The sequence below is a fragment of the Lemur catta genome, chromosome 18 (assembly GCF_020740605.2).
Source record: "Lemur catta isolate mLemCat1 chromosome 18, mLemCat1.pri, whole genome shotgun sequence".
NCBI classification, from domain to species: Eukaryota; Metazoa; Chordata; class Mammalia; order Primates; family Lemuridae; genus Lemur; species Lemur catta.
Window position 1 is genome coordinate 4,744,419 of NC_059145.1, and position 72,089 is coordinate 4,816,507.

At 42.4% G+C, this 72,089-nt stretch overlaps 1 protein-coding gene and 1 pseudogene across 7 annotated transcripts; one reads left to right on the top strand and one right to left on the bottom strand.

Moving 5' to 3' along the window:
• Window positions 1-203: 203 nt before the first annotated feature.
• On the bottom strand, window positions 204-36,735 carry ZFP62 (ZFP62 zinc finger protein). 7 transcript variants are annotated; one of them, XM_045529954.1, is made up of 5 exons: window positions 36,443-36,733; window positions 23,984-26,335; window positions 18,294-18,365; window positions 17,934-18,011; window positions 1,144-1,210 (listed from the first exon to the last, which is right to left on the bottom strand). In XM_045529954.1, coding segments are annotated over exons 1-4 (2,460 nt in total). In that variant the 5' UTR covers window positions 36,444-36,733; the 3' UTR covers window positions 1,144-1,210; window positions 17,934-17,976. The 7 variants fall into 7 exon arrangements, with proteins under 7 accessions (XP_045385907.1, XP_045385910.1, XP_045385911.1 ...); XM_045529955.1 differs by lacking the exon at window positions 1,144-1,210 and adding an exon at window positions 7,166-7,399; XM_045529951.1 differs by lacking the exons at window positions 17,934-18,011; window positions 18,294-18,365 and having other exon boundaries at window positions 204-1,210; window positions 36,443-36,731.
• Window positions 36,736-66,031: 29,296 nt separating this feature from the next.
• Window positions 66,032-69,603, top strand: LOC123623616 (annotated as a pseudogene).
• The last annotated feature ends 2,486 nt before the right edge of the window (window positions 69,604-72,089 follow it).

Sequence of the window (72,089 nt, forward strand, 5' to 3'; positions counted from 1 at the left end):
TCTCATTCCACTGACCAGTGCAGCACATACCCTGACCACATTCTCTAGGCATCTCCTTGTGTAGGAGCAGTTGAAAGTACTTTGGGGAAAACAGTTATAACTATTACCCCCAACCTTAATTATAACCTTATAGTTCCTTTATCTTTTTCAAAATGAGTTCTAAACCACAGCCACCATTTCTAATTATTAGAAACATTAAATGATTGCCAGTAAAAATCTTTATTAATCAAAAGGGGAAGCTCATCTATTAATCTTTCAAAGTACTGTTGTTTCTTCCTTATTTTGGGACAAAGGTGTGGTCCACTTGTAGCCCCCACTCAGAACCAACAGTAGGTTCCTTCAAAACAATGGAAGAACATAGGTTCAAGACACTTCAACCCCCTTCAAATGTTCATTGAGTGGTGTCTGGAAACTGTTCAAGGCAAGTAAAAAAAAAAAAAAAAGGGCCACAGGCTCCTAGGAGTTAATAATCCTCTGTGCCTGTCACTTCCCAGTTGTCTCTGATTTGTGGCAGTCATATCTACATTGTGTCATACCACTGATTTATTCCTAGGAACTATGAAAGGGCTGACATTTTCAGATGGCTGGCCTGCCTAAATAAATCAGACCCATCTGAGGTCATGTCTATGGGCACAGCAAGCTTATTTGCTTGCATTCTGCCATTTCTTTTTGAGTGGGTGAAAAACAATTGGAATTTCCGAAGAGAATTGGGTGTAATATATGAAATAGGCCAGATCTACTCAGCTTCTCAATCCAAAATATTCCAAGGAGAATATTCCATGACAAAAATCTTGATTTACCTTTCTTGGCTTTGTCAATATCTGAAACAGGCAGTTGGTTCCAGGGAAGAGATCAGGCACAGCTGGCCTGAGGGGTGGGAAACCCCAGGCCCTTCTACCTCAGCCTGGGGCACCACCTCTCCCTTCACCTGCCCGCAAAGTCCTCAGACTTTTTCGCCAGCTCAGATGCCACTCTCCTTGAAACCTCAGTGCACATCAGCACTTTGCTTTGCTTTGTATTGGAATTCATTGTGGGACAGCTGTCCCTGGTCTTAATCCTTTCTGTATTTCTTTTTTCTGCACCACCCACAGCAAAGTCTTGAGAGGACTCGAGTGGACATGTAGCAGCTGCAGGGACGTAGTAGACAGGAGCAGCCACGGAGGAAACCCAGATTTTAGTGAAGCACTGTGTGGAAATCCTCCCAGGGAGGCTGTGGGATCAAAATTAAGAAAGAGGGGTAGAAAAGAGAGTTACAAAATGAAGATTAAACCTGGTAAGTCTTGAGAAAATAAAAAAAGATACAAGATATAATGGACAAGGCAGGATTTAGGGCTAAAAGCCAGTGAAATTTACAGATTCCAGTAAACCACATCCTTAAAGAAGAGATGCAGCCAAGAAATGTTAGAAACTTGGTTGCAAATTGTCCAAGAGTGAACAAAGTATAGAAAAATAGGCATTCCAGAAAGGATGATACATTGTTTTCCTATTAAAAATGTAAAGAAGTACAATTTGAAAAGTAAGGGAAAGCTTGAGTTTAGGCCTACAATGAGAGATGCCATAGCACCATGGTTAGGGGCACACTCAGGAGCCTGCTGTCTTGGGTTTAAATGCCAGCTGCACCACTATTAACCTCTCTGGGCCTGTTTCACACCTGCCAAGTGAGAAATTAATAACAGCCACTGCATGGTGCTGTGAAAACTGGAGGAGTTGCCAGGAATGGTGCCTGGCACTTAGTGAGTACATTATATCATAACAAAGGTAACAGTCTGAAAAAGAGCAATGAAACGTTCCATGAGTTTTCTCTTTGAAACCCCTCCCTTTTTGGGAATTAAAACTTGAATTCCTTCCTGAGGCAGGTGATGAAAGGGGCAAAAAACTGTTCTTTGCTGTTTGTTGTCTACTATCTTAAACAACAGGAGATGGCTCAACAGAATTGTCTGGACAAGGGTCACAAGATCGTGGTCACCAGAACTACCCATTATGGTTAAGCAACCAACAATAGCCCAAAGCCACAACATGTGATACCAGTAAGTCATGCAGACCCACACCCAACCACCCAAAAGCCTCCCTTTAAAAAGCCCTATTCTTCTGCTTAAAGGCAGGATGGTGGTCTTTGAAACACTAGTCTGCTGCCCTCCTTGTTTGCCAGCAAATTGTGTCCTTTTTCCTCAAACCAACTTGTCCTTTTTCTTCATTCTCATTGATTCAGCCTTGGGGACAAGTACCGAGCTTTCGGTAACAGTATTATATTAAATTTGAAAGATCTAGTTGGTTATTCATTTGGAAAAATAAGGGAACTTAAGAGATAACTCAATCAAATTCTCTGCGATTCCACATTTGAGGAACAGTCCTTATATGACTTTTATTGGTTATTTTAAACTCATTTTATTGTCTACCAGTTCCTTTGGTTCATTCTTAAATAGCTTTCATATATTTAAATCTTATTTTCCAGTAAGATTCTTGAATGCAGAAATTTGTGTATTAACCTTTGTGTCCCTAATAGGGTCATGATAGGTGTTTTTAAAATACAGATTTTCGTGGCCGGGCGCGGTGGCTCATGCCTGTGATCCTAGCACTCTGGGAGGCCGAGGTGGGCGGATCGTTTGAGCTCAGGAGTTTGAGACCAGCCTGAGCAAGAGCAAGACCCCCATCTCTACTAAAAAAAAAAAAAAAATAGAAAGCAATTAGCTGGACAACTAAAAATATATAGAAAAAAATTAGCCAGGCATGATGGCGCATGCCTGTAGTCCCAGCTACTCGGGAGGCTGAGGATCGCTTCAGTCCAGGAGTTTGAAGTTGCTGTGAGCTAGGCTGAAGCCATGACACTCTAGCCTGGGCAACAGAGTGAGACTCTGTCTCAAAATAAAATAAAGTAAAATAAAATAAAATAATATATAGATAGATAGATTTTCAAATTTATCTCAATGTAGTAACCATTGACACATTAACAATGATTAGTAGGTTTTGGGGGCTTTTTTGTTTTTGTGAGACAGGGTCTTGCTCTTTCGCCCAGGATGCAGTGTAGTGCGCAACCATAGCTCACTGCAGCCTCGAACTCCTAAGCTCAAGGCATCCTCCCACCTCACCTCCCAAGTAGCTGGGACTACAGGTGCACACCACCACACCAGGCTAATTTTTCTATTTTTTGTAAAGACACGGTCTTGCTATGTCTCCCAGGCTGGTCTCAAACTTGTGGCCTCAAGCAATCCTCCTGCTTTGGCTTCCCAAAGTGCTGGGATTACAGGTGTGATCCACCACACCCAGCCACTTTGTTTTTTCTTTTTCTTTTTTTTTTTAATGCCACTTTGAAAGACCCAGATGGTCCTGGCAGAGGAGTCTGGATAAGCCCATTGTAGAGACAGATATATCAGCACCCTCAAAACACTACCCAGGCCCTGGAGGGAGGCCTTGCAAGGCCCAGAGCTCAGAACTTGGACCTGAGGGCCTGGCTGCTGGAAGACTTGGAGAAGTCTTGAAGAAGTCTTGTCCAGTCGGTGACATTTATCCTTGCCTTTAGCCAAAGGTTAAGGGAACAGCCCGACAGGAGGAAAGCAGGGAAGAGCACAGCGCTTCACCAAACCATCTGTTTGTGAGCAAATTCAGGTAATAACTGATTTTCTGCTGGTGAGCAAGGGGTAGGGTGGGGAAGAGACGAGTAAAAGGTAAAACCAAGTCCTGATTCTGAAGCAGTAGACAGACTTGGCCTATGTGGTACAGACAGTGAGCTTTGATGGAAGGCAAGAGTTTTCTTTTGGGTGTACAGAACTGGAGGGAGGAAGAGGAGGCAGGAGGGAGGCTGGGGATGGAGGCTGTAGAGGAGTGGCATGGGAAACAATTCTCTGTCCTCCCTGTGGGTTGCCTTTCCTCACTGAGGGATCAAGGATCACTTGTAGAGACCTGAGTGATTGCAGAAAGGCAAGACTGGAGTTCTTTCAGCAGTAGGATAGGGCTAACTCTGTCCCTTTAGCTCTGACCAAGAGGTAGCAGTGGGACAGCCTGCATCCCCAAGGTTTGGCCTGCCCAGGTTCCAGGAAGCCCCAAGGGTCAAGTGGTCATGACAGAAACAGTTTGCACCACCTTGCCAAGCCAATGCCTGTCTTACAAGGTACTCACCAGTTGAGGAAACCCTATTCAGGGATGCAGGGTGTGTAACCAGCACGAAAACTGAGGGGAGAAGGAGGCTGAGCCAGATGTCCCCATTCTTCCCAGCCTGGACTCACCGGTAAGATTTAGGACCTTCAGAGTAAAAGTTCAGAGCATGTGACCAGTAGGAGTTCCAGATAAAATACAGGACACCTAGTTAAATTTGAATTTCAAATAAACAACAAATAATTGTTATTGCATGGGACATACATATACTAAAATTATTGTTTATCTGAAACTCAAATTGAACTGATCTTTGTTTTGCTAAATCTGGCAACTCTAGTGACAGGACAATATACTAGGTTGGATCTCAACATTATTGAAGATGGTATTAAAGTACTAGGGCCTTGTCAGCCTCACCAGAGGTGGCAACTTCCACAAACTGTGCCACATCCCCCAGGCTCTAGAGTTTAGTCACTAATTCCCAGTGACAGTCCTCTCTCCAAACACTGAGTCCCTCTATCCTCTAGAAGCTGTGAGACAAAATGAGAAAATAAACACTCTGTACATGCTGGTGTGATTTGCAAGCCAAAGCAATAGGCAACAGCTCAGAGGTTTCAAACAGCCACAACTCGTACATAGAATAGGGCAGGCAGCAGTGGGGAGGATGGGGCAGGGCAAGGGATCAGAGTGTGTTCCTGTATTTTGTCTCATAAAACATTTATGTGTCTGTGAGTGACTGTGTATGCACTGGCTAATGATATTTATTACTGTAGTCACAGCCTAGAATGTTTGAAAGCCACTGATACGACGATGAGACTTGCAGGGTATTATCTGTGAAAACTATGTTGGGTCCACAGCCAGGATGAGTTAGTCTCACACTCACACATGAGGGTAGGCTTTGCCTTTTTCTGGAAAGATCAACCTTCTGGAACCACCTTACCTTTTCATGGAGTCTGCAATCCCTGCATATAGATAGCAAAGCTTCATTTAATTTGGATTCCCAGTTTTGTTTCATTTTTCGATAATCATTTATAAAAGCATACATTGGAATCTAATGTTGCATCCAATCTCAGGCAATAAGCATTTAAGGTACCTATGAATCAATATGGAATGATTCCTTAGATATATATTATTAAGAGAAAAAAACAAGACACAGAACAGAGTATATAGTTGCTGTAATTTGCATAAGAAAGGAAAAATTAAAATGTGTATATACATATATATATATTTGCTTAGTTTTGTAAAAAGATGCAGAAAAGGAAAAACCAGAAACTAATTAAAATGGTTACCTATCCTTATAGGTAGATTGTAACAGGATAGAGGAGATATGCATGGAAGTGAGACTTCCCTGATTAAACTTTTTATACAATGTTGATCTTGAATCATATATTTTATATATTCAGAAATTAAATTATAAAGGAAAATGCCCTAAATTTGGATCTTAAAAGAAACAAATGACCTTTATCTAATATTGATTACTGAACCAACAATGAATGAAAAAGTTATTTTGGGTAACTTGAACACACTACTCTGACTATACATACATTATTATTATTGGGAACCAGGAATTTTTTAGTATAAGAGAAAAAAATAAGATAAATGCGGTTATGTTAAATTTCAATAACATGAATTCATGGTATCTCATTTAATATATATATTTTCTTTTTACATATATATAAAATCTAATATGTATGTGTGTGTGTGTATGTCTGTGTGTATGTGTGTATGTGTGTATATATATGAAATATCCAGTTGTGTACCTGAAAGGGCCTACAAGCAATGACACCCTAGTGGTAATGAGCATAACTAACCCTCCTGTCTTGTATCCCCCACTGCAATAACTAACACAGGCAGGAATAATCAACGGATACTAAAACTGTTACATGAAAAGTAACTGGGCAACAGGTCATTCCTACAGGAGCAGAGTACAGCTCACAAATCATTTAGTAATTTCCAAGGGAAAAAAATAGTCCTTTTTGTGCTGGATCCAATTTATACCCAGCCCCACACATCCATGTGGCTCTGCCTGCTCTCAGGGCCTACTTGCCCTCATCTTGGGTAAAGCTGCCACAGCAATGGCCATGAAGCTCCAGTTTTCCCTTCATCACCTTATCTCCTGTAAAGACAGGCATTGCTGTCTTTGGCAAGGCTGTCATTGCACCTGCCAGGGCAGAAGCTGCAGCAACTCCCGTGCCCAGGTCTAACAAACCAGGACCCATGGGTACCCTGGCTTTCCCAGTGGCTGCCTAGAAGCACCTAGTAACACAATCCTGAAGTACAGATACCTTAACACCCTGTGAGCTTTGTTCCATAGAAGGACTCATCCAAGATGCAGTGGTGCTACACACACCTCTGAAGATATCTCACGTGGCCAAGCTATCAGCCATGCTGTTTATGAAGCCATGGCCAGCCCAGCAGTGGATCATCTTGTATTTTCCCCTTCCCTTTCTGCCTCGATTATTTTTCCCCCTCTTTCTTTCTTAGGATTGCATCCCCCCTAAAACATTAGCATGTAAACTTTGCTTCAATGTTTCTAGCAAAGGCACTTTTCCTTGGAGATATGACAGTTACTTTCTCAACCAAGTCAACCCCCTAAGCATCACTAGTAGTGCAAAAACCCAATATATGAACCTCCTCATAGGGGTATCTACAAAGTCTTGCAAAAATAAAAAAAAATGTTTAACCCAAATCTAATCAGGCCTCCAGACCTAACTTCCATTTTAAAGGAAACACAGACTTAAAAGTAAAAGTTACAGAACACCATCAGGAAACAATCAGACAAACCAAGAATGTGTGATGTTCTGTAAGTCAGCGTGCCCAGACGTCAAGTCAATGTCATAAATTAAAACCAAACAGAAGTTAAGGTGGGGGAGTTTTTCCAGATTAACCTCCAGATGGAATCCATGGACCCTGATTAGATCACAGGGTTTCAAGGAGTGGTACTGCATAACAACCTATAGGGGGTAGACATACATAATGAGTGTGATGCGCACCGTCTGGGGGATGGACACGCTTGAAGCTCTAACTGGAAGCGGGGGGCCAAGGGCAACATACGTAACCTAAACTTTTGTACCCCCATAATATGCTGAAATGAAATAAGAAAAAAACAGCAACAACCTGTAGGGGAAAATTTAAATATGACTTGGATATCATTAATAGTTGTGATTGTAGAATGATCGTTCAGTTTCATACGTGTGATAGTGGTATTGTTACATAGGAGATTCCTTTATCCTTAGGAGATTCATGTTGAAGTATTTAGGGATCATGATGTCACACTGACAACTTATTTTCAAAAACGGAGTGTGTCATGTGTCTGTGGGGAGAAAGAGAGGAGAGAAAGCCAATAGGGTAAAACGTTAACAACCATTGAATCTAGACAGAAGGCATTTGTGGTTCTATTCTTTTGACATTTTTAAGTGTTTGAAAATTTTAGTAAAAAGTAGGGAGATAAATACCAAGAAAGACTAGGTAAAATTTAGGATGTATATGTATTTGAAGAAATGTTTTAAACTACGTTTTATTTTCCTCAACCACTTTTAAGTACGCAGCCAATACTTTATCAGGGACTAATTCATCTACCTAAATGCTGTGCTTTCAAAAGCTTTTCACCTCTTGCATGCCTCTAGCAGTTCCCCAGGTAGAACTAATTTGATGTCATTTCTGCACACCCAAATTCTTCTTGGCAGGATAATCAACAAGTAGTACAGAGAGCTGCTTCCTTTAAAAAGCTGCACTCTGTACGTGAACTGTGAGTGCCAGGCACCAAGGACTGTGGAGAAATTATCCTCTAGAGGTAAGTCTTGACTGATCTGGTAGAAGCATCAGTTATCTTTTCTTTTTGTCTTTTTTTAAGACGGGGTCTCTGTCGCCCTGGCTAGAGTACAGTGACATCATCATAGCTCACTACAATCTCAAACTCCTGGGCTCAATCAGTCCTCCTGCCTCAGCCTCCTGAGTAGCTGGGAATGCAGGTGTGCACCACCACAACAGGCTAAGTTTTCTATTTTTTGTAAAGATGGGGTCTTGCTCTTGCTCGAGCTGGTCTTGAACTCCTGACCTCAAGCAACCCTCTGAGTTTGGCCTCCCAGAGTGCTAGGATTACATGTATGAGCCACTGTACCCCGCCATCAGTTCTTTTCCATGCATTGCAAATATTGTATATGATCCAAATTGAAGGGTATCATTCTCTACAGCTGTATTAGCAACAGACGGACACGGATGAACTAGTTAATGTGCCAAAATGCAGTTATTTCAGGCTTTTATTATTAGCATCACCTCCTGAGTGAGAAAACTCTTGCGCAGTTTGTTTTGTTAATGTAACAGTTTTGTTTTGACACACTTTCCATTATCCATTCCTCCCACCCCAACCTGCCTTTCATCCCCAAGATGTCTCCAGAGGTGCTCCCAGTCTGCTCTTCCCATTCTGGCTCGCATGGGGTCAGCTGACCTCCAGTCCCTGCACCTGTGACAGAGTCCCAGGAAAGCGTGCCCTCTTATGTCATATTTATGCTAACTAAGCTGCCTAGGCTCTGGTCTCCTAAAGGAGTCCCCCATGGGTCGGGTCCTCTCTGCTTCATCCAGAGAGGGGCCCCTCCTGTACACACAGAATGCTTGTAGTCCACAAATGTTCACTCTTCCCTGCCCCAGCTCATCACATGGAGCTCACTTGCTTTCCCACCCCACCCCCAATAACACTTCCGCATGTGTATCAAACCATTCTCAATCTCAGGAGAAAATGAGAATCCCAAGGTTGAAAAATCCTGTCTTGCTTCAAGTCACTGGTTGTCCCCAGGAAATGTCTTCACAATGGATGTGCTAGACCTTTACACTCCACCACTACCACCAAAGTTCCCCCTCACCCTGAAGATAATCCTCTGAAGTACTCAGTGGGGTGGGGTGGCAGGTGGGGCTAGCCGTCCTAGTTCTCAGCACCCCCCTTCTGACACAAGAGCATTTGGCTGATCTCATGGCTTGCAGCATCCTATTTCTGAAGCCAAGTTCTGAACGGTGGTATGTGACTCGAGCAGAGCGTGCCTCCTCCTGCTCCTTAGGGAATTTTCCGCTGACTGGACGACAGACTGGATGGTGGGATCTGGGGCAGCTGTCTAAGACCACCGTAAGGAAGCTGCCCAAGAGGGGAGTGTATAACAAGACAATGGGAGCCTGGGTCCCTGATGATTGCAGAGCCATCGTGGCGGCCCGGGGCCTCTTTTTCAGACTTTCATCTTGTCTAAGCCGTGGGTCTTGCTTAAAGCAGCCCATCATCATTCTGACTGATGTAGAGTGAGTGGGTGGGGGTGGAAGGCAACCCTTCAGCTGTCAAAGGTAAAGTAGAGCACTAGTGAAAGTGGCAAGAACAGATTTTATTTGATAACCTGCAATAGGGAGGAGCTCCAGCATGAACTGAACTAGGGCTGGTCGAGGACAGTAGGTGATCTGGGTTTGCTAACTGGCGCTTACGGAAGTGCTCTGCCCTCCTACAGAAACTGGGAGACAGAGTCCCTATCTTCCGATGTTGGCTGGAGCAAACAGTTAAGCCTTTTGGCAGCGTTGAGCTTTTCCAGGCAAGAACTTAAGGGGGCTGAGAATTCATCCTAGGAACGTGCCCTGAGCTGTTAGAAACTATGCTACTATGTAAGTCTCTTAACACTGGGGTCTGGATGGGTCATTCTGCGCTGAGCATGCTCTTCAGCAGTTCTCACAGCCCTCCCCACTCCCACATCTGGGACCTTCGTGGGGAGACCCAGGACAGTTCAACTCTTAGGATGGCAGAAGAGCAAATCGGGTCCAGGGCTTCCTGGCTTGCAGCCCCCACACATTCTGGGTCTCTCTTTTGTCCGCGGGAGACCGGGCAGTTCAGAGGAATCACTGAGACACAGGCCTGAACGCCTCGTGGGCAGGGCTGAACCTGAACACTTGGGGTGCTGGCCAGGTACCCGGCTGGGCCAGCGCACCTCCTCCCCAGCAACTCCTTTCCATTCCCCCCGTCCGACCCTGTACCTGGTCCCCAGAGCACTTTCTCCCTCTCTTTCACACCTCCTTGACCTCAATTACCACTTGCACTTGCTGGTGCCTTCAAAGTTGGCCTTTCTCCAGCAGTGTCTCTGCCTGTAACTTTCCTCCTCCTCTTCTGCTGGGCTAACACCTCCTCAGCCTCAGCTCTAACACTACCTCTTTGTCCTTCCGAGGTTCCCCAGACCAGGTCAGGCTCAGCTCCCTGCTGTTCCCCTCTCCTGGCTTCCCGTCCCTCTCCCCCACCCCCGACCTCAGGACATTGTAATGACCCTTCTAATGGTGTGCTGGAAGGAAGCAGCATAAGGGAACCTCTCATTTTTGCCTCATTCCCAGCACGAAGGAGGGGCTTCAGTAAATATTAGTTGGACAAGCAAAAGTGGAAACCTGAGTGAATGGTGGAAAAGAGATCGGGGCAGGGGTGGGATAAAAGTGGGGCCTGAGCTGTTTACTATTTCATGAAGTTTGTCTGTGGAAGAATGTAGAGAAATGGAGCAGTTTGATGCTACAGCAGAGTGAAGGGAGGCTGACTCAACACTGGGGTAAAGCCCACCATGTTTGAAAGCGGAAACTAAGGAGCCAGTAGAGGGGAGAAAATTGGAGAAGGTGGTGAGGGTGGTAGAGTTGAAGAAGGGGACCTAGCTTAGAAAAGCCAGGAAGGAAGGAAAGTATGCCCGAAGAGACAAAGGAGGCAGGCATCCACAGGTTTTAACAGTGTACCTATCCCTGTACCTATTTGCCAATAACTGTTTACAAGTGAGAGGAAAAAAATTGTGGTTGCTTGTTTCAGATGACCTCAGTCTTGTTAGTGAAAATAGGAGGTTAGGGCTTCTGAAAAATGGGCATTGGGCATCAGGGGCCTATGAAGAAATATTCTCATTTGTTGGTGTATTAGTTAGGATCCACTAAATACTGCAGTAAGTAGACGCCAGATGCAGAAGCTCTACAGTGTGATCTCTACCCTAAAGAAATCTAAGTCTTGCTCACTTGACAGTCCAGGATGAGTGTTCCGGTCAGTGGGTGCTTCCCTTATTTTTGATCATTCAGGCACTGCTATGGTTTGAATGTTTGCCCCCTCCAAAATTCATGTTGAGACTTAGTGCCCAATGTGGCAGTATGGGGAGGTGGGGCCTTTAAGAGATGACTGAGACTAATCCCAATGGGACTGGTTTATAAGAGGAAGAGACCTGAGGCAACATGCTTAGTCTTCTCACCATGTGATACTCTATATTGCCTTGAGAGTCTGCAGAGAGTCCGCACCAGCAAGAAGGCCCTCACCAGATGCAGCCCCTTGACCTTAGACTTCTCATCCTCCAGAACTATAGGAAATAAATGCCTTTACTTTATAAATTACCCAGTTTCGGGTGTTCTGTTATAAGCAATGGAAAACACTCTAAGGCATCCAGGTCCACCATCCCGTAAGGTCTTGAGAAAGGTGAAAGAACATGGGGAAGCATGCAAAGGAGGTTCTCATAGATCTCTGGCATGGAAGTAATGCACGGTTCTACTCACAGTCCTTTGGAGAGATCTTGTCACACACCCTCCCCCACCTGCAAAGAGGGCTGGAAAATGTAGCCTAGCTATGTGCCCACAGAAGGGGAGTGCAGACTTTGGCAGATAGCTAGTGGTCTTTACTACTGTGGTAGGCAGAATAAATGGCTCCCCAAAGATGTGTGGTGAATCCATTCCTTGTCTTTTCTAGCTTCTAGAGGCTACCCACATCCCTTGCCTCATACCCGCCTCCTCCATCTTTAAAGCCAGCAATGGCCAAGTTTTTTTCATGTTGCATAACCCTGACACTGACGCAAGAACACAACTCCTTCTCTGATTCCTTGATTTTAGCTTAATGAGACCCATTTCAGACTTTGGTGTCCAGAGCTCTAAGGTAATAAATTTATATTGTTTCAAGCCACCAAACTGTGATAATTTGTTATAGTAACAATAAGAAACTAATGCAGCCACTTGGTAATTCCTTTTTCAAAAAATTAGCTATTGGTGAAATGAAGCATTATTTTAATTCTAAGACAATGTTTTCATTTTCTACCTCATGCACAAGCCCACTGACAACCTCATGAGCTCTCAGTTACCAATCAGGGCTAGGAGACTTTAATGTGGAGAACTTCTAAAATAGCAGTTCTCAAAATGTCTCTCCAGGCCAACAAAATCTGCATCACCTAGGAACTTGTAGAAATGCAAATTCTCAGCCACCCAGACTCACTGAATCAGAAATTCTGGGGCCCAGCATCTGTGTTTTAACAAGTTCTCCAGGTGATTCTGACACTTGCTCAAGTTCTGAGAGCTGGTCCAGCAGGGAGGGGGTGGCCTCTCAGTTTAGGTTCTGGTGAGGCTGGGGACAGGAATAGGGGAGTGGTGGTTGTGACTGGCATTCAACAGAGCTCCAGCACAGGTACTGTTCATGAGGCTGCATTTTCCATGTTCTGGTCAGCAGTCTCACAGTTCATCCCATGCTATGAATTGAATGTTTGTGTTGCCCCCAAATTCGTATGTTGAAATCTGTTTCCCAATGTGATGGCATTAAGAGGTGGGGCCTTTGGAAGGTAATCACGTCATGATGGTGGAGCCCTGATGAACAGGATGACTGCCCTTATAAGAAGAAGACAGAGAGCTAACACACTCCTTTTTTGCCACATAAGGATACAATGAGAAGTTAGCCATCTGAAACCTAGAAGAAGACCCTCACCATAACCTGACCTTGCTGGCACCATGATCTCAGACCTCTATCCTCTAGAACTTTGAGAAATAAATTTCTGTTGTTGATAAACCACCCAATCTATGGTATTTTGTTATAGCAGCCTGAGCTAAGACACTCCATGTTACGGACTGAATGTTTTGTCCACCCAAAAGTTCTATGTTGAAATCCTAACTCCATTGTGATGATATTAGGAAGTGAGCCTTTAGGAGGTAATTAGGTCTTGAGGTCCTCATGAATGGGATTAGTGGCTGTCTTAGTCTGGTTTGTGCTGCTATAACAGAATACCTCAGGCTGGGTAATTTACAAAGAATAGAAATTTGTTCTTTCACAGTTCTGGAGGCTGAGAAGTCTAATATTAAGGCACCAGCATCTGGTGTGGACTCTCTTATTGCATCCTCACATGGCAGAAGGTGGAAGGGCAAGAGAGATAAACTATGTGTCCTCACATGGCAGTACAGAGAACCCACTCTTGCCAGCTCTTTTTATGGTGACATTAATCCATTAATGAAGGCAGAGCCCTCATGACCTAAACACCTCCCATTAGGCTCTACCTCCCAACACTGTTGCCTTGGGGATCAAGTTTCTAACACATGAATTTGGGGAAACACATTCAGATCATAGCAGTAGCCTTATGAGAAGAGGCATGAGAGTCTGCTCTCAGTCTCTGCTCTCCACCATGTGGAATATGATGAAAAGATGGCCATCTGCAAACTAGGAAGTGGGTGGGCCCTCATCAGACACCAGATCTTTCTGCACCTTGATCTTAGACTTCCTAGCCTTCAGAATGTGAGAAATAAATGTGTGTTGTTTAAGCCACAGCCACCTAGGCTATTGTAATTTGTTACTGCAGCCCAACTAAGATACCCTAAGATATTTAAAAACTCATCAGTCCCTGCTTTCTGCATCTGGACACTGATCTTCTGGTGGGATCATCAGGTATTTGTAGAGAGTCCCTGTGACAATTAATTTTAGATACCAACTTGACTGGATTGAGGGATGCCTAGATGGCTGGTGAAGCATTGTTCTGGGTATGACTGTGAGGGTGTTTTTGGAAGAAACTGGCATGTGGGTCAGTGGACTGAGTAGAGAAGATTTGCCTTCAATGTGGATGGGTACCATCCAATTAGCTGGGGGCCCAGATAGAACAAAAAGACAGAAGAAGGGTGAATTCTCTCTTTTCCAGAACCATCATGCCCCTATCCTCATGCCCTTGGACACCAGAACTCCAGGTTCTTTGACCTTTGGACTCTGAGACTTACACCAGCAGTCCCCTGGGGCTCTCAAACCTCCAGACTTGAACTTAGTTTACCCCATACACTTCCTCAGTTCTCAGGCTTTCCAATTTGGACTAAGCCATGCTATCAGCTCCTCTGGTTCTCCAGCTGGCAGATGGCCTATCCTGAGGCTTCCCAGCACACATAATCATATGATCCAGTTCCCATATATCCCCTCTCATCTGTCTATCTAGCATCCATCTATTTACTATTGGTTCTGTCTCTCTGGAGAACCCTGACTAATACAGTCATTAATATTTGTAGCTGCATCATGGAGGACATTTATCCTAAACCCCATCAAACATAGTTGAGACCTAAAACATAAATGACATCTCTAGCACCTCCTAACAGTGCATTTCTTCACGGAGAATGGGATTTGCCCTGTTTTCTTGGTGGCAGCGTGGTGGCCAGAACTTCTGCTCTGCAGACAGATTGCCATGGGTCTGAGTCTGACTCTGACATTTAGTAACCATGACTTTGGGGAAGGTCTTAACAATTTTCCCCTTCTGTAAAATGTGGATAATAAAGTTTCTAACCAAGGCAATTGTTATAAGACATAAATAACATGAGCAAAACACAGGACATGAAAACCATCTGAACTGTTAACACTTATTAGTATTTGAAGACATAAATGTTTTCAACTATAAGTTTCACGTACACAGTTTTCCTCAGCAAGTTTCAATTGAGCAGACAATAATTTATCAGTGACAGTTTCATTATCAAATTGATGTTCTCACCCACATTTCAAGTGCAGTATGAAACCACATTTGAAACTCTGGAATAAGAAAAATCACGGTTTGGCTCTTGCAGCCTGTTTTAGTTTCCTAGAACTGCCATAACAAAGTACAGTCACGTGTCGCCGCATATCAATGTTTAGGTCAATGACAGGCTGCATATATAACAATAGTCCCATAATATTATAATACCATATTTTTAATGTACCTTTTCTATGTTTAGATATGTTTAGACACACAAACATTCACCATTGTGTTACAATTGCCTGTGGTATTCAGTGCAGTAAAATGCTGTACAGATTTGTAGCCCAGGACCAATAGGCCATATAGCCTAGGTGTGCAGTAGGCTATACCTCCTAGGTTTGTGTAAGTACACTCTATGATGGTCACACAATGACAAAATTGCCTAATGATGCATTTCTCAGAACGTATCCCTGTCGTTAAGTGATTCATGACTGTACTACAGAGTAGCTTAAACCACAGAAAATTATTCTCTTACAGACCTGGAGGACAGAAGTATGAAATCAAGTTGTCAGTAGGGCCAACTCCCTCTGAAGACTCTAGGGAAGAATCCTTTCTTGCCTCTTCCAGCTTCTGGTGGCTCCCAGCAATCTTTGGCATTCTTTTCCTTGTAGCAACACAACTCCAATCTCTACCTCAGTCTCCACACGGTATTCTCCTCTGTATGTCTCTAAATCTCTTTCTCCTTATAAGGACACCAGTCATTGGATTCAGGGCCCACTCAAACCCAGTGGACCTCACCTTAACTTGATTACATCTGCAAAGATGCTATTTCCACATAAGGTCACATTCATAGGTAGTGTGGCATTAGGCCTAGTATATCTTTTTGGAAGGCACAACTGAACCCACAACAGAGGCCAAGCCACAAAGCAGTACTTGACTAAACCTGCTTTTTAATGAAAGTGTGAACTGAGATAAGGGCCATGCTGCCTTGGAAAGAGTTCAGTGTTGTCATTCCAGAGCCGCTGAGAATGGATGGTGACAACAGGGGTGGGTTGCAGACAAGTGGGGTACTCTTTTCAAAGGTAGTGAGTAGGGACAGCCACAGCATTCACCTGATTTCCTATAGTAATACACTTTATTCAAGGAGGTATAAAAAGCTATACTGTAATTATCAACATTGCATAACATTCCTGAGCTGTCTAATGGGAATCTCCAGAAATGAGTTTGAACAGCTATAAAACTCAACTTTTTCTGTGAATACACCTACGGCCACCTAAAAGCCATAACCAGGTACACGGACATAGCCCTGCCACTTACTGACCTGCTTCCCAAAGCAAACAAAGCTCCTGCTAACTCAAGGTCATCCTGATCCACTGACTAGATGAAAAGTTAATTTAATAAGCATGAGTCAGCTTGCAAAGTGTCAGCGAGCAGCTGAGGGCCACAAAGGGAGACCACCTGTGGCCATCTCTGAGGATGAAATGAGCACTTTATCCAACAGCAGAGACTCTCTGTGGTCCTCCCTGTCATCTTCTCTTTCCTGGCTTTTCCATACAATGGCTTGTTCATGGCGTGTGACATTATGTACACTATGTTGATCTAATTTCTTCCATTTTGTGGGTTTATTTTGCATTAAAGTTTTACTTACATGAGCACTGAGTCATAAGCTTTGACTGTGAGCACCACCTTAAGTGTGTGGCACCTCACATGCAGTAGGAAGGAGTTGGTGACAGGTGTGGGTAGTGAGGGTAGTGGAAGCAGACAGGTAGGTAAATAACTGTTTTAAAGACTAATCATTGAAGGGAAACTCCTTATTGTTGAGTTGGGATAGTTATTAGCAGAGATGAACTTGGTCTCTCTATGGGGATTTGGAGGCTTTTAGCATAAAGATATGTTAATTCAGTAATGCATTATAATTTTCCCCATTGAAATTTGAATGAAGGGTAATGGAAAGTAATTAAAATGGTAAATATGTGAATAAACCTAAATAAAGATTTGGTATAAAAATAATAGTAATATATTTTAATATCTATGCACATTTATATATACATAATTAAAATTCATCAAAACAATAGCAGATAAGATGGAGGGTAAATGAAGCTAAAGTATTCCAAGAGCCTTGCATTGTCTAGGATGAAGATAAAAGTATCAATTAACATTAGGCTTTGATAAATCGAGAATGGATCTTTTAATTCCTAGGTGACTAAAGGAAGAGAAAAACTGTGTCACTTCCCAAAAGAGGGAAAAATAGAGTAATAGAATAACTGTAACAGAATTCTAGTAGAATCACTCTAATCTAACCTGAAAGAAGGCAAGAAAAGAGATAACAGAACTTAGATCAGGAGGAATAAATAGAAAGCAGTGAATAAGATTTAAACCCAAAACTATCAGTAATTACACATTAAAAGGCTAAGTGATCCTGTTAATAAGTTATCAGACTAGATTAAAACAACAACAATTATCTGCTGTTTTGAAGAGGCACATCTAAAACATAAGAATACAGAAAGGTTGACAGTAAAAGGATGGAAAGAGATATGTCATGTAACTGTAATCAAAAAGAGGCTTATGTTATTAATACCAGAAAAGAAGACTTTAAGTAAAAGAAATTACTAGAAATAAAGAGTTAATTCATAAAGTTTCCATTAAGCAGAAAAATATAACAATTCTATTTGTGTGGCCTCAAATATATAAAGCAAAATTCACAGAACTCTATTTAAGTAGAAATGAATAACTCAACAATTATGCCATTAATTGATAGAACAAGCAGACAAAAATTCATTAAGAGTAGAGAAGATCTGAACAATTCATTACAAACTTGATCTAAAGGCTTTATGTAGAATCTGCAGGACACATGTTCTTTTTAAGTGCCTATGAACTTTCACTAAGGTCAAACATATCCTGGACCATAAAGCAAATCTCAACACATTACAAAGAATAGCAATCATATAAAGTATGTTTTCTGACCACAATGCAATAACAAAACTATAACTAGGAAATTTGCACATTTGGAAGTTAAAAATATATACTTATAAATTAACCCATGGGATCTGTTGTCATTTCCCAATTTTCATTCCCAACTTTGATTATTTGTGCTTTCTGTTTTTCTTTGTCCAATCACATCAGGGGTTTATCAATTTTCAAAGCACCAACCTTGACTTTGTTAGTCTTCTTTATTGTGTTGCTTCCTGTTTCATTACTTTTTGCTCTCATCTTCATTATCTCCATCAACTTTTAAAAAGATAGATTAGTCAATTTAACAATAATGTTTGTACAAAGTTTTCATAGAATACAGGGTGCTTTTTCATTAATCCTTAAAGCAACCATGTGAACAAGTCTTTTCCCTCATTTTACAGATGGGAAATTAGACAGGAAACAAATTCATAATTATTACATTGAGTGGAATACTGCCCTAGGGTTTGCATCCAAAAACTTTGCCTGCCTCCTCTGGGGCTTCTCCCTGCCCACCCAAGGACCGCCTCTTAGCCTTTGAGATCTTAAGGGGACACTCACCAAAAACAGCCATGGTTAAGATGGTGGAAGTGTGGCTCTCACCAACTCTTCCTGAAGTAAACTCCAGCACATCTGAATATTGCCAGAAAAACACAGGAGAAGCAAAATGCATATGGTATGAGTGGGCAGGCCACCCAGGCCAGAGAAGCCAGTGGGTAGCAGCCCTCACCACACCCAAAACGCTTAGTCACTGGACCAAAGCTGGAGGCTCCTCAAGCTGTTAACCCTTTTCCAGCCTGACAAAGACAAAGCATGTTTGCTTAGAAAACAATGGACTGCTTGCTTAGAAACAAGATACCACAGAGTAACCACATTGAGAAAATCATTTTTCTCACGTCTCACATCTCTTCTCAAGTTATGTCTGCATGTGGGGTGGTCCTTGAAGGATTTTCTTGACTTTCAGATAGGAGTTGTCTGTCTTCCATTGCTTGAGCATCTAGATGCTGAGTCCTTGGGCAGAGGCCACTTCACTGCCGGACTTACCTGATACATCCTTATGCACACTTCTCATTCCAAGCACTCTTCTAAGGGCCCTAATAATACTAATTTTCCAGCCCTCATTACAAACTATGAGGTTGCTACTATTCTTACCCTGACAACACAGAAGCATAAAAAGAGATTAGGCTGGGCACGATGGCTCATGCCTGTAATCCCAGCACTTTGGGAGGCCAAAGCAAGATCATTTGAGGCCTGGAGTTTGAGACCAGCCTGGGCAATGTAGCAAGACCCCATCTCCAAAGAAAAATATTTTAAAAAATTAGCTAGGTGTGGTGGCACACGCCTGTAGTTTCAGCTACGTGGGAGACTGAGGTGGGAGGATCACTTGAGCCCAGGAGGTTACAGTGAGCTATGACTGCACCAGTGCACTCCAACCCGGGTGACAGAATAAGACCCTGTCTCTCAAAAAAAAAAATTTAAAAAATACTTAGTTACTTATCTAAAGTCATCTGAGAATAAGTGAGAGTGCTCATTTGAATCTGGGCTTCATGGCAGAGAGAACAGACTCTTGGCCACTGTACTTTACTGCCTCTCTACACACATTTCACACAAACTGCTCCTTGAGCATAACCAATATTATCCATGACCTGAGAAGAAGTGCCAGGTCTGAATGGGAACAGTTCCTCAGTGAGAAGATGAATCGAGTTAAAGTACTGTATTCTATTTCCTTCTCCGTGTCTCCAGGCCAAGGCCCTTGGCTGAGGCTGGAGAAGAAACATGAAGAGTCCTCCCAGCCTAAGGACTGCCTTGGGGCAGTTGTCTCCAATTCCTCAAGGCAAGGTCCTCCTGATGCAAGCAGACTTCATGTCCCCAATGTCTGTCTTCAGCTAACTGATCCTCAGGTATTGTCCTAGTGGTGATCCTCTCTTGTTTTTGAACCCCATGAAGGAAATTTCCCTTGCATTGCATGACTGGTGTTCAATGCTATTTCACCCCCAAGATCCCCATACATGAAACAGACACGATTATTCTTTGGGCTTTCATCTTCAGACAAATTCACTAATAAAGATGTACACTTCTATGAAAGGCTTTTGCATACTCATTGTTTATTCAGGTTTTCCTTTGTGCTTTCTCTTCTCCTCCTATTTTTCTTCTTCCATATCATTCTCTGGAAGGGGTTCGGGGTGGTCCTCAAACCATCTCTCATCCCTGGAGTGCCACACATGAGCTACTGGATCTTTGGGGGCTAGAGACTGAGATACCCCATCATGTTTGGGATCAGCCCAAAGAGGCTCACATCTGGCTGAAGGCATATGTGAGGTCCTGGGACCATTTCCAGAACATCCAAATAGAGGGGAGAGTGTGTCCTGGTGCTCAGGGCACTCAGAATCCCCATCCAAGCTGTGGCCATCCTCTCCATTGTTACTTAACTAGCCTGCACCTCCCACAAAAGTAGATGGTACATTAGGTCCGGCTGGAGCTCAAGCAGGGGTGTGTGGGCACATGGAAACCTCAGCTAACCTGTGATTATCTAAAACAGCCAGAACTGGTCTTATCTTTAGCAAATGGAAACCCAATCAGAGCCACAACTACTGGGAACAAGTACTCCGTGGCCACCTCCTTCTTGCTCACCAGACATCAGTCCTGCCAGAGACCAGCATCACTGGAGGATGCCTGAGTGTTTCCAATGATGCCTTTGCTCAGGCCATCCTATTTCCAATCCTCTCTCAGAACACCCGATTCGATGTCCCACTCAGATGTCACCACTACCTCCTTTTTCCTGGTTAGTCATGGTCATTTTCCTCTGAGAACCTGCAGAGTCTAGTTGAGGGCATCCATCACGGTGGTTTTGCTTGTGGCCTTTCTCCCTTATTCATCTTTATCTACCAGGGTCTACTTCTGCTGCCATCCTCTCCCACTCAGTGCCGGGGACAGTGGACTGTGCCCAGCAGATCTTCAATAAGCACTTCCTCAGTAAATCAGTCCAAGCTTGTGGGTAGAGTCAGGCTTGCCAGTGCCACATGTGGGGAAGGACAGAGAATAAGTGTGGTCATCATATTCCAATGTGGAGTTGTGTCAGAGACACTGCCTTCCTTACCTCCCTACCACCTCCCCCTTTTCCCCCACCTATCAAAACTTACTGGTGGGTGCAGTCCTGGCAGGGTACTAGAGGGAGGACACGGGAAAGCTAGGAGGTGGGGTCAGAGAGTGGCTTACTCGGAATTGAGATTAAAGAGAGGTTGCAGCTGTTGCTAATGACATGACACGACTGTGGAATAGACACCTGAGGTAGGGTGGAGCACAAGACCATTGGAGGAGAGAAGCTGAGGTTAAAGACTTCAGAGGCCAGCGTATGGAAAGCATCACCTGCATGTCACAGAAATTACCCAGAATTAAGACAGGATTATCTTTGGAGAAAGTGACAGTGAGACAGGAGCTACGGTCTTCAAGGAATAATGGAGAGCAACCCAGGATCTGCAGATGGCTGCAGAAAGAAGGGCTGGCAGTTGTTTAATGTAATGTAAAGAGATTTCAAACTTTAGTGAGGAGAGGGGGGAGTTTAGGAAGAGGGAGTGACAATGGTCCTCAAGCAGCAATAGGAACATGCAGGTTACCTATCCCACTTGGAAACATGGGATATGGCAGAAAAGGCAGCCTCCACTTGAGAGAAGTGCAAAGGAAACAGTACTTCCAGAGGACAGCTAGTTTTCAGTTAGGCCAAGAGGTGAAGAGAATATAGGAAATTCTGCTAATGGTGGACTATGAGTTCCAGGGGATACAATGAAAGTTCTTGTGTTATGGAGGGGAAGGAAACACAGGTGAAAAAATGTACAATGTTATGGGCATGCAGGCCTGCCTGATGGCAATATAGGGTACACATATAAGGATAAAAAGCGAAATGGGATTTGTAGCAATGGTCTCCCAGGTAGACTGTGGTAGTGAGGCTGTGACTCTGGTCGGGGAGGAAGGGATGAGGATTTTGCCAAGAGCATGAAGGCTCTGGGGCTCTGCCTTCTATTCTGTGCATGGTGGAGAGGAGGCTAGGTTACTCAATTCTCAGAAGAGTCTACTTTTATCCTTTGAGTTACCTAGTTAACTACTTCATACACAGTTAGCAATACTTCACCATTAAATTCTACCTGGATGCCAGGCACGGTGACTCAAGCCTGTAATCCTAGCACTCTGTGAGGCCAAGGTGGGAGGATCATTTGAGGTCAGGAATTCGAGACCAGCCTGAGCAAGAGTGAGACCCCTGTCTCTACAAAACTAGAAAAGATTAGCTGGGCATGGCGCCTGTAGTCCCAGGTACTCGGGAGGCTGAGGCAGAAGGATTGCTTAAGCCCAGGAGTTTGAGGTTGCCGTGTGCTAGGATGATGCCATGGCATTCTAGCCCAGGCAACAAAGCGACACTCTGTCTAAAAATTCTACCTGTGGTGACACACACAGCCTGCCCACTCCCAGTATAAGGATCACATCACTTGTCCCCTCAAAATCCACCCTGTGCATCTCCTAGTGAAGCACCATCTAACTTCTGCTGAACCCAGCTGAGCTCCTAGCCCTGTGAGATGAGGCCCCTGCTGCCTTCTCTGGTTTGGATCAGGTGTAACTTACCCCACAAAGATATGACACAGGGATTGGCTCTGTGTATCCCTCCACCTAAAGTAAGTCACAGTCTGTTTTCATTTAAGGAATTTCTTTATTGGAATTCCACCTTACTTCCACCTTACTTCACCACATCTATCTAGCCTTCATGGCAAAGAGAGTGAGCCCTGAAGAAAGCATTCATAACATTTTACAACAGACAATTTACAGAAATACTGCAAGAAATCTTTACAATAACACATTCCAAAACAATCAAACATTTAACAAGATTATTAAGAAACATGAATTACCTCCTCTCTTGAATTACTGGTAGCTACCTAGCTTTTTAGATCCTACAATAAAATGCCCTCCTTCCCAACATTCCTATTATAGGAATCCCTGAATCAATTGTCATATAAGGTGCAAGTTCATGCTGAAGATGTGTCCCATTGGTTATTGAATGTGTCAAGATCCTCTCCAAGGTAGAACCTTTTATTGTAGCACAAATGTGTGAATACCACACCTTTCAGGTTCTCACTCATCACACATTCATCATTCACTAAGAGGGTTGATTTAAAACTTAAAAAAAAAAAAGTTCCATCCATTCAACTAGCATATCACAATAGTACATTCCAATCAGTTTGCCTTTTCTATGAGTGCCTCTCTCCCATCTCTGTTACATTTATAACAGTCTATGCTTTCTACTTTTCCTACAAGGAAATCCAAATTTTGTTTCAGAAATCATCATCACTGCTCCCCTCAAGCCATTCAATTATATCAAGTTTATACTTCAAGATCACTACTACTAAATAAATTTATATTCCCTGAAGCCTATCTCTCCCTGAATTTGTCTGTTGGAGGCCCTTCTTAGATTTTTTTTCCCCACTGACCACAATGTATAATTGGGATTCAAAGGTATACCTGAATTTCCTACATTTTTATTGACAGAATTCATCCAAATATGAACTTTCTGATCATGACTCTATGACTTCTAATTAAAGTCCTTTCCTCAATTGTGTTTTATGTCCAGAAATGTCTGCTTATTTTGAAGATTTTTGCATATTCCATCACTTCAATAGGTTTTATCCCCAGTATGGAGTATTTTATATTCTATAAGGTCTAAACTACCTTGACACTGGAGCCTTCCTTGCTATGACTAAAAATCACATAGAAAAGATTACTCACAATCCTCTACAGTGATTTCTACTATGTAAAGTATAACCCATGAACAAGGACCTCAGACACTCTTACATTCATAAGGTTTTCTTCCACTTGCAATCCTTGAGACACAGTAAACTCCACCTGCTACAGAGGCATCCTCATCCTGGTCCCATCCAGAGCCTTCCCTCCCGCCTCATAGATTCTCCTCTGGGATGTGCCACTATGACTTCCCACATTTTTCACATTTAGAGACTCCTCTCCAGTATGTGTTCTTTTATGCTTGGTGAGATTTGATCTGATATTAAAAGCCTTACCACACTCATTACATCGGTATGGCTTCTTTCCAGTGTGGATCCTTTTATGTTGGTCAAGGACTGATCTATAATTGAAGGATTTCCCACACTCACAATCATAGGGCTGCTTCCCACGGTGGACACTTTTATGGTTGATAAGACTTGAATGTGAGATGTACGCCTTCCCACACAAATCGCATTCATAGGGTTTCTCACCTGTGTGGATCCTTTTATGTACTGTGAGGCCTGAGCTGTTCCTGAATGCCTTTCCACACCTATCACATACATAGGGTTTCTCCCCCGTGTGGATCCTCTTGTGTTGTGAAAGGAGAGAGCTGTAACTGAAAGACTTCCCACATTCGACACACTTGAAAGGTTTCTCCCCAAGATGGACTCTTTTATGGCTTATAAGAGTTCTGCTTGAGAAAAAAGCTTTTCCACATTCATTACATGTATAGGGTGTCTTGCCAGGGTGAGTACTTTTATGATTAATAAGGCTTGAGTGTGAGATGTAGGCTTTTCCACACACATCACATTCATAGGGCTTCTCCCCAGTATGGATTCTTTTATGAACTTTAAGGCTTGAGTTGTTTCTGAAGACCTTCTCACACCTGTCACATTCATAGGGTTTCTCTCTAGTGTGGACTCTTTTGTGTTGAGAAAGGAGTGAGGTGTAATTAAAAGATTTCTCACACACATCACATTTGTAGGGCTTCTCCCCAAGATGAACTTTTTTGTGGTTTATAAGGGCTCGGTATGTGATGAAGGCTTTCTCACACTCATCACACTTAAAGGGCTTCTCCCCAGGGTGTACACTTTTATGATTTATAAGGCTTGAGAGTGAGATGTAGGCTTTCCCACATTCTTCACATTTGTAAGGTCTCTCCCCAGTGTGGATTCGTTTATGTACTTTAAGGCCAGAATTATTTCTGAAAGCTTTTCCACACTCATCACAGCCAAAGGGTTTTTCCCTTGTATGAATTCTTTTATGCTGTTCAAGAGCAGAGCTATAGTTGAAGGATTTTTCACAATAGCTACATTTATACGGCTTCTCCCCAAGATGGATTCCTTTGTGATTTTTAAGGCTAGAGCGTGAGATATAGGCTTTCCCACACACATCACACTTATATGGTTTTTCCCCAGTATGGAGCCTCCTGTGGACTTTGAGGCCTGCATTGTTTCTGAAAGTTTTCCCACATACATCACATACATAAGGTCTCTCTCCAGTGTGAATAGTTTTATGTTGAAGAAGAAGCGAGTTATAACTAAAAGATTTTCCACACTCCTTACATTCATGGGCTTTCTTCCCAGGGTGAATACTTTTATGGACTGCAAGGCCTGAGCTATAGCTGAATGCTTTGCCACAGACATCACACTTATAAGGTTTCTCTCCTGTGTGGATCCTTTTATGCACTATGAGGCCGGAGCTGTTCCTGAAAGCCTTCCCACATTCGTCACATTCATAAGGTTTCTCTCCAGTGTGGATGACTTTATGCTGAATGAGAAGAGAGCTATAATTAAAAGACTTCTCACACTCATCACATTTATAGGGTTTATCTCCAAAGTGGATGCTTTTATGGTTGAGAAGTGTTCTGCAAGTAATGAAGGCCTTCCCACACTCATCACATTCATAGGGCTTCTCACCAGTGTGGATCCTTTTGTGGACCCTGAGGCCAGAGCTGTTACTGAAGGTTTTCCCACAAATGTCGCATTCATACGGTTTCTCCCCTGTGTGGATCCTTCTGTGAACTCTGAGCCCAGAGCTGTTCCTAAAGGCCTTCCCGCACTCGCCACATTCATAGGGCTTCTCTCCAGTGTGGATCCTTTTGTGCTGGTCCAGGACAGAGCTATAATTGAAGGATTTTCCACACTCATCACACTTACAGTTCTTCTCCCCAGAATGGGTGCTTTTGTGGTTTATAAGGCTGGAGTAGGACATGTAGGCTTTTCCACATTCCTCACACTTGTACGGCTTCTCTCCAGTATGGATCCGCTTGTGGACCCGAAGACTCGAACTGCTCCGGAAAGTCCCTCCACAGTCACTACACTCATAGCGTTTTTCCCCTGTGTGCATAATTTTATGTTGAACTAGACGGGAATTATATTTGAAGGATTTCCCACACTCATCACATTTATGTGATTTCTTAACAGCACTGGTTTTCTGCTGTACACTGGGGTGAGAGCTTCCATTAACATTCTCCACATACTTGCCTTGTTCACTGCTTTTCTGCTCTGCAGGGACAGTCTGGTGTGGGACGTGTTTTGGGCTCAGTTGTGAGCTATTTTCAAATGTCTCATCCCCCTGTTCCATCTTTAAGTTTGCCATGCTCTTGACTTTGCCAACTATCTCCCTGATGCCACTGTTGTCTTCCTTCATCCTTTTTCCTGCCGGCTTTTCCCATTGACTCTCTACTTTGCTATCCCAATCACATGTTTCACCAACCTTAGACTCCTGCACAGGATCCTTGTGAAGACTTTCCACTTTTGGCCACTTAGATTCTACATTTCCCACATTTTCAGACTTTTTGGTTGGTTCCTCATCCTCAGTGCCCATCTTCAAATGTAACACTAAACCAAGAAAATAAAAAGGATACCTGTTCACTTTGTTTAGAAAAAAACTGGAAGAATCACATCAAAATTCACTAATTAACTTGACAAATATTTACTGACTGCATGCTATCAGAGAGGTACCATTTTTAAGTACTAGGGATACAAAAGTGGACATGACAAAATATCTGCCCCTGTGGAGCTAATATTAAACTGCTAGAGTCCTGTATTTTCAATGGAACAAAGAGCTTTTCTATTCTTGCATAACAGCTCAGCATTAGGACAAAGTGAAATGACACACAGAACCAGAGGCAACACTGACCAGTATTTGAACAATGTCACTTAATCATGGAAAAACAGAGGACAGAAGAAATCTCTGAAGAATACAAAACAGAAAAATTAGTAAGACAAATGTTAGGTGTAACTTTTTTTTTTGATTATGAGAAGTTAGACATAATCAACAGAGGACAGGCACAACTAAAGAAAAGGAGAAATCAGTACCTAGGTAAAGGTATCAGGGAAATGGTTATGAAATTATGAGGATAGTCATTTCAAAGATGAGAAACAAAGCAACCTGCAGCTGCCTGGAGTCAATTTGGCCTCCTGGACTTTCCCTCCCAGTAAAACATCAACTCTGGAAAGTGGGTGGCCAGGGAAGAACTCTATAAGGAAGAACATGCTCTGGCCTGCTGTGGAGAGGCTTTCATTCCTAGTTATGAACCGGCTACCGTATTCAGTGCATATCAAAGATGAGAAGCAAAACCTCAAACCATCAAGCAAAGGAAGTGACACTGCATCGGTTCAAATGCCTAGCTGGATGACCCTGAGAAAATTACTTAGCCTCTTTGTGTAGCAGCTTCATCATCTGTAAAATGAAGGCAATAGGGTCTTTGCGAATATGAAATGAGATAGTGCACGTAAAGCATTGAGAACAATACCTGTCACTTGGTGAGTGCCATATGTCATTGTTATTTATTATTCATTATAGTATTATAACTAAGAATATGCAGTGAGGTTACTGGATCAGGGTCAGAACCTGGAGATAAAGCATATGACTCAGGAAAGTCTGCACACTCCTTCTCAAAGGAGATTCTAGGCCCAAGCAGGGACTCTGTTCCCTTGAAGACAATCTACCCATGACTGGCACTCCATCAGCATTCACTTACTGACAGACTGAGTCCTGAGAACACACACAACAGTTCTAGGCTAGTTATTCTTTTGCCTTAGACAATTAGACATTTGTGATTAGACTTTGTTAGAATTTGGATCTCCCCCTTGTACTCTGGGTATCAGACTCTCTTAGGTCAGTACATGGCAATTCTGTTGATCCTACTAAGAAATTCTATTTGTGAACATGAGAGGAGCTGGCAGGGGCAACACAAGTAAGGTACAGACTTTGGAGTGGACCTGTATAAAGAATTACACTTACAAGTTATGCTGATGAGAACAACGGACTCTGAGTTAAAACTTATAGGACAAGGTATGAACTCAGGGGATCACTAGGAAGATAAAATAAAGCATCACTCCATGGACATTAAACCCAAAAGTGGTTCAGCTAAGAAAGCTTCCACAAATGACTATTTGGTAATTAAATATTAAGCAATATTAAGTACTAAGTAAGATCAGAGGCCATTGAGGGATGGTAGCATGGCCTTGTTCCCCAACTCCCTTTCTTTATTACTCCAGATAGAGCATTCCACATCACTTAAACTATGAGGGCTACTGGGTAGGCAGTGGAATTCCAGAACCATAAACAGCAACATACCATCTATCTATGCTCAGAATCCTGTTCCCACACACACCAGGGACCCTGCTCCATCCATTTCCTTTTCAGCCCTGGCCCTATATCTGTACTCACCCTCAGCCCTCAGGACAGAAAGATGTTCAACTTCCTATAGCCATAAAGCCAAATCTCTTAAGATAAATACACAAAAATTGCTAGAAAAAAAAAAGAAAAGAAGAGCTATGACGGGGTACTAGCCATACTAGATATTAAAATATACTATAAAGCCCCTATAATTAAAACAGTGTGGTACCAGCATATAAATATACAGGCAAATGGAATAGAACAGAAAGTCCAGAAATTGTCCCAACTACACATAGAAATCAATGGTAAAGATGGCATTGCAAATTACTGGGGGACAAGATAGTCATTTTGTTTATTTTTTTTGAGATGGGGTCTCACTCTGTTGCCTTGGCTAGAGCACCGTGGCATCATCACAGCTCTTTGCAACCTCAAACTCCTGGGCTAGAGCGATCCCCCTGCCTCAGCCTCCCGAGTAGCTAGGACTACAGGTGTCCGCCACCATGCCCAGCTGACGTGTTTATGTTTTGTAGAGATGGGGGTCTCACTGTGGTGCTCAGGATGGTCTGGAACTCTTGGCCTCAAGCAATCCTCCTGCCTCAGTTTCCCAAAGTGCTAGGGATTACAGGCATGAGCTACCACACCTGGCCAAAGATGGTCTTTTTAATAGTGCTGTACAACTATAAAGCCATTTGGAACAAGATAAAATTAGATCCATTCTTCACACCATACACAGGGATAAACTCCAAATGGAACAGAATTCTAAATATAAAATATAAATAATAGAAGAAAACATCAGTAAACGCATCCAAGACTTGGCTATAGAGTAAGCTTTCTAACTATGACTCAGATGAACAAGATTTATAAATTTGACTATATAAAAACAAAATTGGATGGCAAAAATACCATAAGCAAAATTAAGAAATAAATGACAAAGAAGAAAAAAAATTGCAAGATACATCATATATAAGGGCCAATATCCCTAATATACAAATAATTTTCAAAAACTGAAGAAAAACAGACTAAAATGGTCCTTAAATATGTGGAAAGATATTCAACTTAAGTCACAATAAGAGAAAGGCAAGTAACTACAGTAAGATACTATTTCTCACCTGTCAGATTAGCAAGTAGTCAAAGCTTAACAATATACTCTGTTGATGGAACTTCATACACTGTTGAGTATGCAAATTGGCACAACCCCTGTTGAAGGGAATTTGCCAATATCTAACAAAACCATGTGTGTGTTTACTCAGAAATCTCACTTCTAGGAATTTATACTGAGGATACACCAACAATGGAAAACTATACATGCACAAAGTTATTCATTGTAGCGTTACTTGCAACTGAAAAATCTGGAAAACTACCTAAATATCCAAACACAGAAGACTGGTTAAATAAACTATGGTATAAATACACAATGCAGCACTAAAAGGGAATGAGGATATACTGTAAAATCAAAAAAGGCACAGTGAAAAAAAGAGCATATATGCTACTTTGTGCATAAAAGGAAAACAAGAAAACAAGTATGTATCTGCTTCTTTATATTACAAAGCAGAAAACAATGAAGTTTGTTACTTACAAGCGGTTGAGTGGAGCAGAAGGGATGACAGGTGGGGGCAGACAGACACTCTATAACTTTCTGTATAGTTTTTATTTATGGAAGCATAATAATATTGTCCATATTCAAAGAATAAAATTAAATCCATGAGGATAGGAAAGTAGAAAAACAACTAAAACAGAAAGCAAACAGAAACAAATGAACTCATTTGTTTTACATGAATACCATAACCACAGGAAGAGAACAAAGAACAAATCTATGTAACTTAGGGACATAATATTTGACTATAGAGGTATATTCAGTCTTGGGAAGGCTGGAGGGGGTAATAGGGAAGAAATGCAAACAACTGAACTATGTTAGTAGGTCTGTTTCCTGTAGTGGTATGGGCAGAACAATTCTGAAAGAATTTTAGATGTATTATGGAACTGAGTAAATGTGCTGATTTTCTTGGTAGCCAGGGCTCTCCTGGAAGAAGAAAGGACATAAAAATAAGGAATGGGAGAAGGCAAGAAAGAACCTGTGGGGATGAATTGAAAGTACTGGTGCAAACTTAGGATTTCTAAATTATACATATGTGCATGTATATAAATGTATGTATATTCACATCTGCACATTTGTATGCATAGGTGTATATATGTACATATATTCCCAGCTCTCTTTGCTGAAAGGCCAACAAACAAAAATACCTCAGTGGTAATGAGCACATCTAGCACCATCTCCTGGGACTCTATTATAATACCATCACCTACTAAAAGGAACCAGAGGTCCTCAAAGAAATGGCTGATTCCTTGCTGGGAAAAGGCAACATACAAGATGAGCTGGGGCATCCTGTTAGGCCAGCAAGTAAGGAAGGGCTCAAAACAATGGTGGGGACATGGCACAAGACCATAAGAGTCAGGCTACACACCTGATTTAAGCACCATAGAAATTCAGAACAGCAATGAAATATAAGCCATCAAAGATAGGATTTTGAGTCCACAGATACAAAAAGCGGAGAAACGGAGGCCTCTTGTTGATAGGAGAACGTGAGCACTGGGTGGTAAATATGAAAGGAATGGCAGAATTGGAAAAATCGGCATTCTGCAACTGTCAGAGTAAAGACTGGATCAGGGGAGAATCATCAGTGAATCTAGGGGGAAATTTTGATAAGGAGCAGGACATCTGCATAGTCTTAAATATTCCCCCGGAGACTGTGTCTTTAGTTACAAGGGAAAACATGGTATTAATTACTATATAGTGGAGAAATTAGACAACGCCTTGGCCTGCATTCTAAATTAAATACCTCCAGTGGAGGTAGATAGACATGATGTGCTTCCTGCAGTGACATCTTGAGGACACATCACCTATAAGAATACATTATGTGAACTGAATCACAAGGAAACATCAGATAAATCCAAAATGAAGCATATTCCATCAAAAGGAAAGTAGGAAAAAGGGGACTGTTTTTTCAAAAATATCATTTTCAAAAAATACAAAGAAAGGCTGTAGAACTGTTCCAGATTAAATTAGAAGGCTAAAGGGACTTGACCACTAAATTCAATTCCTGACCACAACTAGATCTGTACCAAAGCAAAAAATTGTTAAAACAATTGAGTCAGCTGATGAAATTGGAATATGGATGGTAGATTAGATAAAAGCAGTATCAACTTTAAATGTACTGAATTTGACAACTGTACTGCAGTTATATAAGAAAATATCCTCATCCTTAGGAAATATCTACCAAAGTACTTACGGGTAAAGGGCCATGATGTATGTAAGTTACCTTCAAATGGTTCAGGAAAAAAAATTGTACGTATGAAAAGAACAAGAGGACGAAATGAAGTAGAATGTTAACTACAGGTGAATCTGCTGAGCAAAAGGTATCTTTTTATTGTTCTTATTATTGAAATTTTTCTGCATATTTAAAACTATTTCAGAAAGTAAATTTAAGATTCTCTCAACTATACCTTCCCATCCAGGTACCGCTTCACCATCCTGCCTCCTATTCACATCCCATCTCCCTTGTGCCTCATCCACTCAGTCTCACTTCTTCCACTCAGATGACACTGCATTAGCTTCTTCCAGTGCTTGCTCCTGGCTGTTGCCCCCTGCTTCCACCTTGAACCTCTCCTCTTTGGACTCTGCATGCTCCCTGGGCAGCCCTGTTCATACGGGGGGGCTCCTACTACTCCTAAAAGCCATGTCTCTCAGATCCTCACCTCAGGCCTAGAGTGCTCTCTTCAATTACAGACCCTCATATGCACCCCACCCTTCCCTTTGCCAAAATCAGAAGTGAGCTTTTCTATTTTTCTCACCACATCCAAAACAGCCCTTAAGACCAACTGATTTTATTGCCTAAAGAATTCCCAAGCTCTCACCCTTAGCCCCACCACCATTCCTACTGCAAAGTCCTTACTTTAAAGCCCCTTAAATTCTCTTCTGAACTACTGCCATAGTCTCTCTTCCTTCCTTGTCATCCTGTCCAATTCTTCTTCCAACAGTCATCAAGAGTTTTGTAAAATGCACACCTGGTGACTCCCCGATGCCAAGTTCTCCCAGGCTACTTATTGTGGCACTTGAAACCTGCATCCAGCCACTTGGAGCGACTCCCTGGACACCAAATGAACTATGCTAATTCACCCCTCACTGCCATTGCACTCACTGATTCTCTGCCTGCCCTTTCCCCAACTCTTTTCAACAGACTAATTCTTAGTTCCCTTCATGTGCTCTAGGATTCCCTGTTTGACTGGTTGCTGACTGGCCTAGTCTGCACGAAATCACAGACACTTCACTACTTACCTCTCTAACTCTGGCAGAGGCCAGGAGTCTCCCTGTTCTGGCTCTGCTTAACCTCCTGTTTGGACTGGGCGCACAGTGGCCCATCATCTGATGTAGTTCGTCTAATCCTCTTATTGAGTGAAATCAAAATGTATCAATATAAAGGTGCATCCTCATTGAAAATAAGATGGTTTAAAATGAAATAAATACTAAGAAAAGATCCATCAAAAACAGAGGCAGAAAAGCACCAAGATAGCACTAGAGTAAATGTTGCTAAAATATAAAGGCAATCAAGAGAATGTAACAAAATAATCAGTTACCCTTAAACAATACTGAAGATGCATTCTAATATCTAAGTCATTTCTGAGGTTGAGTGTCGGACAAGGAACTTGGATTATGATCTGTATCTTGTTTGTTTTTTTCCAGGCCCTGGGCTAGTCTTGGGGACAAAGAGATGGATAAGACATGGCCCTGCCATCAAGGCACCTGCAGACTAGTAGGAGAGCCTGACAGGAAAATAATAATGTGATGAAAACAACAGAGACAAACACAGGGCACGGAAAGGGGAAGAAGGGGAAGGGACAGACTCTGCCTCAAAGGACTAGGAAGAACTTCAGGAAGAGAGGGGTGGGCATTCCCAGCTGAGGAAAGAGCAGGTGCAAAGGGACCGATGCTAACCACCCTCCACATATCTGGGGCAGAGGGTGGCAGGTAAAGCCAGACAGGTGGGCAAACACAGGGGCTGCCTCATACTAAGGAGTCCAGACTTGATCCTTGGGACTTTCAGGCAAAGGAGTAGCAAACCTGGATATGCATTTTGGGAGATCACTTATTTATTAAATCAGGGGTTGGCAAACATTTTCTGTAAAGGGCCAGATAGCAAATATTTTAGGTTTTGTGGGCCATACAGGACTGCTGATTATTATTTGCAATATTCCTTAAAAAATATAAAAACTATTTTTAGCTAGTAGGCCATACAAAAACAGACCACAGACCCAGTAGTTTGCCAACCTCTGTTAGATAATACCAAGGAGTCAGAGTTAATTTAGGATGGTGTAATAACAGCACTGTGGCTATAAGTGTCCTTTTTTTTTTCTTTTTTAATGCAGACTGATGGAAGTATGCTAGGGTAGAGTGGCATGCTGTCTAGAATTTGCTTTAAAATACTTCAACTAGGAAAAAATAAAAAGAGAAAGATGAAACAAACATAGCAGAATCCTGATAATTGCTGGATCTGAGCAACGAGTGTACTAGAGTTAATAAGAAAAAATTTTAAAAAGAAAGATCACTCAGATTAGTTGCAGCGGAAGAATGAATTGAGGGGAGAAAGAACAAAGTCCTGGAGTTCCAGGAGGGGGTTATTATAATCCAATCAGTTAGACAAATGTGGTGCCTAAGTCACGTGTCACCTATGACACAAGGAATTATTCCAAAAGCACATCTCCCCCATAGAGAGGGCTGCAAAGGTTTGAATTTTTTTTTCCATTTTTTTTTTTTCTGTTTGTTTTGTTTTTGAGACAGGGTCTTGCTCTGTCACCCTGGGCTGGACTACAGTGGCTCAGTCATATCTCATTGCAGCCTTGAACTCCTGGGCTCAAACAATCCTCCTGCCTTGGCCTCCAGAGTAGCTGAGAATACAGGCAGGAACAACCATACCAGGAAGGTTTGAGTTTCTTAAGTGTTCTAAACGCTGAATGAGAAAGTCCTCTCCAACCAGTGTTTAACAGGGAGCATAGCCTGGTTACATTACTCAGAAGTGTCAACCATAGAATGCCATCTACTCCTTCCAAATTACATATGACCCACAACCTCTGGGCACTTCTGTGCTTGTTCACACACTACCATCAATGCCCAGAGTGCAAATATTAAGATCTTGCCCTTCATTCCTGCTGTCCCTGCCCTGCAGAGTCAGGAGCCACTTCTCCAAGAGCCTAGACAACTCACAAGAGAAGAACAGTGGCTCCCTCTGGCTAAAAATTCCTTCCTATTAATAACAGATTGCAACAAGCAACAGCTGCAACATGCCAGCAACTACTTTGAATTTTCAGAGTCCAACCAAGGCAATCTACCATCTCACGTGTCAGTTGTGAATTCTGTACCTTATGTTCCTGGACATTATATTTAACTTGAAGATGACCAGAAAAACAAAAAGAGAAAACAAGATGAAATGTGACCACAAAATGCTTACCAATACAGAAGAAAAAGTACCTGAAGGGGGAGAATGTGCAAATGAAAGATGGGACTAAGGAGTAAATGATATGCAGATGAGCAGAGAGAGAATATGGTTTATGCTCTAGTAATTCCTGCATTTAATTTATGAATATCAGAATTATAAATGGCTAACAGAAGTTGGATCTATTGCTTAAATGCAGAAATAAAAATGAAAGGTTATTTTTCTTTAAAGTAAAAAAAGAAAATAGAACATTGTCATACCTGGCAGTGGAGAAGAAATTTCTAGTCATCCTAGGGAAGGAAGTAAGCAAAGGAGATTCTGAAAGACAGACTAAGACATTTTCTGAAGCTAAAGAGGCAGGGAACGGCTGGAACAAAGACATGGATAGAATCAGTCTACCAGGCTAGTGTAAGACTAAACTTCAAAGATACAAGTCTCAGGAGGGAATGGCTGTTTTATTTGTTCTTGAAACACTGCATGACAGAATGTAATAATGACTTGGCAAATTTAACAACCTGCCAATAAATGGTTGAGTTAACGTAAAACATAAAACAAAAATTATTAAATGCTTACCCTAGTAATGTCATTGAGTATACCATTGTTTGTGGTAACAAAAAAAATGGAAACAACCCAACTGTCCCCAAATAGATCTAAAAAAATTTATGGAACGTTGAAAACATCCAAACAATAGCCAGTCCAATACCACAGCTCTGTAAAACAAAACTGTGTTCTGATGTGTAGAGACCTGTAAGATAAAGAGAAGAAGGGCTTCTACCACTTGTGTAAAAAAAGAGGGAAGAAACTACATTTACACTTGCCAGTATTTGCATAAGAAATCCTGGAAAGATACTCTCAAAGGAACAAAAGTGGATACCTAAAGGGGGAAGAGCCTACGAAGATAGCTGAGCAGAGCAGTAGGAAATCTTTTCACTGATAACGTTTCATACTTTTAATATCTGAGCCATACGAATGTATTACATGCTCCAAATTCATTTTTTAAGAAACCATTGTGCTTTCAAAAAGAAAACACTCCTGCTGGCCACCTAGTCTAAACATCCGAGCAGCACACCCAGCACTGGCACTCCCCTTTCATCTTTTACATACCCACATCTGGGTTCCCGCAGGCTGTCCTCGGTCTAGGAAACTCTTTGACCTTCCTCTCCCTACCAGTTAAGTGCCTCTAGTAACTTCTCAGCTTTTGGAGCCCGCGGCAGGTCCCCTCTTCCAGGCACACCCCTATCTGTATACAGGTGAGCGTTCACAGGTGAGGGCCAGGAAGTGCCTCCCGGGGGGTCCATCCGCACCTGCAGCCGGAGTCTCTCAACATCACCCCGACCAAAAAAAAAAAGGAGTGGAGGGGAATGTCGAATCAGATCACCCCTAGGAGTCCCTCTGACGCTCGTACTCACTCTCAAGTCCCAGGGCCAAACTTAACTGCAACAGGAGCACAAAAGGGGGGCGCTTTAAAGAGCCAATTTTCAGAGTGCCCCTCCCACCCAAGAGAGCGGCGAATAGTTGAACACCTGAGCTGAGCCCCAGCCCTTCTCTGGATACTGGGAAGGCCCAACACGACCCTGGACCGTTCAGGCCGAAGTTGGGGCCTACAACGAGCCCAGTCTGTTTCGCGGGCGCGCCCTGCACCCCTCAGCCCGCCCGCGGTCTTCCCTCCCCTGCACGGCTGCGGAGCGCGCCTCCTCATGTGTGTGGGGGGCGGGGGCTCGCTTCCTCCCAGACCCCGCCGGAGACTGGAGGGGCAGACCAGACTCGGCCAAGAAGGGAAGGGCGTGGCGGGCAAGGGCCGGGGGCGGGAGCGCGGGCGGCCGCGGACTCACGTACTGGCTGTGGCGGCGCCGCGGGAGCCCGGCCGCCGGCGGGACAAAAGCGCGGACGGCCCGGCCGGAAAAACGCGCGGCGGCCCTGGGGCACTTCCGAGCCCTCTCTGGGATGTTGGAGGACTGACTCGGTGGTACGAGCCCGCGGTGGCGGGGATGAGGGGGTGGAGTCCCTTCAACTGCTGTTTACAGAGTGTCGGCTGCGCCGCGGGCGGGTCTTCCTGTTTTCGTGGAGTTTAGGTTCCGCGGCGGAATGGGGGCGTGGGGGTGGACACAGAAAATAAATAAGTGGCTCGGTACGTGCCCGGCGGGGGTTTGGCCGCTGTGGGGAGCTGGAGAACCCTGACGTGGGGCTCGCAGGAGCGCCCGAGGTGGGTGGAGGCCCGTCCTCCTCCTCGGATAGCTGGTGGGGGCGAACCCGGGAGTGCCGGCTGCTCCCGGACGCGCGCACGCGCGCGGAGAACCGCCCGCCAGGCGCCCCCGCCCGGCCTGGGGGTGCGGGGATTGCTGCGAGCCGCCTGGAGCGGCTCCCGGACCGGCCAGACCCTCACCCCGCAGGGGCGCCAGCTTGGGGTGGCCCGCCCCTGCCGCCGTGCCCCAGATGTCGGCTCCCAAACCCAGGGCCTACAAGGACTTTGAAAAGCTATAGTTTGTTTTTTTAACAGTATGATTTAAACATTTTTCATCTGAAGTTTAAATAATTGCAAAGAATGTATATTTTTTGGTATGCTGTTAATACTGACCTTAAAAAAACAAAATTGCTTATTCTTTCAAATGTATTCAATGAAATCTAAATCCATGACGATTTGACACTGTCATCTACTTTGAACAGTCAGAAATTTTACAAATTTTCGGGGTTTTTCTCTTGAACTTTTATTTATGTCTCTCACTGGAGTTTTATTCAAATCCAAAATATTTTCATTCTGTGTGCCTAATTGAATTTTATACTACTTTTTGCTTTAAAGTTTATTGTTCACCGTAGAATACATCCCCATAAGGAAATTAGAACTTTCCTTTTTTATATCGTGTTATTTTCTGGATTATTAGCAAAATTTTACAAACATATTGCAAAATGTTACTGTCAGTTGTTAAACGAAAAGTGAAATGCTTTGTCTGAAAAGAAAAGATAATTTCAGGACCTTCCAAATTGTTAGGCCCAGAGCCAAGAGAGAGACAGGAAGTCTCAGGTGTAGGAAAATGTTTATTTTGGTCATCTGGGTGCAGATGGGTGAAGCCAAAGAGCATCCACACTGAGGGAGGAGAGAGTCTTGGGTTTTATACAGGATTTGTTAGGGGGGAGTGAGTACCTGGGCCAGAACAGCCGCTGCAATAAAAATTTTTTTTTAAGCAGCTAATTTCTGGGACCCCCGGGTCAGTTTCATCCTGTAGAGATAAGGGAGGGGAGTAGTTCCCTCCATATCAGGGGGATAGGAATGCTGGAGTCTGTAGGTGTCTGTCAGGTTTACAACCTCTGGGGCCTCTCCAGACTCCGGCTGTTGAGTCACAAACCTCGGTTTTCCATTAGCTTTTCCATTAGCCACATTCTGTCCCATAACATATTTTCAGGTTCCCACCTGGAACAAACCTAACACAAATAAATGTATTATGCCAAGGAGAAAAGTTAAGCCCTGGAAACTGAGTCACGTAATCGGCTGTTGTTCTTGTCATGGCTTCCTGACCTTTGTGTTAAGAGGTTATATGTTAACCAGCCTCCCTATTCTTCATTAAAAACTAGACCAATTGACTCTGGAGACAGAGACCCTTGTGATTGTTACCTCTTCACAATAGAATGTTAAGCAACCACCTTAGAGTGTAATCAATAGTAGCCCATCAAATCCTGTATCTATATGTTAGCCTTATATAGAAAATGTCATAATTGTGTTCATGGCCCATTTTTTGCCTATATAAACTATCCTCACCTTTCCCCACAGCAAGCACTACTGGTCACCAATTTTTTGGTGTACATGCCTCCCCCATGGTCACCCTCACACATTGCACTTGAATAAACTCTAAACTGGATCCTGAGCCTTTTGATGATTTTAGGTTGACAGTCTGGAAGCACAACTTTTTTTTTATTTTTTTATTTTTATTTTTATTTATTTTTTTTTCTGTTTAATTTACACTTTTTTTTTCAGCTTATTATGGGGGTACAAAAGCTCAGGTTATATATATTGCCCATGTCCCGCCCATCCCCCTGAGTCAGAGCCTCAAGCGTGTCCATTCCCCAGACAGTGCACCTGGTACTCACCGTGTAGTCATACCTCCATCTCCTCCCCCCACCCCCCACCTCCCCGAGTCAGCACCTTCAAACATGGCCATTCCCCAGACACTGCCCAACGCACTCATCGTGTAGGCATATGCCCATCCCCTCCCCCCACCCCCTGCCTCAGTCTGATATCCAGTTGGTATCATTCCCCAATGTGCATTTAGGTGATGATCAGGGAAACCAATTTTCTGGTGAGTACATGTGATGCTTGTTTTTCCATTCTTGGGATACTTCACTTAGTATAACGGGTTCCAACTCTCTCCAGGAGAACCAAACAGATGTCATATCACCATTATTTCTTATAGCTGAGTAATACTCCATGGTATACATATACCACAGTTTACTAATCCGTTCATGAATTGATGGGCATTTGGGTTGTTTCCACATTGTTGCAATTGTGAATTGTGCTGCTATAAACATTCGGGTGCAGGAGTCTTTTTTATAGAATGACTTTTGTTCTTCTGGGTATATGCCCAATAATGGGATTGCTGGATCGAATGGTAGGTCTACTTGAATCTGTTTAAGGTATCTCCATATTGTTTTCCACAGGGGTTGCACTAGTTTGCAGTCCCACCAGCAGTGTATGAGTGTTCCTGTCTCTCTGCATCCCCACCAACACGTATTGTTTAGGGACTTTTTGATAAAGGCCATTCTCACCGGGGTTAAGTGATATCTCATTGTGGTTTTGATTTGCATTTCCCTGATGATTAGAGATGTTGAACATTTTTTCATATGTTTGTTAGCCATTTTTATATCTTCTTTTGAAAAATTTCTATTCATGTTCTTTGCCCACTTTTTGATAGGGTTGTTCGATTTTTTCTTACTGATTTTCCTGAGTTCTAAATATATTCTTGTTATCAGTCCTTTGATGTGCAGTATACGAAAATTTTTTCCCATTCTGTAGGTTGTCTGTTTACTCTCATGACTGTTTCTTTGGCTGTGCAGAAGCTTTTTAATTTGATCAGGTCCCATTTATTTATTTTTGTTGTTGCTGTGATTGCCTTAGGGGTCTTCTTCATAAATTCTTTTTTTTTTTTTATCTGAGCTCATCATGGGGGTACATAAGTTCAGGTCATATACATTGTCCATGTCCCGCCCATCCCCCCAAGTCAGAGTCCCAAGCGCGTCCGTTCTCATTCTCCAGACAGTGTGCCTGGCACTCATCATGTAGTCATACCTCCATCCCCTCCCCCCCCACCTCCCCAGGTCTGCATCTTCAAGCATGACCATTCCCCAGAGGGTGTGCAATGCACTGGTCATGTAGGCATACACCCATCCCCTCCCCCCACCCCCTATCCCAGTCTGATATGCAATTGGTGTCCTTCCCTGATGTACATTTAGGTGATGATCAGGGAAACCAGTTTTCTGGTGAGTACATGTGATGCTTGTTTTTCCATTCTTGAGATACTTCACTTAATATAATGGGTTCCAGCTCTCTCCAGGAGAACCAAAGAGATGTCGTACCATCGTTATTTCTTATAGCTGAGTAGTACTCCATGGTATACATATACCACAGTTTACTAATCCATTCGTGGATTGATGGGCACTTGGGTTGTTTCCACATCTTTGCAATTGTGAATTGTGCTGCTATAAACATTCGGGTACAGGTGTCTTTGTTAAAGAATGACTTTTGTTCTTCTGGGTATATGCCCAATAATGGGATTGCTGGATCGAATGGTAAGTCTACTTGGATCTGTTTAAGGTATCTCCATATTGCTTTCCATAGGGGTTGCACTAGTTTACATTCCCACCAGCAGTGTATGAGTGTTCCTGTCTCTCCGCATTCACGCTAACATGTGTTGTTTTGGGATTGTTTGATAAAGGCCATTCTCACCGGAGTTAAGTGGTATCTCATTGTGGTTTTGATTTGCATTTCCCTGATGATTAGGGATGTTGAGCATTTTTTGATACGTTTTTTGGCCATTCTTATGTCTTCTTTTGAAAAATTTCTATTCATGTCCTTTGCCCATTTTTTGATAGGATTGTTTGATTTTTTCTTACTGATTTTCCTGAGTTCTAAATAGATTCTCGTTATCAGTCTTTTATCTGATGTGTAGTATGCGAAAATTTTTTCCCATTCTGTAGGCTGTCTGTTTATTTTCATGACTGTTTCTTTGGCTGTGCAGAAGCTTTTTAATTTAATCAGGTCCCATTCGTTTATTTTTGTTGTTGCTGCGATTGCCTGAGGGGTTTTCTTCATAAATTCTTTGCCTAGACCAATGTCTGTAAGAGTCTTTCCTACATTTTCTTCTAGAATTCTAATCGTTTCCCATTTAAGGTTTAAATCTGTTATCCACCGTGATTTGATTTTTGTGAGAGGTGAAATCTGTGGGTCCTGTTTCAGTCTTCTACATGTGGCTATCCAGTTTTCCCAGCACCATTTATTGAATAGGGACTCTTGTCCCCAGAGTATGTTTTTGTCTATTTTGTCAAAGATTAGATGGTTATATGAGGATGGTTTTATATTTGGGTTTTCTGTTCTGTTCCACTGGTCTGTGTCCCTGCCCTTGTGCCAATACCAAGCAGTTTTAAGAACCACAGCTTTGTAGTATAGTTGAAGTCTGGCAAATCAATACCTCCCATTTTGTTTTTATTGTTTAAGATTGCTTTTGCTATGTGGGGTCTTCTCTGATTCCATACAAAGTGTATAATTATTTTTTCTAAATCTGTGAAAAATGATGTTGGTGTGTTAATAGGAATTGCATTGAATCTATAGATTACTTTGGATAGTATAGACATTTTAACGATGTTAATTCTTCCAATCCATGAGCATGGTATGGATTTCCATTTATTTATGTGTTCTGCAATTTCCTTCCTTAGCGTTTCATAGTTCTCTTTATAGAGGTCCTTTACCTCTTTAGTTAAATATATTCCTAGATATTTTATTTTCTTTGTTGCTATTTTGAAAGGTATTGAGTCCTTAATTTGGTTCTCCGATTGAATGGTATTGGCATATATGAATGCCTCTGATTTGTGTGTACTGACTTTGTAACCTGAGACATTACTGAATTCGTTAATTAATTCCAGGAGTCTCTTGGTTGAGTCCTTGGGGTTTTCCAGATACAACATCATGTCATCAGCGAAGAGTGAGACTTTGATCTCTTCTGTCCCTATTTGGACACCTTTGATTCTGCTCTCTTGTCTGATAGCTCTCGCAAGGACTTCCAATACTATGTTGAAAAGTAATGGGGACAGTGGGCAGCCTTGTCTGGTTCCAGTTCTGAGTGGGAATGCTTTCAATTTTTCCCCATTCAGTATGTGGGTTTGTCATATATGGCTTGTATTATTTTTAGGTAGGTCCCATTTATGCCTATGTTGTTAAGTGTTTTTATAATAAAAGGGTGTTGAATTTTGTCAAATGCTTTTTCTGCATCTATTGAGAGGATCATATGGTCTTTATTTTTGCTTCTATTTACATGGTTAATTACATTTATAGATTTTCGTATGTTGAACCACCCCTGCATCTCTGGGATGAAGCCTACTTGGTCGTGATGAATTATTTTTTTAATCAGCACTTGGATACGATTTGCTAGGATTTTATTGAGAATTTTTGCATCTACGTTCATGAGAGAAATTGGTCTGTAGTATTCTTTTTTTGTTGCATCCTTTCCTGGTTTTGGTATCAATGTTATATTGGCTTGGTAGAATGTGTTGGGGAGAATTCCATCCTTCTCAATATTGAAGAATAGTTTATGTAGGATGGGCACCTGTTCATCTTTGTATGTATGGTAAAATTCAGGTGTGAACCCATCTGGACCAGGGCTTTTCTTTTTGGGAAGGTTTTTTATTGCTGTTTCAATTTCAGTTCTTGATATTGGTCTATTGAGGAATTCTATTTCTTCCTGATTGAGCTTGGGAAGGCTGTGTGTTTCTAAAAATTTGTCCATTTCCTCCTCATTTTCCAATTTGTGTGCATAAAGATTTTTGTAATATTCATAGATAATGTCATGTATCTCTGTGGCTTTGGTTGTGATTTCTCCTTTCGTGTTCCTGATGGAAGTTATTAAAGATTTTTCTTTTCTGCTCTTTGTTAGTCGAGCCAGTGGTGTGTCTATTTTATTTATCTTTTCAAAGAACCAACTTTTTGTTTTATTAATTTCCCTTATAGTATTTTTGTTGTCTTTTTCATTTAATTCTGATTTGATCTTAATAATTTCTCGCCTTCTGCTGGGTTTGGGGTCAGTCTGTTCTTCTTACTCCAGCTCTTTGAGTCTGTTTGTTAAGTTGTCTATTTGTAAGTTGTCTGTATTTTTGAAATAGGCATTTATGGAAATGAATTTTCCTCTCAGGACTGCTTTAGCTGCATCCCATAGATTTTGATAAGTTGTGTCACCTTTGTCATTTAATTCAAAGAATGTTTTGATTTCTGACTTAATTTCTTCCTTTACAAAATTGTTATTCAGGAGAAGGTTGTTTAGCTTCCATGACTTTGAGTAGGAATGAGAGTTCCTGTTAGGGTTCATTATTATTTTTATTCCATTGTGATCTGAGAAGATGCAGGGTACGATTTCTATTTTTTTAATTTTTCTAAGACTTGCTTTATGACCTAGGATATGGTCAATCTTAGAGAATGTCCCATGAGCTGATGAGAAGAATGTATATTCAGTGGATTTCGGGTAGAATGTCCTGTAGATGTCAGTCAGGCCCATTTGTTCTAGCATTCTGTTTAAGTCTACTATGTCTTTGCTTATTTTCTGCTTGGAGGATCTGTCCTGTGCTGTCAGTGGGGTGTTAAAGTCTCCAACTATTAAAGTGTTGTTGTCTATCATTTGGCTTAGATCGAGTAGGATTTGCTTTATGAATCTGGGTGCGCCTAGATTGGGTGCATATATATTAAGTATGGTTATGTCTTCTTGTTGAATTGTGCCTTTCACCAGTATGTAGTAACCATCTTTGTCTTTTATTACTTTTGTTGGTTTAAAGACTAAGTTATTGGAAATTAAAACTGCCACACCAGCTTTCTTTTGGCTACCATTTGCTTGAAATATCAAGTTCCATCCTTTTATTTTCAGTCTAAATGCATCTTTGCCAGTTAAGTGAGTTTCCTGAAGGCAGCAGATACTTGGTTTGTGTTTTTTTATCCATTGGCCCAGTCTATTTCTCTTGAGTGGGGAATTCAGGCCATTGACATTTAGTGAGAGAACTGATAATTGGGACAGATTTCTGTTTATCTTATTGGGTAGAACTTCATTGCTATGTTTTCTCTCTTGAGCCATTGTGGTGGCTAGAATTTGATCTTTAGCTCTTGGGTGGTTTTACATTCATGGGTCTTTGTTGTGATGATACATGTGTAACTCTCTTTTGAGTACTTCTTGGAGGGGTGGTCTTGTCTTGGTGAATTCCCTCAGTCCTTGTTTATCTGAGAATGTCTTAATTTCTCCTTCATATAGAAAGCTTAGCTTAGCTGGGTACAAGATTCTAGGCTGGGCATTATTCTGTTTCAGAAGAGTGAGAATGGGGCCCCAACTTCTTCTTGCTTGTAAAGTTTCAGTTGAGAAATCTGGTGTAATTCTAATGGATCTCCCTTTGTATGTTACTTGTTTCTTTCTCCTTACAGCTCGAAGAAGGGTCTCTTTAGTGGATATTTTGGTCAGTCTGACGACTACGTGGCGTGGTGTTTTCCTATTTGCTATGAATCTACCAGGGGTTCTTTGAGCTTCTTGAACCTGTATATCTAAAGTTTTAGCAAGGCCTGGGAAATTTTCTTCTATTATGTCTTCAAATAGTTTATCCAGCCCTTGTTTGTTATCTTCTTCACCTTCAGGGATGCCTATAACTCTCACGTTAGGTTTCTTCACATAATCCCACATTTCTTGAAGACTCTGATCTTTTTTCTTATTTCTTTGCTCTATCTCTGTGACTGTCTTATTTAATTGGAAAGAGTTATCTTCGATCTCTGAGATTCTGTCTTCTATTTGATCTACCCTGTTCTTGAGACTTTCCACTGTGTTTTGTAGCTCCCTGAATAAATCCCTCATTTCTAGGAGTTCAGTTTGGTTTTTCTTCAATATTTCTATTTCTTTAGTGAATTTTTCTTCCAAATCCTGGAGTTTTTTTGTGGTTTCTTTGCGTTGGATATCAATTTTTTCTTGTATATCATTCAGCTTATTTATAACCCAAGACTGAAATTCTTCTGGTAACATTTTGGTATTCTGAAACTGGCTTGTGCCAATTGGAGGAGAGTTGGTATTTCTCTTTGGGGGCGAGGTTTCCGTTTGGTTTTTTGTGCTCCCCATATTTTTCCACTGAGCCCTTCCCATCTGGCTCTATCGTTAGATCTTTTCTCACAGCTTTAGTCCAGTTAACAGCACGTCTTGTACTCTGTTCTTAGGCTGTGAAACAGTCTAGGTATGTTGCTTCCTTTGTCTATAGGGGGAGACTGTTGTGTGTTGTTTAGAGTTTTTTTCTATCTTATTTGGGGGACTGCTTCTGATGGGTCCACCCCCAGAGGGTTGGCTTGACCTAAGACCAGTTTGGCAAGTTAAATCACTGTGTTGTGGACTTTCAGTTAGTAGGCAGGATTCACACTATTTGCAAGCAGAAAGCCTGTTCTCCCTCTCTTTTTCTTTTTTTTTCCCCCCCCTGTCTTTTGGTTCTTCCTCTGGATGTGTGGTTTCTGTCTCTTTCTGCAGGAAAGACACTGGCTAGGCGGAGGAGGGAGTGCCCTCACTCACTCAGTGCCCCAGCTGCTGCAGCTCCCATGGGCAAAGGTCTACACTGTCCCAGTGTTCCCAAGGTCCGGGCTCCACACTCTTGCATCTGGGGAAGCACTCAGTATTCACACCTGGGAAGGGGACCTGGAGAGGGTCTATGGATCAGGGGATGGAGCCTCCTGGGGAGCCGCCTGGCACCCTATGGCTCTGCAGCAGTTAGACCTTGGCCCGCACAATTTCTGCTGCACACCCGCAGATCACTGTCACTGGGGGGCAATTTTCAGGGTCCGATAGGAATCAGAGCTGTGGGTCTGGAGCACTCAGGAGTATACAGTAGCTCCTGGGCTGGAGGGCCACCGAAAAGGATAAAAGAAAAAGAAAGGAAAAAAGAAAAGAAAAAAAAAAGAGAGAAACAATATGAATAACAAGAAGAACAAAGAGAAAACAAGAAAGAAAAGAGAAAGAAAGAAAGAAAGAGAGAGATTAAAAAAAAAAAATCCCGCTTTAATATTTCACGCTCGCGGCTCCTCGCCTCGGAGCAGGTCCGCGTCTGTCCCTTTAAGAGATCGGGCACCGCGGAGACCCGCCAGAGTCCAAGGTCCTTTCCGCTTAGCTGTGGGAACCGAGGTGGCGACCGCGCGTCCGCCGGTTGCAGTCGCCAGGGGAGAGCGTTCAGAGCTCGGCAGGCGCCAGGGCTCACAGCGGCTCCCCGGCCGGAAAGCCGCCGTAGGGGGAGAAAAGAGCAAAAAAGTCCCGCTTTAATATTTCACGCTCGCGGCCCCTCGCCTCGGCGCAGGTCCACGTCTGTCCCTTTAAGAGATAGGGCACCACGGAGACCCGCCCGAGTCCAAGCTCCCTCCCGCCTATGTCACCTGTCCTCGGAGCTCGACGTCTCCCGTGGTGATTCTGCACCAATTTCAGTCAGATCCCTGACCGAGTGGATGTGGGGGTCAGTGGGGAGATCAAGCCGCTTTGCTGTGGGGCTGAACCCACCTCACTCACCGGTGAGGCGGGCACGGCCGTCCCGCACTCCGCTGTCTGTTTTCTGTCCCGCACTCTCCAAATTATCTCGGTCTGATTTCCCACTCGCCTCTGTTTTTTCTTGTTCCCTGTGTCCCACGGTGATTCTCCGTGGGTTCACCCCACCGTTCCTGTGGAGGGGCAATCCTCTAGCGTTGTGGCAGGTCCAGATCCATGCCTTCCTTTCCGGGAGCACAAATCCAGGAGGTCACCTCCACTCCGCCATCTTGCCCCACCTCTTCTTCATAAATTTTTTGCCTAGATCAATGTCTGTAAGAGTATTTCCTACATTTTCTTCTAGGATTCTAATAGTTTCCCACCTAATGTTTAAGTCTGTTATCCACCGTGATTTGATTTTTGTGAGAGGTGAAAGCTGTGGGTCCTGTTTTAGTCTTCTACATGTCGCTATCCAGTTTTCCCAGCACCATTTCTTAAATAAGGAATCTTTTCCACAGAGTATGATTTTGTCTGCTTTGTCAAAGATTAGATGGCTATATGAGGATGGTTTTATATTTGGATTTTCTGTTCTGTTCCACTGGTCTGTGTCCCTACAATTGTACCAATACCAAGCAGTTTTAATAATCACAGTTTTGTAATATAGTTTGAAGTCTGGCAAATTAATACCTCCCATTTTGTTTTTCTTGCTTAAAATTGCTTTTGCTAAATGGAGTCTTCTCTGGTTCCATACAAAGCGTAAAATTATTCTTTCTATATCTGTGAAAAATGATGTTGGTAATTTAATAGGGATTGCATTGAATCTGTAGATAACTTTGGGCAGTATAGACATTTTAACAATGTTGATTCTTCCAATCCACGAGCATGGTATGGTTTTCCACCTATTTATATGTTCTGCTATTTCCTTCCTCAGTGTTTCATAGTTCTCCCTATAGAGGTCCTTTACCTCCTTAGTTAAATATATTCCTAGGTATTTTATATTCTTTGTTGCTATTTTGAAGGGTATTGAGTCCTTAATTTGGTTCTCCGTTTGACTGTTATAGGCATATATGAATGCCTCTGATTTGTCTGTATTGATTTTGTATCCCGAGACTTTACTGAATTCCTTGATCAATTACAGGAGTCTCTTGGCTGAATCCTTGGGGTTTTCTAGATATAACATCATATCATCAGCAAAGAGTGAGAGTTCGATCTCTTCTTTCCCTATTTGGACTCCCTTGATTCTGCTCTCTTACCTGATAGCTCTTGCAAGGACTTCCAATACTATGTTGAAAACTAATGGGGACAGTGGGCAGCCTTGTCTGGTTCCAGTTCAAACTGGGAATGCTTTCAATTTTTCCCCATTCAGTATGATGGTTGCTGTGGGTTTGTCATATATGGCTTTTATCATTTTTAGATAGGCCCCATCTATGCCTATTTTGTTAAGTGTTCTTATCATAAAAGGGTGTTGAATTTTGTCAAATGCTTTTTCTGCATCTATTGAGAGGATCATATGATATTTATTTTTGCTTCTATTTATGTGGTGAATTACATTTATAGATTTCCATATGTTAAACCATCCCTGCATCTCTGGGATGAAGCCCACTTGGTCATGATGGATTATTTTTTTGATAAGCACTTGGATTCGATTTGGTAGGATTTTATTGAGAATTTTTGCATCTATATTCATAAGGGATATTGGTCTGCAGTTTTCTTTTTTTGTTGCATCCTTTCCTGGTTTTGGTATTAAAATTATGTTGGCTTGATAAAATGTGTTGGGGAGAATTCCATCCTTCTCGATATTGGAGAATAGTTTATGTAGGATGGGCACCAGTTCTTCTTTGTAGGTATTGTAAAACTCAGGTGTGAACCGATCTGGTCCAGGGCTTTTCTTTTTGTGAAGGTTTTTTATTGCTGTTTCGATATCATATCTTGATATTGGTCTATTCAGGAATTCTATTTCTTCCTGGTTGAGTCTGGGAAGGCTGTGTGTTTGTAAAAATTTGTCCATTTCCTCCTCATTTTCCAATTTCTGTGTATAAAGATTTTTGTAAAATTCATAGATGATGTCATGTATCTCTGTGGCATTGGTCGTGATTTCTCCTTTCATGTTTCTGATGGAGGTTATTAGAGTTTTTTCTTTTCTGCTCTTGGTTAGCCTAGCCAGAGGTGTGTCAATCTTGTTTATGTTTTCAAAGAACCAACTTTTTGTTTTATTAATTTCCCTTATGGTTTGTTTGTTGTCCTTTTCATTAAGTTATGATTTGATCTTAATAATTTCTCTCCTTCTCCTGGGTTTGGGGTCAGTCTATTCTTCCTTCTCCAGCTCTTTGAGTCTATTCATTAGATTGTCTATTTGTAAGTTTTCTGTCTTTTTGATATAGGCATTTATGGAAATACATTTTCCTCTCGGGACTGCTTTAGCTGTGTCCCACATATTTTGATAAGTTGTGTCTCCTTTGTTGTTTAATTCAAAGAATCTTTTGATTTCCATCTTGATTTCTTCATTTATAATATAATCGTTCAGGAGAAGGTTGTTTAGCTTCCATGACTTTGAGTAGGAATGAGAATTTCTGTTAGGGTTCATTATTACTTTTATTCCTCTGTGATCTGAGAAGATGCATGGTATATTTTCTGTTTTTTAAAATTTTTTAAGACATGCTTTATGTCCTAGGAAATGGTCAATCTTGGAGGATGTCCCATGAGCTGATGAGAAGAAAGTATATTCAGTGGATTTTGGGTAGAATGTCCTGTAGATATAAGTCAGGCCCAATTGTTCTAGCATTCTTTTTAAGTCCATTATTTCTTTGTTTATTTTTTGTTTGGAGGATCTGTCCTGTACTGTCAGTGGCATGTTAAAGTCTCCGACTTTTAACATGCTGTTATCTATCATTTTGTTCAAATCAAGTAGGGTTTGCTTTATGAATCTGGGTGCACCTAAGTTGGGTGCATATATATTAAGTATATTTATGTCTTCTTGTTGAATTGTTCCCGTCACCAGTATATAGTAACCATCTTTGTCTTTCATTACTTTTATTGATTTAAAAACTAAGTTATCAGAGATTAAAACCGCCACGCCAGCTTTCTTTTGGCTTCCATTTGCTTGAAATATCAATTTCCACCCTTTTATTTTCAGTCTAAATGCATCCTTGCAGGTTAGATGAGTTTCCTGAAGACAGCAGATACTTGGCTTGTATTTTTTTAATCATTGGGCCAGTCTATGTCTCTTGAGTGGGGAATTCAATCCATTCACATTTAATGAGAGAATTGATAAGTGAGACTGATTTCTGTTCCTCATGTTGGGTTGAATTTCATTATTCTGTTTTCTCACTTGAGCCATTGTGATAACTGAGTTTTTATCTTCTCTTGAGTAGTTTTATATTCATGGGTCTTTCTTGTGCTGGTCCGTGTGTAGCTCTGTTTTGAGTACTTCTTGTAGAGCTGGTCTTGTCTTGGTGAATTCTCTGAGTTTTTGTGCATCTGAGAATGTCTTAGTTTCACCTTCATATATAAAGCTTAGCTGGGTATAAGATCCTAGGCTAGGCATTATTCTGTTTCACAAGAGTGAGAATGGGGCCCCAGTCTCTTCTTGCTTGTAAGGTTTCAGTTGAGAAATCTGGCGTAATTCGGATGGATTTTCCTGTGTATGTTACTTGTTTCTTTCTCCTTACAGCTCAAAGGAGGGCCTCTTTAGTGGAAATTTTTGTCAGTCTGATAACTGCATGATGTGGTGTCTTCATATTTTGTATGAATCTCCCAGGGGTTCTTTGAGCTTCTTGAACCTGTATATCTAGAGTTTTGGCAAGGCCTGGGAAATTTTCCTCAATTATGTCTTCAAATAGCTTATCCAACCCTTGCTTATTGTCTTCTTCACCCTCAGGAATGCCGATAAGTCTCACGTTAGGCTTCTTCACATAATCCCACGTTTCTTATAGACTCTAGTCGTTTCTCTTATTTTTTTGCTCCATCTCTGTGACTGACTTATGTAATTGGAAAGTGTTATCTTCAATCTCTGAGATTTTTTCTTCTGTTTGATCTACCCTGCTCTTGAGACTTTCCACTGTGTTTTGTAGCTCCCTGAACAAATTCTTCATTTCTAGGAGTTCAGTTTGATATTTCTTCAATATTTTGATTTCTTTAGTGAATTTTTCTTCCAAGTCCTGGATCGTTTTTGTGGTTTCTTTGTGTTGTTTATCCATTTTTTCTTGCATAATATTCAGCTTATTTATGAGCCATGTTTGAAATTCTTCCTGTGACATATTGCTATTTCGAGTCTGGTTTGTGTCAATTGGTAGAGAACTAGTAATGCTCTTTGAAGGCGAGGTTTCAGCTTGATTCTTTATACTCCCAGAGATCTTTCGCTGAGCCCTTCCCATCTAGATCAATCCTTAGGTCCCTTCTTTCCACTTTAACCTGAATATAGGCATGCCGTGCACGCTGATCTTGGGCTGTGCAGCAGCCCAGGTAAGCTGCCTCCTCTGTCACTAGGGGGAGCCCTTCACGTGTTGTTCAGGTTTTTGCTACCTCAGCTGAGGGGATGCTCCTATTGGTTCCAGCCCCAGAGAATTAATTTGACCCAAAACTGGTTTGAGAGTCCTGTCAGTGGGCTGTTCTGACTGCAGACGGAAAGTGACTTTTTCCTTGCCTCTTCCTCTCCCGAGGTGGATTCTGCCTCTCTCTGCACGAAAGACAGCGGCTAAGGGGAGGGGAGGAGCCATCGTTCGCCCAGCGCCCCGGCTGCTACAGCTCCCAGGGCAATGGTCCGCTCGCCCCAATGTCCACAAGGTCCATGCTCCGCTCCCTCGTGACTGGGGAAGTGCTCAGTGTTCACGCAAAGGCGCAGCTCCTAGTGGGGGGTCCGCGGACTAGGGGATGGAGCCGCCCAGTTCCCAATCTCTCTGCAGTGGCTAGGCTGTGGACCCCAACAATGGTGGCTGCTCACCCACCGGTTGCTGGTGCTGGGGGCAAATGTTCAGGGTCCGGCAGGGGCCAGAGGAGCCGGGGATGCGGGAGCACAGCCGCCCACGTAAAGGAGACAGTTCGGCGACCCCCAGGTGTCTTTCGCTGCAGCCCAGCGCAAACCCTCTCCCGCCAGTTGCAGTCCACCCACAGGGCTCCAGGGTCCCAAATGCCTCCCACTATTGTCTCCTCTCCACAGAGCCCCACGTCTCCCATGGTGATTCCACACTGGCTTCAGGCAGATCCCTAATTGAGTGGGAGTGGGGGTCAGTGGGGAAACAGGCCACTGTCCTGTGGGGCTGAACCCCCCGTCACTCACTGGTGAGGCGGGTACAGCCATCCCACGCTCCCCTCTCTATTGTCCATCCCGCACTCTCCAGATTTTCACTATCTGATTTCCTGTTCACCTCAGTCTTTTCTTGCTCTCTGTGTCCCACGCTGATTCTCCGTGGATTCACACCGCTGTTCTTGTGGGGGAGCGATCCTCTATCGTTGTGGCAGGCTGAGATCCATGCTTTCCTCTCCGGGAGCACAAATCCAGGAGGTCACCACCACTCCACCGTCTTTCTCTCTTCAGAATTATTTTTTTATTTTTATTTTTTGAGATAGGGTCTCACTCTGTTGCCTGAGCTAGAGTGCTGTGGCATCAGCCAAGCTCACAGCAACCTCAAACTCCTGGGCTAAAGCAATTCTATTGCCTCAGCCTCCCGAGCAGCTGGGACTATAGGCATGCGCCACCATGCCTGGCTAATTTTTTCTATGTATTTTTAGTTGTCCAGCTAATTTCTATTTTTTTTTTTTTAGTAGAGATAGGGTCTTCCTCTTGCTTAGACTGGTCTTTAACTCCTGAGCTCAAATGATCTGCCTGCCTTAGCCTCCCAGAGTTGTAGGATTACAGGCGTGAGCCACCGCACCCAGCCGGCCTGGAAGCACAACTGTTAATGAGATGTGTTTTGCTTAACAGTTCAAATTATTTATATTACTTGCATGAATATTACTTATTGCTGGAGTGAGCCGGTGTTCGGCATCAACTCAATGCCTCTTCTTCATTTTTATAGGTTCAAGCGCTGAGACAGCATGTTCACATAAGCAGAGGGAATAATAGGAGTTTTATTGTAGCAATGAGCTCTTGGCGGATTTGGGCTCCATGCCTCAGAGAGGGTTTGAGCAGGTAAGAGGTGTGCTCTGTGGTAGAGCAGACAGTTGAAGATTGGAGTGGATTTCCCTAGAGCTGCCCCCAAGCGATAGCCGGTAGCCTAGACACATGTACCTGTTGAATGCTACAGATGTAATCCCAGTGCTTTGGGAGGCCAAGGGGGAGGATCTCTTCAGCCCAGGAGTTCAAGGCAGTGACCTCTGATTCTGCCACTGCACTCCAGCCTGGGCCACAGAGCAAGATCCGATCTCTGAAAAATAATAATGGCTAATGCTCCTGAGGATCTCGATTCTTAATTACATTCAATTTAAATATCAGCCAGCTTATTGGACAGCAAAGCCCCAGAAGGAGCTTTGGGCTGTCCTCACCTGCCTACTATTAATATTGGTCTTGAAAAAAAATTAGCATTTTACATGTGTAAGGTTTTTTGGATTGGCCGGCGCCAGAGAAAGAAAGATGAGCAGAGTTGAAAGGGATAAGTAAAGAGGCTTTATTGGAGCGTTCCTGGGTGGGGGTAATGAGTCCCAAGAGAGGGACCTGGGCGAGATTTTTGGGTCCCAGGAGAGAGAGAGAGAGACCCGAAAAGTCACGCCACCCAGAAGTCTGAGTGGGTTTATGTATGTTTTTAGGGCTGGGGGTAGGGGTTTCTTTGGCAGGAAGATTTATGGTGGGGAGAGCAAGGAATTTTCCGTTGCAGTTTTGAGGCGGGTTTTGAGAAATGGGAGGGGCTGGTGGTATGTGTGGACTTTAGGAACCAAGACTCTTATCAGGGTAACCATCCAGGTGTGGTCATCCTTTAACTTAGCTGGGCCTTGCAGGCATTGTAGTTGGCAGGTCTCGTGGGCTTCTTCTTTTTCCATTAGGGAGGGGAGGGGTGCCTGCCACCGGCCTTACAACATGTTGTTATTCTTTGTGATATTCCATTGAACTGCAGTCTCCTTGACTGTTCTCCTGTTGTTAATTATTGATGTTTTTACCAATTGTCTTTATAAAAAATAAATTAGGACTGTGATAAATAATAGTGTGCACAAACTTTTATCGTATTTTCCTTGGAATAGCTGACGAGAAGAGGAATTACTGGATCGACAAACAAAACATTTTTAGGAGTCTTAAGAACGATAGGGAATTAGAAGTGCTAATAAGCTCAATGGGTAAACATTGGAAGTGAAAGGGAGGGGCCGCCTTGCAAAAATAACAGGAAAATACCTAATCCCACATAGGATAATAGCTAATCCTACAGTTTCCCCAGTAACCATTAAAGATTCATCCTATGAGTTCTCTCACTAACAGGCACCTGGCAGGAGTTCCGTTTTGCACAACTTCTGAAAAAGCTGAATGAATGGAAAAGAGATGTAAATCTCTCTCTTCCCAAATTGTTTTTTGAGAATCTGCTTTTACAGGTTTCTGAGTAAACAGCAGAAGAATGAGCTACAGCCTCAACCATATCTCCAGGACAGAATCACATCTCCTGTGATAATCCGTTCTCCAAGGGAAGGCAGAAAACCAACTCTTGGACTTTGACATGCTTGCACGTTTGTTATCAACCATCAGCCATTGCTAATTTTTTTCTCTTCATCACCCTTAAAATCAGGGAGCCACTTGGCCTCACTGCTGGCACCCCCTTCTCTTTCTTTGGGATGCCATGCCATCTCCCTGCTCTCCCCCCTCCCCATTCTCTCTTTCTCTTTCTCCCTCTTTCTCTCTCTGTCCCTCCTCTAAAAGGATAAAATAATTTTTTTTACTTTTATATATCTTAATTTCTACATGAGAAATCTTTCTCCACCATGCAGTGAGCAGTGAGCCTTTCCACCCTAACAGGAAGTAATCAGAACAAAGAACCAGGCAAGGATGTTACCTACCGTACCATTATTTCCCATTGTAGCTGGATAAGAAAAAAGAAGTCAATATAAACATTGGAAAGCAGGCATATGATTGTCCTATTTGCAGATAATAAGATTTTATTTTTGGAAAGCTCATGAGAGTTAACTAAGAAAAACTAGAAGAAACAATAAGAGAATTCTGTAAGATGTGTGTTTTCAAAATTAACATAGAGAAATGATATACAAATAACTCATAATAAAACATGCAAACCCAAACTATATGGAGATGCCATTTTTCTCTTATTAGAATGGTAAAGATCCTAAGTTTGCTCACATACTGTGGGGGCAACAGCAGGAGGGAAGTACGCTTCAGGCAGGCATGCAGACTGACTCACCTCCAGGGAAGCCACTGTGCAGTATGGAGGGACATGAAGTGTCTTTTGGCATGACAATTCTGCTCTAGAAATTCACCATGCTGGTGTAATCAAACACTCATGAAATGGTGTATGAAAAGGTTATTTGCTGCAGTGTTTTTAAAGTAAAAGATTGGAGAAAACCTAAAGTCCAAAGTGAGGACATGATTACACAAACTATCGTACATCCACATATATTAGTTTGCTTTGGTTGCCCTAACAAGGTGCTCCAAACTAGGTGGATTGAACAAGAGAAAGTTATTATCTCACAGTTCTGGAGGCTAGAAGTCCAAGTTCAATGTGTCAGCAGGGTTGGTTCCTTCTGAGGGCTGTGAGAGAGAATCTGTTCCGTGCTTCTTGCCTAGTTTCTGGAGGCTTGCTGGGAATCTTTGGCATTCCTTGTCTTGTGGACCTATCACCCTGATCTCTGCCTTCACCTTCAGATAGTGTTCTCCCTGTATGAAAATCTGTGTCCAAATTTTCCCCTTTTATAAGTAAATCAGTCATATTGCATTAGGGGCCCAACTTATTCCAGTATGACCACAACTTAACTAATTATGTCTGCGACAACCCTATTTCCAAATAAGTTCACATTCTGAGGTATTCGAGGTTAGGTGTAACCCAATTCAGTGATCTCCTCCAGGGACTGCCTGTCCTGTCCTTACATCAAATCTCTTCTTGACATCTTGTCTGCGGTTTTGTCCATTGTAGGAACGCGTTGTATTACAGATATTCACTTTTTGAATTTGCCATCAGTGCTGCTATTCTCTCTATTGCTCGCCCTTTGATGTCAACAGTTTCCTTTCATGTTCACACTTGGAAGCTGTACATGGGTGTGTGAAATCTGCGTGGCGGGTGGTGCTGTTGAGCTGGAAGGGACGGCAGGCTGCACCTGGAGAAACCTCAGTCTTCAAGGGCTCTCGAGGGATAACTCCCAATCCCTGAGAAAAGGTCTAGAAGAAACAAGCAGCCTCCTCCCATTCTCATTTCTGGGTCCTGTGCAAAAGGAGATGTGTCTTTATTCCACAGGTCCTAACTGAAATTTGGATTTACAATGATAATGGACAATAGCAAGATATTTTACGGGGCTTATTTTGTGCCAAGCAGTATCTTAAGTGCCTTATATATATTGATATATTGAATCTTCTAAACCCTATGGTGAAGGCACTGTATATATCTCCATTCTAAAGATGGGAATACAGGGAAGGTAAGCAAATTGTCACAAGACACACAGCTAGGCAGTTTGGAAGGGGGGATCTTTGACACCTTTGAAATACTTTCCTCCAGGACATATTATTTTTCTCTAGTTGTCACTCATGTACTGCAGGGTGCCAAGACCAAGCAGGAGGCTGCTGGGATACCACACAGGCCTCTGCTAACTTGGCAGGAGGAGGGAAATGTTTTTAAAAGGAGAAAGAATTGAACTTCCTGTTGTACACATGACCTAACTCATAGTTATAGAAGACTTTGGGGAAGCTGAAAATCAAAGGAGCTGTTTTGTTTCCCTAATTTGGAGGGAGAGCTCTTTGAAAATGGTACCCTCCTCCAAGGTATTTCTCTTGAATCTGTGTTGGACTCTGGGTTTCTTATGGGACTGGATAGCTATGTAACTTCATGCTGGTACTTAACTTGCCTGGGTCTCAGTTTCCTCATCTGGAAAACAGGTAAAAATAGTACCTACTTCATAGGATTGTCCATTGCAAAAATTAAATTAGCATATGTAAAACACTTAGACCAGGGCCTCCCATATAGTAAGCACTATACAAGTGGTAGTGATTATTGTTGCTGTGGTCACACTTCTGTAGATATTGGGTCTTCCTGTGGGGAGTGGATCACCTTTCTCTATCTCTCTGGGAAAAGAAAGATCTTGAGACAGGACCTGAGGACTTGAAAGTGCAGCTTTAGACTGGGTCACTGGTTAACTCCCTCCTCTCCCTGGGTCTGGCTCTCTTGGGTCCAGAGAAGCACTCAGGGAACAGGTTGGGAACTGGTAGGAGGTGCCCTGTATGGGCTCCATGAGACTGCCCAGGCTCTAAGGGTCTTGAAAGTAGCCAGTATAGGTTACTCTGCTAATAGTAAAGACTTGTGAAACATGATGACCTGGTCTTGGCTGAGCTAGGGAAAATTACAGGAAAAGCTCAGGTCCACATCTGGATCTGCAAGGTGGGCACAGGAGTCCCTAAATCTCAGGAGGTAATCTGGCTATGCAAAGCACTCTAAGCTGGAAGGGGCAGCAGTATAGATACATACACAACTTGGACTGGCCCTGAAGAATAACATGGAATACCTCCAAAGACCCAGAGATACTAGAAAAAGGCCATGGTTTCATCAGGATAGGTTAGGCTAGGCTGCAGTAACAGATACACCCTCCAGCCCTGTGGGCTAACACAAGAAGGTTTATTTGTTGCTCAGGCCAACATCAATAAAAGTCAGTCTGCCATCTTCCATCTTGCAGCCATAGTATCTGAACATGTGGCCTTCAGAGTTGCCACTGTAGGGGAAGAGAAAGCTAGATGATCCCATGGGATGCTTGTAAGGTCTAGGTCTGGAAGTGCCTGATGTTATTTACACCTACATCTCTTTGGCCAGAACCAGGTCACGCAGATCCATTCTAACTAAAAGGAAGCCTGCACATAGATGAGCTCATGGATATTTGGTGAGCACTGATAATCTTGCCATAGTCAGGGAATTTAAAAAAGGGATTCTATGGCCACATTTGACTCTGGCCCACTAGCTGGCATCATCCAACAATGGGATCAATGTGGCCTCATCTGTTGCATGAGCTGGCAAAACCCATATTCAGGTGACATGAGATCTTTCCTTAAAGTTCAGAGGTCCTTTCTCCTCCAAAGCCCAGTTCTGTTTTCTTTGTCTTTCTTTCTCTCTTCCTTCCTTCCTTCCTTCCTGCTTCCTTTGTTCCTTCCTTTCTCCCTCTCTTTCTCTGTCTCTCTCTTTCTTTCTTTCTTTCCTTTCTTTCTTTCTCTCTTTCTCTCTTTCTTTCTTTCTTTCTTTCTTTTTTTCTTTCTTTCTTTCTTTCTTTCCTTTCTTTCCTTTCTTTCTTTCTTCTTTTCGGTTAGAGACAAGATGAAGTCTCACTTTGTTGCCCAGGCTGGAGTGCAGTGGCACAATCATAGCTCACTGTAAACTCAAACTCCTGGGCTCAGCCTCCCATGTAGCTGGGACTACTGACATGTGCCACCATGCCTGGCTAATTTTTCTTATTATTTTTTTTTTAGAGATGGGATCTTCCTGTGTTGCCCAGGCTGGTCTTGAACTTCTGGCCCCAAGTGACTCTCTGGCCTCAGCCTCTTAAGTCACTGGGATTACAAGCATAAGTCACTACAACAGTTTTTTAATTGTTTTTAGAGACAGGCTCTTGTTCTGTCACCCAGGCTGAAATGCAGTGGTGCTATCATGGCTCACTGCAACCTTGAACACCTGAGCTCAAGTGGTCCTCCTATGTCAGCCTCCTGAGTAGCTGTGACTACAGGCATTCACCACTACACCTGGCCAATTTAAAAAAATTTTGTTTGTAGAGACAGGGTCTCACTACATTGCCCAGGCTGGTCTCAAACTCCTTCTCTTAAGCAACCTTCCTGCCTCAGCCTCCCAAAGTGCTTGGATAACAGATGTGAGCCACCATATATGGCCTGTTTTTTTTCTAATTTACTTTTTATATATTTTGCCTTTTAATCTTTGAATTAGTTATCTATTGCTGTATAACAAATTACCCTCAAAACTTGGTGGCTTAAAACAACATACGTATTATCTCACAGTTTCTTTGGGTCAAGAATTTGAAAGCATCTTAACTGAGTGGTTCAACATCTCTCATGAGAGTATACTCAAGATGTTGACTGGGACTGTAGTCATTTGAAGAAATATCTCTACTGGAGTTGAGGATTTGCTTCCAAAATGGCTCCTCCCATGGCTTTTGGCAGGAGGCCTCAGTTTCTCGCAGTGTGCCCCCTGCCCCACAGGCCTACTTGAGTGTCCCCATGGCACAGCAACAAATGATCCAAGAGAGAGGGCAGGATAGGAGCCACATACTTTTTATACCTCAGTCTCTGAAGTTGTACACCATCACTTCTGCCATATACTATTCAGGTAGAAGCAAATTCCTAAGTCTAGCAAACACTCAAGAAGAATTAAACTCCATCTCTTGAAAGGAGGAATGTAAAAGAATCTGTGGATATATTTCAGAGCCACAACAATCTTCCTAGAATTCATTTTGCAATATGAGTTTCCCTCTCCTCCAACGAACTGATTGCTCCATTGCCATTTACTCGTTATTTACGATCCCCATTGATGTAAAACACTTTATCACATCATTAAATCATTATATGGAAAAAAAATCCTATTATGGGCCACCTATTTAGTTACATTGACCTGTCTGCCCTTGTCATGTTCTAGTAACTTTAATTACTGCAAGTTTATAAAACTTTAAGCCAGACCACAAATTCCCTGGTAGTATCACCTTTAGACTTATAAGTGATTATACTATGGTGTACTAAGTGCAAGAATGAAGTCAGAGCATGCAGTGGGTGGGGAGGTGGATAGTAAAGGCTCCCCATTAGAGGACGAGGACACCTTCTGTCCTTGAGAGCAGTAGCAACTAGACTGATAGAGGGTCTGCCTCAGGCAAGGGGGTGACCAAGCTGAGGGTGAGGTAAACCGAGGATGTGAGAGTGTGTGTGTGTGTGTGTGTGTTTGTGTGTGTGTGTTGTTGTTGTTGTCATTGTTATTGGGGGGAGGTATGGAGAAGAGTTCAACATACAGGATCAGATGAGGGGACAGTGTAAGAATTGGAGCTGAACTTCATCTTTTGTTAAAAATTCAAAACTCTCAGTTTGTGGGACTTTATTCACAGGTGTAGGGTGCTATTGGATGAAAGATTTGAATCATGAAAGCAGCAACATCTCCTTTGTGTCCCATAGAGATGGCCCTGGCACAGCCAGAGTCAGGACACTCGGTCAGAAGTGGCAGGTTGGGGGCAGGAAGGTGGCACAGGGATAACATTTGTGAGCACATCCAAGACATCTGCCAAAGCCAGTGGTGTGAGGCTTCTAACGGTGGCAGGGAGGGGACCCGGTTTGCTAAGTGATTTTCCCCTGCGATTTGGGCAGAGCCATAGAACCACCAAGGCAGTTGCTCAGTCTCAGGACCTCCCTCCTGCACCTTGGGAAGTTTCAGTGCAGCCATGCATGGGGTCCACAGCGAGACACCTCCCCTAACCTCACAAGACACAGAAACAAGAAGAAGAAGGCTGTGACCTGGAAGTTAAAGTGTTAAACTCCAGGCTGAAAAAGAGAATCAGCTTTTGAGAAGATAAGCCAAGAAACTGTTTTTTTTTTTAATTTCAGCATATTACAGGGGTACAAATGTTTAGGATATGTATATTGCCTTTGCCCCACCAGAGTCAGAGCTTCAAGTGAGTCCATCCCCCAGATGTTGCACACCACATCCTTTATGTGTGTATATACCCATCTCTTCCTTCCCCCTATACGTGTACTTAAGTGTTGATTAGTTAAAACCAATTTGATGCTGAGTACATGTGGTGCTTGGTTTTCCATTCTTGTGATACTTCAAGTAGAATGGGCTCCAGCTCTATACAGGATAATACAAGAGGTGCTAGATCAGCATTGTGTTTTGTGGCTGAGTAGTACTCCATGGTATACATATACCACATTTTATTAAACCACTCATGGATTGATAGGCACTTGGGTTGTATCCACATCTTTGTAATTGTGAATTGTGCTGCTATAAACTTTTTTATAGAATGTCTCTTGTTCTTTAGGGTAGATGCCCAGTAATGGGATCGTGGGATAAAATGGTAGTTCTACTTGTAGCTCTTTGAGGTATCTCCATATCGCTTTCCACAGAGGTTGTACTGGTTTGCAGTCCCACCAGCAGTGTGTGAGTGTTCCTATCTCTCCACATCCATGCCAACATTTATAGTTTTGGAACTTTTTGATAAAGGCCCTTGTCACTGGAGATAAGTGATATCTCATTGTGGTTTTTCATTTCCCTGATGATTAGAGATGTTGAGCACTTTTTAATATGTTTGTTGGCCATTAGTCTATCTTCTTTTGAAAAGTTTCTGTTCATGTCCTTTGCCCACTTTTTGATAGGGTTGTTTGATTTTTTTTCTTGCTGATTTTCCTGAGTTCTAAAAGGATTCTGGTTATCAGTCCTTTATCAGATGTGTAGCATGTGAAAATTTTTTCCCATTATATAGGTTATCTGTTTGCTCTCGTGACAGTTTCTTTGGCTGTGCAGAAGCTTTTTAATTTAATCGGGTCCCATTTATTTATTTTTGTTGTCACTGTGATTGCCTTTGAGGTCTTCATCATAAATTCTTTGCCTAGGCCAATGGCTTTAAGAGTTTTTCCAACATTTTCTTTTAGAATTCTTATAGTTTCATGCCTTAGGTTTAAGTCTGTTATCCTCCATGGGTGAAAGGTGTGGATCCTGTTTCAGTCTTCTACATGTGGCTATCCAATTTTCCCAGCACCATTCATTGAATAAGGATTCTTTCCCCAGTGTATGTTTTTCTCTGCTTTGTCAAAGATTAGATGGCTATATGAGGATGGTTTTATATCTGTGTTCTCAGTTCTGTGCCATTGGTCTATCTCTCTGTTCTTGTGCCAGTACCATGCTGTTTTAGTTACTATGGCCTTATAGTATGGCTTGACGTCTGGGAAATTCATGCCTCCCAATTTTTGCTCAAGATTGCTTTTGCTATATAGGGTCTTCTCTGGTTCCATACAAAGCATAGAATTATTTTTTCTAGATCTGTGAAAAATGATGCTGCTATTTTAATAGGGATTGCATTGAATCTGTAGATCACTTTGGGTAGTAGAAACATTTTAACAATGTTGATTCTGCTAACCATGAGCATGGTATGGTTTTCCACCTATTTACATCCTCTGCTATTTCCTTCCTCAGTGTTTCATAGTTCTCCCTGTAGAGGTCTTTTACCTTCTTAGTTAAATATATTCCTAGGTATTTTATTTTCTTTGTTGCTATTGTGAAGGGTATTGAGTCTTTGATTTGGTTCTCAGTTTGGCTGTTATTGACATATAGAAATGCCACTGATTTCTGTACATTGATTTTGTAACCTGGAACTTTGGTAAATTTGTTTGTCAATTCCAGTAGTCTCATGGCAGAATCTTTGGAGTTTTCTAGATATAAGAGCACATCGTCAACAAAAAGCAATAGTTTGACTTCTTCAGCTCCCGTTTGGATGCCCTTGATTTCCTTCTCTTGTCTGATTGCTCTGGCTAGGACTTCCAGCATGATGTTGCATAGAAGTGGTTATAGAGGGCAACCCTGTCTGGTTCCAGTTCTAAGTGGGAATGCTTTCAATTTCCCCATTCAGTATGATGTTGGCTGTGGGTTTGTCATATAATGGCTTGTATCATTTTTAGGTAAGCCCCTTCTATGCTTATTTTGTTAAATGTTCTTATCATAAAAGGGAGCTGAATTTTGTCAAATGCTTTTTCTGCATCTATTGAGAGGATCATATGGTCTTTGTTTTTGCTTCTATTTATGTGGTGAATTACGTTGGGATTCACCCAACGTCTGGGATGAAGCCCACTTGGTCGTGATGGATTATTTTTTTGATAAGCACCTGAATTTGATTTGCTAGGATTTTGTTGAGAATTTTTGCATCTATATTCATAAGGGATATTGGTCTATAGTTTTCATTTTTTGTTGTGTCCTTTCCTGGTTTTGGTATCAGGATGATGATGGCTTCACAAAACGTGTTGGGGAGAATTCGTTCCTTCTCGATGTTGTGGAATAATTTCTGCAGGATAGGCACCAGTTCTTCTTTGTAGTTCTGATAAAATTCAGGTGTGAAACCATCTGGTCCAGGACTTTTCTTTTCAGGAATATTTTTTATTGCTGCTTCAATTTGGGTACTTGATATTGGTCTGTTAAGGAGCTCTATTTCTTCATTATTGAGCCTAGGAAGGCTGTGTGTTTCCAAGAATTTATCCATTTCCTCCACATTTTCAAGTTTATGTGCATAGAAGTTTTTATAGTATTCATAGGTGATATTTCGTATTTCCATGGCATCAGTTGTAATTTCTCCATTTTCATTCCTGATGGAGCTTATTAGAGTTCTTTCTTTTCTGCTTCTCGTTAATCTAGCAAGAGGTATGTCAATTTTATTTATTTTTTCAAACAACCAACTTTTTGTTTTACTAATCTTCTGTATAGTTTTTTGTTGTTGTTGTCAATTTCATTAAAATTGGTTTGTATTTGTTATCCATTTTCTGTTGTGTATCATTGAGTTTTCTTACAATCCATGTTCAAAATTCTTCTTCTGTCATTTTAGTGTTCTGAATTTGGTTGATGTCCATTGCTAGAGAGCTGGTCTTCCCCTTTGGGGGTGTGCTTTTTGTTTGATTCTTCATATTTCCAGAGTTCTTTTGCTGATTCCTTCCCATCTGGATCAGCTGTTGTTTCTTATCTTTAGATTTTTGTTTGGATATTGACATGCCTTGTTTAGTCTCTGAGCCAGTAGGTGGTTTTTGTGGGTGAGATTTGACCACACCCTGTATGATGAGTCAGTAGATGCAGTAAAAGTGTGTTCAGAATGACCTCCCTGTCAGTAGGTGGTGCTTGCTAGAAGGATCAGGCTGCAGTGTTGTTTTGGGGTCCTGTAACCAGCTTTTGTTCCTCTGGAGAGGCACTCTAGTGCCTCACGTGGTGGGTGGGGTCCTGGAACTTCCATGTTAGTCCTTATTCTCCCCCTCAGTGGGGGCAGGTGGGAGAGTGAGGCAGGGAAGCGCTGGGTTGGGTGAGCCTGCCCTCAAGCTCCACAAATGCTGTTAGCAGGGGTCAAAGGTCTGTTCTCTGCCTCTGGACAAAGCTGCCAGGGAGGGGCTGAAATGGCCCCACTCAGCCAAAAAGTCTTCCTGTGGGGGTGGGGCTGTCTGAGACCTGCAGTCTGGAGCAGGCCTCGCTCCATTCCACCCTCCTCTATTCCGCAGTTTTTCCCAAGCCTCTGCCAGCAGGCAGGACCTCAAGACAGCAGATCTGGCTATGATGCTGGCCATGAGGTTCCCTGCCCAGGATCGCAGCCTAGGCTGGGCGCACAGCCCTCCCATGGGAGGAGGGTTGCCCTTCAAACATGCTGATCTGCCCCTGAAGGCACACACACCTTAGTGAGCTCTCAGAAATGTCCCTTTTGTGCCCCTGAGCAATGCGATTGAGACCTTGTTGTACTGGATCTGGTCTGCAGGCCTGTCCCCTGGGCCCCAGAGATCAATCCCTGACCCTGCCAGGGAGAGGATTTCTGGTCTCAAGTCACCCACAGGGTGCCCAAGCTGGATGAATGTCTCTCACCTCAGGATTTTCCCTGCTCTCCTGGAGTTACCAGGCAACCAGCACTTGGGTGGGCTGGCGGGCAAGGGGCTCACAGTCTGAGTACCCCTCAGTCTGCTGTAGGGCCCCAAAAGGAAAGGTCCCGTTCCCTGCAGATGCCTCCAGGTGGTGACTAAATTGTCTCTCTCAGCAGCCCCGGGTAGGGAAGGGGAAGAGGAGAATGAAGCAATATGGTGCCTGCCCATTGGCTCGGGTCTGTGGGAGGGCAGTGCCCTGAGGGAGCTGGGAGCCTGGTGCCCTATCTGCAAGAGGCTCACCACTCACTAGTGGCAGCCATCTCTGGGCTGATGTTAGCAGGTCTCTCTAACTGCTCAGGAGTCCACCAGCAGTCCAAGATGCAAGGGAGGGGAAATTTAATGCTCCACCTACCTTGTTGCTGGTCTCCAAGCCTCACAGGGGCCTTTCTGCTTTCAGTTCTCCTCTACAACTTCTTCCCATGGAGTCTCCTGTAGTTTCAGGCATGCTTCCTTCTGATCCTCATCCAATCTATGTTTGTCTGCCTTTTTATTTTTTTTTTCACTTTCTTCTAAAATCTGTCTTTTTGCAGAGATACTCTGGTAGGCAGTTTTTCTCCTCCTCCATCTTGCCCCTCCCCCACCAAAGAACTAAAAGTAGATCTCAACATTTGATCCAGCAATCTCACTACTGTGTATCTACGCAAAGGAAAATAAGTCATTATATTAAAAAACACATACACTCGTGTTTATCTCAGCACAATTCACAATTGCAAAGATATGGAATCAACATAAGTGCCCATCAGCTGATGAGCTGATAAAGAAAATACACACACGCACACACACACACACACACACACACACACCCTGGAATACTACTCAGTGATAAAAAAAAAAAAGAATGAAATAATGTCTTTTGTGGCAACTTGAATTGATCCGGAAGCCATTAACCTAAATTAAGTATCTTGGGATTGGAAAAACAAACACTGCATGTACTCATTTATAAGCAGAAACTAAACCATGGTTATAGATGGCCATACACAGTGTTATAATGCACTTTGAAGACTTGGAAGTGGGGAGGTGTGAGGGAGGTGAGATAAAAAATACCTTATCAGGTCCATGTACACTATTCAGGTAATGGTTAAACTAAAAGCCCTGACTTCACTGCTATACAATTCATACATGTAACAAAAAATCATTTGTGCCTTCTATATCTATTGAAACAAAAAAAATGGTTAAAATATAAGAAAAATCAGTGTGTTGTGACATTACACAAATATTAAAAATGATTATGATGTCAAAAAAGAGAACAAAACAAACCCCATTTAAAGGGGGCAAATGACATGAACAAATATTTTTCAAAAGAAGATACAAAATTGGACAAGAAACATATAAAAATGTTCAACATCACTAATCATCAGAGAAATTCAAGTTAAAACCACAGTGAGATACCATATTACTCCAGTTAGAATTACCATTATTAAAAAGTCAAAAATAATAGATGCAGTAAAAAGGGAACACTTGCACACTCTTGGTGGGAATGTAAATTAGTACAACCTCTATGGAGGTTAGTATGGAGATTTCTCAAAGAACTAACAGTAGATATACTGTTAGATCCTATAATCCCACTACTGAGTATCTACCAAGAGAAAAAGAAATCATTAGATCAAAGAAAACCCATGCACTTGTATGTTTATTGCAACACAATTCACAATTGCAAAGACATGAAATCAACCTAAGTGCCCATCACCTGATGAGTGCATAAAGTAAATGTGGTATACACACACACACACACACACACACACACACACACACACACACACACACCATAGAGTACTACTTAGCCATAATGAAGAATGAAATAATGTCTTCTGTAGAAACTTGGATAGAAGTGGAGGCCATTATCTGAAGTAACTCAGGAACAGAAAAATGAATGCCACATGTTCTCACTTATAAGTGAGAGCTAAACCATAGCTACACAAGGACAGACAGAGTGGTATGGACATTGGAGACTCACAAGAGAGTATGGGGTACAGTGTACCTATGGGGTACAATGTACATTACTTGGGTGATGAGTATACCAAAAGCCCAGACTCGACCACTGTACGGTATATACACGTAATAGAAGAATTCAACTTGTACCCCCAAAATCGATTAAAATAAAAAAAATTTAAACTGATAATCTCAGTTTAGTATATATCAAGATATACTCCATTGCTGTGATAATTGATCCAGTCAAAATTATGGCACAGAGATATATAAGTGGGCCAATGACACAGAACAGAGAACAGGGACACATATTCAAGCCCAAACAGAAAATTTATGTAGACAAAGATGATGTGTGTAACAGTGTATAAAGAAAAGCCCATTCAATAAATGCTGCTGACACAGTTGGTATCAATTTAGAAGAAAATTATATAGAACTGCCTCATTTTATATACAAAAAGAAAATCCAGATGAATCAAGACATTCAGAAATGCAAAGTTTTAAACTTAAAGCAGAAATTATAGAAAAATATCCTCTTCATCTTGAAGTATGAGATTTTTTAAATGAGAATTAAATTGTCTTAACTGTTTAGCAAACATTAAGGGTTCTGTGGAATTGTTTTTCACAGACATTTTTCCAGCCTTCACCCTGGTTCCTGGCTTCTATTTTACTGACATTACTCTGCTTTGGTGTATGTGTTGTTATCATTGGGATGAGGATTTCATTTTCCAAATCCCAGGGTAAATGAAAGAGAGAGAAGCATGGGTTTATGGCTGATGCATGGTCTAGTGGGGTGAGGATCAGGGATTCTCCCACCTCCTGTGTCTGTTCTTACAGCCCTGGGCACCAGGGCTCTGTCACGTTGGCCATGGAGAACATAGTCCTCATTCTCCTCTATGCTGGCCTGAAATGATTCCCTTAGGAAATTCCAGCACTGTCAGGCCCATCGTACATCACAGAGAGCCCATATTTAAAGGAATGAATGGTTTTCAGAACCTATAAAACTAATATAAATTTCTAGGACGTATACCAAGGCATCATTAAAATGTTTCACTGTAGTTGAAAAGACTATATACAAGAGGAAATAAAAGTGAAGACAACACAATGAAATAATATCCACACTAACTATGGAATTTTTACCCCAAGAACAAATTTTCTCCTCTTTGGAGGCAATACAATCTCACCTTCTCTACCTTCCCACTTTCTTCCTGATAACCTGCAACCTAACCTTCACATGATCCTAGAATCCTGTCCCTCTCTTCAGTATGAATGATCCTGATGCCTTGTTTTACCCAACAGAGATGCTCAGTATAGGAGCTAGGGGTGAGGCACAAAAGCAGAGTCCTAGGAGAGCCCTTGTCCTTCATACTCACAGCTTGTCCCACCTAAGCAAGGAGCCAGGTTTGCATTTGTATCTTACACATTCCTGTGTTGACACTAAACACTCCGTTTCTGTTTCAGGGAAAATCCAGGCAGAATTGGGTAAGTGTCATGTCATGTCATGTTCTGAGCCTTCCACACATAGTTCTCCTGGGTCCCTTCCTGTTCCATGTTTGGGCCATCTCTTCCCTATCTTGTCTCCAGACTGGACAGGAAGCATGGACAGGCCAATAACAGCAGCTGGTTTCCTCTCTCCATCACAATAACGAATCAGTCATCAGACATTTAGGGCGTTTAAAGTGGGCAACTGGGTCTGTCAACCCCCTAAAATTGTCTACAAATTTTGCCTAGTGATACATTTTGTGGAGAGAGGAACTGTCAATTTCGTGAGTTCTTTGAGTGTGTGTGGACTCAGATGGTGAAGAACCTGTGTGGTATCTCCCTAAGCTTCCACCTGGCCTGATTATTTGAGTCTTTATCCAGGCCTGTATCAGCACTGAATATTCTGCTTTTTGTTTCAGGAAAACTATAGGAAAAACTGGGTGAGAGTATTATTACAGGCAGAGCTTTCCTCTACATTATCCCCTGGGCCTCTTATCTGTGATATGAGCTTCTTCTGTCATTTCATTTTCAGAATGGAGAAAGATGCACAGACAGGCAGGTGAAAGAAGCCATTATTCCACATTTCTCTCTTTCCTTTATGTCCCTTCTTTATGGAATCTTATAAACTGAGACCCATGGGTCCATGTATAGGCAAGCTGTGATGGGCCTCAGGGTTGTGGAGACCCTGAAACTGTCAGCAGGTACCAGGTGAAGTACACTTAGTATAGAAGACTTATAGCCCTCATCAGATTTCTCGTGGTTCCTTGACCCAAAAAAGGCAACCATATTTGGTCCCTCTCCTCTCCATGTCCCTTGCTCTCCATGTCAGTGCTGATATGACTGTTCTGTCTGCTTGTTTTCAGATTTGAGAGAGTAACAGAAACATGCAGGTACAAATGCCAAAGTTCTGACAATGAGAAAGAGCCTTGGGTGTGTGTAGGAGAGGGATCTGACCAGTGACAGATACAGGGTTGCTGCATGATACTGAGGTTCACACAGGAACTGGAGATGAAGATCTTTGATGTTCTGATTGACCCCAGGGTGCAGCTCCCCTCAGACATGCTTCTTAGCCAAGATCTAAGAAGAAGAGCATCAGCTAGGGTGGGAGTCACACACAAACTCCAGGAAATTGAGGGAATTAGTAACTGGCCAGTGGGCTTAGATGATGGGGAAGTAAGTAAAATTGGGCAAGAACTGAAGATGGGAAGAAGCTGAATAGCAGGGTCACTCAAAGTCTCACAAAGTTAAATAATGGGCTTACATGGGAGGATAGTGGGAGCATTAGGATAATAAACAGGAGTTTATGATCTTACAGCTGGGCTTCTCCAGCTGGCTAGTTGGTGAGGGCCCAGCTTGCACTGGAGATGAGGGAGGGTCTGAAGGAGCAGTGTCCAGTGGAGACTGTCTCCTAGACCTCACCTAATCTCAACCTGAGTCAGTGTAGAGTCAGAGAAGGTCACCCCAGTGCCCAGTTTAGGTCCCCCCTCTCATAGTAACTTATACTCTTTCTCCTTTCCCCAGTGTGACCAGTGGAGGTGACTCTGGACCCAGACATGGCTCACCCCCAGCTCCACATTTTTGATATGAAAGCTGTATGCTATAGCAATACTCCCCAGGAGGTGCCCCACTCAGAGAAGAGATTTGCAAGAATTTGTGTGGTGGCTCCCCAGGGTTTTCAGGCAGGGAAACATTACTGGGAAGTGGATGTAGGACACAATAAAGTGTGGTACTTGGGAGTGTGCCGGGATGACGTGGACTGAAGTACAGAGAATGTGACTTTGTCTCCCAACAATGGGTACTGGGTCCTTGGACTGGAGGTGGGATCTTCGTATTTTGCGATCAATCCCTATAGAATCAACCCCTTACCAAGAACTGCCCCTGAATGAGTGGGGGTGTTTTTGGACTGTGAGGGTGGGTCCATCTCTTTTTTCAGTATAAATAATCACTCCCTCATTTATATCGTGACACATCAGTTTGAAGGCTTATGGAGACCCTATATCCAACATGAGGCCTATGATGAGGAAAATGTGGCTCCCATAGTCATCTGTCCAGTGCCAAGTAAAAAGCCCCCTTTCAAAATATCTCCATACCCTTCCACACAGAAAACTGAGCACCCTCCATACAAGTGACCATGGCCCTCATCTGCAGAACTGATGCCCAGAGGGAATCATGCCTTACAATTTCATTTAAGTTACTAAGGTTTCTCTTTACAGCCCCAAAGCCCTATATAGCCAGCAGTGATGGGTTGCATTTGAGAGGAGACTGACCCATCCATGTGGGAGTGAGTCATGGGGACTGCCATGACATCCATGTGGGACTACCTGGAGGTGGCAAGGGAGGAAGGTAGACACTGGATTTAGTTTGTGAAAACTTCATTCAGCTAAGAGATCTTAGATAAGTCACAACCTCTCAGGCTCCTCACTTATTTATCAGGGACAGTGATTTCCTCCTCAGGAGTCATAGAGAAGTTTAAAGAGAAAATAAATGTGAATAATGCTTGCATCTTGTTGATGGCATAGTGTTTGCTCATGATGTATTCTTAAATTACACTTCCCCCCAGTACAACCTAGTTTATTTATTTCACATTCATTAATTTTCCATACTTCAAATAACCCCTGGGATATGTTTTCAGTGCCTACTCTCTGCCAGGCTCAAGGTATTGAGGAGTGGGGAGCGCATCCCAACTAATTATAAAAAATCAATATTACCCTGATGCCAAAATCAGCCAAAACCATTATGATAGAAAACTATAGATTAACATCCTTCAAGAACATAGATGCAAAATTTCTGAATAAAATTTTATTTAATAGCAAATCATATTTAACAACATATTCAAGGATGGTACATCAAAGAGTGATTTATCCTAGGAATGCAGGGTCAGTTTAATAACCAAACATTAAACAGTATAATGCACCACATTAGCAAACTGGATGGTACAGAGGATACTTTAAGTGGATAATAAGGGCATTATATTGAAGGAAAAACTAGTATCTCAAAAAGTTATACACTGTATGATTTTATTTACAAAATATTCTCTCTATATAAAGATTGTGAACAGATAAGTGGTTGTTAGAAGTTAGAGAAGAGGAGGGTGGATGTCTTTACAAAGAAGTAGCATGAGGGAGGCCTTTCATGGTGATAGAACGGTATCATCAGGGTAGTTATATGAATCTGCACATGTAATAAAATTACATAAAACTACACACACACACTTATACACACATGTATACATGGATGCAGAAACTGGTGAAATATGATTTAGGCCCATAGTCTAATTAACAGTATTCTGCCGATTTCAGTTCCCTGATTTTGATAATGTACTATAGTTATGTAAGATGTTACCATTGGAGCAAGCTTGTGGAGGGTACTCAGGACTGTATTATTTTTGTAACTTCCTGTGAATTTATAATTATTTCAAAATAAAAAAATTAAAAAGCAGCTTGCAAATCTATGATTGTCTTAAAATTCTTATTGAAAAAAAAGTGGTTCAACTAGGCCACAATTCATTGTATACAGCAATTGAAATAAGTATTGTTAAACAGAGTTTCAGAGATTCAACCCAGTGTTACCTGACATTGAATAATAATGAAACAGAGATGATAGCATGATGGCAAACTAGGATGCTGCAAGCCTGTTACCCCCAACACAGGGACACCAAGTTAACAAGAATATATGGATCAGAATACCTAAGTGAGAACTCTAGAGACTAGTTTAGAAGCAATAGCATCCAGGCCATCATAAAACCAAGAAGAGATTTCAGTGAAAGCAGTGGAAAGCTTCATGGTGTTTCGTGTACTTATCTGTGCCCCTCCCCTATACAACTTAGTACAGTACAACTAGAGGGAAATCTTTCACAATGAGAATCTTACCTAGGAATGGAAATAAAAGAGTGGATGGTGCATCCCACAGTCTACTTTGTCTGGGGGCTGCCCAGGGGACTGGTTTCTGTCTTGCTTGACTTGGAGCACTGAAAGAACTGGCAGCATTGTCTGGAAAATGCTGAAAAGAAGAAATGATGTCAGTATAGTGGTGGTCTAGGAAGCTTCAGCCACTCGTTCTCCCACAGAGGCACCTAGTTAACAGCAATACAACAATATGTAAACCAGAATACCTTTGTGAAAATTCTAGAGGCCAGTTGAAAAGCTATAGCACTGAAAACAATGTAAAACCAAGAAAGGATTCCAGGTAAAGGGGTAGGAAGATTTGTGGCATCTTCCATGCCCATCCATGTCCCTCCACCTCTGCAATATAGTGCAGTACTTCCAGGAGGAAACCCTGCATATTGAAATTCCAAAATCAGGATGGAAGTGAAAGAGTGGACTATGCATCTAATGTTCTCATACATTTGCGGGCATCCCCTGTGATTGGTTTCTCTCTCATCTGACTCAGAGTGTTGATAGGACTTACAAAATAAGTCGAAAGTTGCTGAAAACAGAGGTGAGCATCACAGCACATTAGAACTGCAGTTCTGCAGGCAGACACCATGGAGGGCAACAAATCAGAAAAGATCAGAAAGGTCTTAGAACCTCTAGCCAGGCTGACTGGTGAAAGCCTTCCCCTGCATGAAGCCAGTATGCAAAGACTGAGAGAGGTGGTTTATTTTTTTCACATGCCA